At 45.4% G+C, this 70,124-nt stretch overlaps 6 protein-coding genes and 1 long non-coding RNA gene across 10 annotated transcripts; 5 read left to right on the forward strand and 2 right to left on the reverse strand.

Moving 5' to 3' along the window:
• Positions 1-18,869: 18,869 nt before the first annotated feature.
• Positions 18,870-19,665, forward strand: LOC139834228 (uncharacterized). The gene is made up of 4 exons (XR_011749807.1): positions 18,870-18,981; positions 19,079-19,148; positions 19,265-19,372; positions 19,490-19,665. It is a non-coding gene; the product is annotated as an uncharacterized lncRNA (long non-coding RNA).
• An 831-nt stretch (positions 19,666-20,496) lies between these two features.
• Positions 20,497-22,212, forward strand: LOC127317887 (anthocyanidin 3-O-glucosyltransferase). The gene is made up of 2 exons (XM_051348488.2): positions 20,497-21,059; positions 21,233-22,212. Exons 1-2 carry the CDS (start codon positions 20,567-20,569, stop codon positions 22,114-22,116), a joined length of 1,377 nt encoding a protein of 458 aa, XP_051204448.1. The 5' UTR covers positions 20,497-20,566; the 3' UTR covers positions 22,117-22,212.
• A 3,509-nt stretch (positions 22,213-25,721) lies between these two features.
• Positions 25,722-28,058, forward strand: LOC127317885 (cytochrome P450 89A2). Its single transcript, XM_051348487.2, has 2 exons — positions 25,722-27,278; positions 27,500-28,058. Exons 1-2 carry the CDS (start codon positions 26,226-26,228, stop codon positions 27,911-27,913), a joined length of 1,467 nt encoding a protein of 488 aa, XP_051204447.1. The 5' UTR covers positions 25,722-26,225; the 3' UTR covers positions 27,914-28,058.
• A 6,501-nt stretch (positions 28,059-34,559) lies between these two features.
• On the forward strand, positions 34,560-35,813 carry LOC127317883 (tuliposide A-converting enzyme 1, chloroplastic-like). The gene has a single exon (XM_051348485.2). The coding sequence runs from the start codon at positions 34,627-34,629 to the stop codon at positions 35,572-35,574; it is 948 nt and encodes a 315-aa protein (XP_051204445.1). The 5' UTR covers positions 34,560-34,626; the 3' UTR covers positions 35,575-35,813.
• Positions 35,814-37,148: 1,335 nt separating this feature from the next.
• Positions 37,149-39,056, reverse strand: LOC127317884 (large ribosomal subunit protein eL33w). Its single transcript, XM_051348486.2, has 4 exons — positions 38,900-39,056; positions 38,572-38,800; positions 38,429-38,471; positions 37,149-37,347 (listed from the first exon to the last, which is right to left on the reverse strand). Exons 1-3 carry the CDS (start codon positions 38,965-38,967, stop codon positions 38,430-38,432), a joined length of 339 nt encoding a protein of 112 aa, XP_051204446.1. The 5' UTR covers positions 38,968-39,056; the 3' UTR covers positions 37,149-37,347; position 38,429.
• Positions 39,057-39,246: 190 nt separating this feature from the next.
• LOC127317881 (uncharacterized) lies at positions 39,247-46,416 on the forward strand. Of its 4 annotated transcripts, XR_007861507.2 has the most exons (10): positions 39,247-39,444; positions 40,154-41,463; positions 41,560-41,920; positions 42,361-42,445; positions 42,989-43,045; positions 43,705-43,764; positions 43,854-44,072; positions 44,176-45,276; positions 45,622-45,933; positions 46,061-46,416. XR_007861507.2 is itself a non-coding variant. In XM_051348483.2 (9 exons), the coding sequence occupies exons 2-9, from the start codon at positions 40,257-40,259 to the stop codon at positions 45,758-45,760; spliced, it is 3,105 nt and encodes a 1,034-aa protein (XP_051204443.1). In that variant the 5' UTR covers positions 39,247-39,444; positions 40,154-40,256; the 3' UTR covers positions 45,761-46,416. The 4 variants fall into 4 exon arrangements, 3 of the variants coding, with proteins under 3 accessions (XP_051204443.1, XP_051204442.1, XP_051204441.1); XM_051348483.2 differs by having other exon boundaries at positions 45,746-46,416; XM_051348482.2 differs by having other exon boundaries at positions 40,208-41,463; positions 45,622-46,416.
• An 84-nt stretch (positions 46,417-46,500) lies between these two features.
• LOC127317882 (uncharacterized) lies at positions 46,501-47,814 on the reverse strand. The gene is made up of 2 exons (XM_051348484.2): positions 46,985-47,814; positions 46,501-46,863 (listed from the first exon to the last, which is right to left on the reverse strand). The coding sequence occupies exons 1-2, from the start codon at positions 47,709-47,711 to the stop codon at positions 46,628-46,630; spliced, it is 963 nt and encodes a 320-aa protein (XP_051204444.1). The 5' UTR covers positions 47,712-47,814; the 3' UTR covers positions 46,501-46,627.
• Positions 47,815-70,124: the final 22,310 nt, after the last annotated feature.

The raw sequence follows: 70,124 nt of genomic DNA on the forward strand, positions 1-70,124 counted from the left end.
CGTAAATTACGCTCACTCGAGTGTCATTCACAGCCACCTTCTGCGATTCGGTTTCATGCCCAGTTACTATTGTTGGACCAAGCACGGAGAAAGAGGGGTTATGATGGAAGACAATGAAGAAGAGGAAGAGGATGATGACGGTTATCCCAATTTCCCTGAATACGATGATACTGGAGAAGGCAATGAAGACAATGAAGTAGAAGATCAAGAGGCACCAGTGACATAGGCATCCCAAATGGGCCTGCCGAAGATGGTACCCGGGGTTTACTGGAAGCCCAATACCCGAAGAATAAGAAGATTCGGGAGCCCAAGATTTACTAAGGAAAGATAGAGTTGTAATAGGAAGTGTTGTTTGTGATCTGGCGGGATGAGTTAGAAACCGTCCCGGACTATGTAAACTTGTATAGCACGGATCCCTCGGCTCCACCTCATATATAAGGGGGAGTCGAGGGACAAAGAATCAATCGAATCATTGTCTGCAAACCCTAGTTTTCATAGTCGTCGAGTACTTTTCGGCTGAAACCTTCGAGATCTACTTGCCCTCTACTTCTAACTAAACCCTAGCCTACAATCCATAGGCATTGACAAGTCAATACCTTGTCAATTGGCGCCGTCTGTGGGGATTAGAGGCGTAAGGAGCTGATCTCGATGGCACGCTCAAGATCTTCGACATCGTCAACCGCAAGCAACACAATGGATCGAGGTAAACAGATCGCTACTGGTCTTGTCGATTTTGTTCCTCACCCACCCTCCCGTTTGGATGCATATGCGTATCTGGCGGAGCCCATGGAGATGACGTTCGGAAGGTTCCACTTTCGCGTCGAGAAGGAAGGATCGTATCGTGTCGAGATTCCGATTTCGTCGGAATCATCATGGTCGATTCCGATTTTTCAAGCTATACATCGTCAAACGAATCAGAGAAGAAGAAACCTCGGCGACACGCTACGTCGACATCGAGCAAGAGAGAAACTCGCCAAGATCTTCAACGACATGTCGTTTGAGTCATCTGTGATTCATATATAAGCGATGGTTCAAGCAATGTCGACGCTACGACTTCATCGACAAATCTTTGACAAGGGCAAGGTCTTCATCAATCTCAACGACGATGTCACCAAACCCAACATAGATCCGAGTACAAAGTATCATCGATTTACGCCATTGAAGATCAAGAAGAGACATCCGAGGCTTTCGACAGCTTGGGAAATCCATACGTCGATCCCTCCAATCTGCGACAAGGCTTGGGCAACAAATACGTCGGGCCGAGCCGCGAGATAGAGTTCAACTTTCACAAGCAGCGTGGGACAGAGCTGCGAGAGCTATGAACGGCACAGAACCAATGGCTACCACAGCCACACCGGAAGAATTGCAAGCATATCAATATAGGCTCGCACGAGCTGCCAGGGAATTGGAAAAACAGACAATTGAGTTGAACAGAGAAAGGAGGCAGCTTACGCATCCAATGGAGAGAAGGGCAGATCTAAGTCGACAATCTAGAACTACGGGTGATAGCCATCGGGAGGCGCGGAACGAGCAAGGTCAAGACGCAACACATACCCGAAGCGGAAAGAGAGCACTTGGTTCAAAACCTCGACATGTCCTTTATGTCGATAGATACAAGAGGAAACATCATCCCTAAGACACCGGAGGCCGGGTATATGGCGACACATGCTTTTATCCTTGCATCTAAACCACCTCCGGTGACCCAAGGGAAACACTGTACAATATGGCGGTAGCAGGAGTTGGAGCTATGGGGACAGCGTTTATATCAACGCCTCCCGAAGGAGTGGCAAGGCAAAATAGTCCGCGACCCCAGCAGAAGAACGGGCAAAGACTCGAAGGGCCAAGTGGAGCAAGAGACACAAAGAAGACAAGCAAGAGTCGACGAGAGCGCGGCAGCGTAAGGGATCATCGGCAATCCCCGAACTTAACGACGAAGATATGTGCGGCTTACCATGCTTCACGAGGAGAGTCCGAAAAACGCGAGTCCCCTCGATTCAAGTTACCCGATAATTTCAAGAAATTCGACGGCCTTCAAGATCCAGAGGATTGGCTAGTCGACTATCCGGAGACGGTGAAGCCGACAGGAGGAACTAGGGCAACAGCCATGCAAAGCATCCAGGTGCACCCGAGTGGTGCCGCACGATCATGGATAAAGAAACTCGCTCCAGGATCCATCGACACTGGGAAAGTTTCGAGGACGTGTTCGTCAAGAACTTCAGATCCACGTGCAAAAAACCCGCATCGTTAGAGGAGTTGAGAGCGTGTCGACAAAAGCCGATGAGCCAATGATAAAGTACATCCAGATGTGGAATATCATCAAAAACTCTGAAGAAAACATATCTTACGAGAGAGCAATAGATGAGTTCTTCGCAGGAGTCAGGCGAGGAGAATTTTTCGAGGATTTGGGAAGGAACAATCCAAGGACAGTATCCGCGTTAATGGAGATAGCAAATAAATGGGCAGATGGAGAAGACGCTGTCCACAACAAACGACACTGTGTCGCGAGAGGAGGACCGTGGTCGAAACTATCAACCGAGGCGAAGATTTCCTCGGACGTACTCGTAACTACGACGCCCAGGGACAAATTTCGGCAGGTTTTCGGACAAATACAGGAGGCAACGAGATGATTACCGAGAAGCGGTGAACAGCGAGGTGATAATAGGGATGATTCACGCAACAGTGCAAAATAGTGGGCCGAGGTTTCCAAGACCTTTCGTGTCCCAGGAAATGCTTTGAACGGACCGTGCCGGATGCACTTCTTCCTCGACAAAGAACGGAAAAGACGGTCAGGGCACTGCAGAAGACCGTCGAAATTTTCGTGCAATGTTCGAATACGCGAGAAAATGCTCACGCTCGAGCAGCACAGAGAAACCCTCGGGAGCCTAGGAGCGAGGTTCATCTCCGCCACCTCCCGCGATTACAGAGGACAATCGACACCAGCTAAGAATAGCGGCAGCACTGCACCACCACCCTATGTTGATCCTAATTCCAACGGAGCAGTTGTTGATGATTCGAAGGGAAGGCCGTCCAATAGAGCTCAAAAAGTAATCTCACGACAGGTGTTTATGGCGAGAAAATGCCTCCACCAACGATTGAGTACCTTAATTGGTCGGGACAAGATATCGGCTTCACAATAGCAGATCATCCGCACAAGTTCCTCGACCAGGCGGGGCCAAGACTTATTCTCGCGCGATTATCGCAGGATTTGATGTCTCTCGAGTGTTCATAGACGGCGGCAAGCAGCTTGAACCTCATGTATGCAGATACATTGAGGAAGATGAACATATCCTTAGCAAACTTGAAACCAATGCACACAAGGTTCCACGGCATTACACCAGAGAAACCAAGTTATCCATTGGGAAAAATCAATCTCGATGTTCAATTTGGGACCCGAGAAAATTATAGAATCGAGAAGCTCGAATTTGAAGTCGTGGATTTTCCATCACAATACCACGCTTCTGTTGGGACGACCAGCATATGCTAGATTTATGGCGTACCACACTATACATACCGTTGTGGAGGTTGCCGGACCAAGAGGACCAATCACGGTCAAGGGAAGCTTTGCCTTAGCCGATAAGTGCGACAAGGATTTTCACGGGTTGGCGTAAACTTTCGGGATGCAAGCCGAGTACTTGGCGTCAAAAAGCATGACTGATTACGACGATGCGCCAGATTTGGAAGGCCAAATAAAGAATCAACTTTCAACACAGAGAAAAATTCTAAGGAGGTGCAGATTCACCCGACAGATCCAAAAAAGACGACATCTATCGCAAACGATATGGATATCGCATAGGAAAGCGCGCTCGTCAAGTTCCTCCGTGAGAACGGAAAATCTTTGCATGGTGTCCAACTGACATGCCAGGAGTACCCAGGGAACGTGCCGAGCACCACCTAAATTTGGATCCAACAAATAAAACCAATCGTACAACCTTTGCGGCGTTTTTCGGAACCAAACCGCAAAGCCATGCTTTCGAAATAAATCGACTCGAAGAAGCTGGTTTTATCAGAGAAATATCTACGAAGCCACATGGGTAGCTAACCCGTGATGGTGCCGAAGAAAAACACGACAGTCCTTCGCATGTGCGTCGACTTTACGTGTCTCAATAAACATTGTCCTAAGGATCACTTTCCTCCCAAGGATCGATCAAATTATCGACTCCACGGCAGGTTGCGAACGTCTTTCCTTCTTGGATGCATACTCTGGTTATAACCAGATCAGATTAAAAGAAGATGATGAAGCCAAGACAGCGTTTATTACACCTTACGGCGTGTTTTGCTACAAAACAATGCCCTTTGGTCTAAAAAATGCGGGAGCAACATATCAGAGGATGATGCAGAAGTGTTTAGCAACACAGATCGGGAAAACCGTGCAAGTATACATCGATGATGTCGTCATAACATCAAAAAAGGGGACAACATTGATCGAGGATCTCAAAGAAACTTTTGACAACCTCGACAAATTCTCGCCTCAAATCGAACCCGACGAAGTGTTCTTTTGGCGTCCACAGGAGAACTTCGGGGTTTCTAGTTTCGGCAAGAGGGATTGAAGCAAATCCCGACAAAATACAAGCCATAGTAACAATGAGAAAGCCAACAAAGTTGAAAGAAATACAAAGACTAATCGGGCGAGTCGCAGCTTTGAGCAGGTTCGTCGCCGTGTTAGGAGAAAAAGCGTTACCATTTTATGCGCCGATAAAACAAGGAGATAAATTCCAAAGTGGAACGAAGAGGCCGACAGAGCTTTCGAGGATCTGAAGCGAAAAATCTCGACACCACCAATCCCGGTGGCTCCAAAGGAAAAGGAACCTCTCCTCGTATATTGCAGCCACGCCCCAAGTGGTTAGCACAAGATTAGTTGTCGAAAGAGAGGAAGAAGGGAAAATCCATGGAGTACAAGCGCGGTATACTTCGTGAGCGAAGTCTTGTCACCTTCAAAACAAAGGTACCCTCAGCACCAAAAGCTAGCATATGGAGTGTTCACGACAAAGACGAAAATTGCGCCACTATTTTTCGGCACACCCGATCATAGTGGTCAATGAAGCTCCCTTGTCAAATATACCGAATAACCCGAAGCTACGGGTCGTGTCTCCCTTTGGGGAATAGAACTTTCCCCTCGGGACATCACGTATGAAAAAGAAAAGCAATAAAGTCGCAAATACCGCGGACTTCATCGCAGAATGGATGGAGTTGCAAAATACAGACCACCAGATTTATCGAGAACTTGGACCATGAACTTTGATGGGTCCAAGAGACTAGAAGGAGTCGCAGAGTAGTACTCATATCACCTGAAGGCGACAAATTGAAGTACATCCTCCGGATGACGTTCCTTAACGCATCTAACAATGAAGCGAGAATATGAGGCTCTCATACACGGGATGAAGATGGCGAAAGATCATGAGCAACTCGATTAAAAATCTTTGGCGACTCACGGTTGGTGGCTCAAAGTTATGAACCAATGTGATGCAATCAATGATAGCATGATGGCATACAAGGAGGTGTACAACGAGCTTGAAAAGTTATTCGATGGATGCGAAGTAAATCATATTAGCAAAGTTGAGCAACGACGAAGCCGACGTTCTTGCAAACATCGGGTCACGGTGCCTTCCAATCCCGCCAGTGTGTATTCGGGAAGAGATAACAGAGAGATCCACTAAGCCAACAAAGTCAAAAAAGAAGGAGAAGAAACCCTGGGGCTGCCAAGGAAAAGCAAGAGGACGAAGAAGAGGATCGGGACTTGGTCATGGTGATACGAATACCGTGGATGCAGCCGTACATATCATACATCATGAGGAAAGAAATACCCGATGATCCGGTTGAAGCAAGGCGAGTAATTCGACGCTCCAAAGCTTTTACGGTGGTCAAGGGAGAATTGTATAAGCGAAGTATTTCAGTGCGTTTTGCAAAGGTGCGTTACACCCGAAGAAGGAAGAATAATCCCGAAGGATGTACACGAAGGAATATGTGGCCACCACGCAAGTAGTCGAGCTATCGCAGCCAAGGTTTTTCGGGCAGGATTCTCATCGGTTGACAAGAATCGAGGACGCCAAGGACATAGTAAGAACTTGCGACGCATGTCAAAGGTTCGCCGCAAAACCTCACTCTCCAAAGAGCAGAGTTAGCACCAATACCATTGTCTTGGCCCTTTGCTCAATGGGGACTTGATATGGTGGGTAAGTTACACAAATCCTGGCCAGGAGGAAAGGAGTACATGCTAGTAGCTGTCGATAAATTTACAAAGTGGATAGAAGCGAAGCCGATAAATTCACCGAGATGGAGCATCCGCAGAAAATTCGTAAAAGGCCTCGTCTTCAGATTTGGAGTGCCCCACAAGATCGTCACGGACAACGGCGGCAACTTCACATCCCATGAATTCAAAGATTATTGCGAAGAGGTGGGTATTAAGCTGAACTTTGCGTCGGTTGCACATCCTCAAACCAATGGGCAAGTCGAGAAAGCCAATGGCATCATCTCGCAATGGTATCAAGAAGCGCTTATTAGGACCACTGGAAAAAGCTCGACATACATGGCCGAAGAACTACCAAGCGTGTTGTGGAGCATCCGAACAACACCAAACACAAAGCAACGCAGAAACTCCGTTTTTCCTGGTTCATGGAGCAAGCGGTACTACCAATCGAGATAGAGCACAACTCTCCACGTGTCGCTGAATATGATGAAGAAACGTCGAGAAGAGTGCTAGAAGACGACGCCGACGCACTTGATGAAGCTCGAGATGAAGTATTATCTCGGGTAACCAAATATCAACAGGATTTGAAGAATTACCACGATCGACGTTTGCGGCCAAGATCTTTTCGGTGGGAGACCTAGTTCTTCGGCTCACGCAAAAAAGTCATGAAAAATTCGAGTCACCATGGCTTGGCCCTTACATTGTCACGGAAGTAATTGGAGGAGGAGCATACGAATAAAGGACAAGAAGACAGGGGTGGAGGAGCCAAACCCCTGGAACGTGGCGCAACTTAGGCGTTTTTACGCCTAGAGTCAAAATATAGTCTTTGTAAAGCTTCAATGTACTGAAACGCCCGCGAGTTTTCAGACGCACTCTTTTCCTTTTTCGGGGCACCGAGTGGGGCCGGAGAAGGTTTTTAATGAGGCGGGCTCGCGGTGCTGCAATATAATAAAGATAGTGACAATATAACTTTTCTTCTTTATCGACATGACCAAAGTCTTCGCTCCGACGAATTTCAATATAGTTCATCAACAAAAGGAAAAACTTGCCTTGGTATTCAAATACCTCGTGAGTCAACAAAAATACAAAATAGTACTCAATAAAAAGCTTGGGGGCTCATATTCGCCTTAAATATATAAATGCCTTGGTTCAAAACCTCGCAAGTATACAAATATAGTAAAGAGTCACCGAAACACTCGGGGGCTAAACAAACAGAGAAATATAATGATTGCTTTACAATATAGTCGTGGATTACAAAGAAAAAATATCTACAAGAAGAAACTAACTAGTCTTGATTCAATATGTCATCAAGAGTAACCCCTGTTTTCCTCGGGAGCAGCACCAAGAAAATCGGCATAATGGCCATCGGCAAAAAGTCGGCATCCATCCGAAGTAGGTCCTCAATCATTTCTTCGGCTATAGGCGTAACCTTCGTGTTAATCCCGTCAACACCAACTCTCCGACGTTTTACTTTTTGGTGAACCTTCTCGACAACCCGGGTAAGGTCAAGCTTCGAGTGGCGATTTGGAGCATGATAAGAGCAAATGGCGCCGCCTACTAGTTGAGCTTTGACAAAATCATGGATACTGCGAGCATCCTTGAACCTTTCCATCAATTCGGGAAGAGTTTTTGGTTGGACGTTCCGAGGAAACATGGAGTTGTAAACCATGGACAAGTTCTTGGTACAGAAGTCGAGGAAATCAATAGTTTGAGAGGCGCGATCTTGAAATCGACAATTTGGCGGGTCCTTTCCGGGGTAGCCCAAAACAAAGAACCATGGTCCAAGGAGAGATTAACAAGGAGGGTTGTCCTAGCATTCACCCTCTCTTCCTCGGCGGCCGACATCGGTAAAGGCACCTATCAAAACAAAAAAAAAACGGAAACCTTCAAAGAAACAATAGTATGCGAGATAAAGGATATCAGCGAGATGAAACAGCATACCCGACATATCCGCATCAAGCTTCATTCATTAATTCGAGCATGAAATTTTCTCGAATAGTCGCCTTTTCAGCCTCGGAAGCAGCAATTTCCTTAGCAGCTACAGCCTCGCGAGCTTGTTGAAGAGCAATTTTTTCGGCTTCGGATGACTTACGAGATTGCTCCATCATCACAAGTGTTTGCTTCTTCGCATACGAAGTTGTTGCCGAAGTTCATCCAGTTCTTGCGACAAGGTATCGTCGACAGGAGCGGTATCACCAAAAGCTTTCCTCGCGCGGGAAGAAGAAGGCGAAACATTGGAAGGAGCGAGAAGATGGAGTATAGTTATCAAATATCAACCGAAAAATAAACAAGACAACATCAAATAACAAGCAAAGATAGAAGTCTTCATTAATCTCTTGGAATAATTACAAGGGCATTACAGGTGGAGTTAAGAAAGTACGTGTCGCCAAATGACTACTTTGGCGACGAGTAAGCAAAAGAAACAGAAAGAAAAACAGAGGCATGCAACTAGACCTCCGGCCTCGAGGAGCTAGGAGTTGAAGTCGGCTTGATCCCAGGATACGCCAAGATCTTCTTCGTGTTGGGCTTGGCCGCCTTGATCGGCGACCTCCATCTTGATCGCTCTATCCGACCGGTGTCGCCAACCTTCATCCAATCAAGCGTACGTTGGCTGTCGGCAACCAGGGCAACATGATACTCTCGACGCAACCTTCATATTCTCCCGACGCATCTTCAATCCCAGGTCTTCCGAAGCATTAAACATCTTGGCGAGGTTAAGGAAAGTTGCGGGTTCTTCTTTCTTCGGGAAGAAATAAGGGAACAACGCCGACAATCCCGCATTAGCATTTGCCACGCCTTCACGAATTTCGCGCCCGTGAAACTCCGGAAGAGAAAGTGCGTCAAGGAGAGGATCGTTGACGAGATTATCCGAGATCAAAATCCTGGTTTGTTTGGGCTGCCACACGAGACAAGACATCGGTCAACAACCAAGAAACAGGAAGTGCGGTAAAATAAAAGGGATTGATAATATTACTCGAGTACGTCGACTTTGCGACTTCAAACGCTTGAGGATTCCTTCGTCACGAAGCTTGTGCAGCTTTGTGCTCATCCAAGGCAGTGTCGCATCCTCAAGTTTCTTCTGCGGTTCCTCGACACCGGCGGCTTTCGCCTTAGCTTCATCGGCTTCGACCTTGGCTTTGCTAGCGGCGAGTTCGGCTTTCTTGCGAGCCGCCTCACTTTGCTCAAGTTTTTGAGCCGGTGCGTCGGCGCGTTCGTTAGCCTCGCAAGTTTCTCTGTCGAGATATGGAAAAAGAGAGAAGAAAGATCAAAAAATCGCGGCAAGTAACGGAGTGACAAATTAAGGAAAAACGACAAGTATGAAAGTCGTTACCTTCGGCTCTATTAGCATATTCACGGTACCCAATAAATTGGGAACCGATGCGGAGAAGATCCTTGATCATAGGCTGTTCAACGTGAACACGGTAAGAGAAACATCGGCATAAAAAAAAAAAAAAAAAAAAAAAAAAAAAAAAAAAAGATGTGAAGAAACAAAATAAAGAAAATATAGATGTCGACAAACTTACATCATCTAGGAGCGGGGGCGACGAACCGCCCAAGCGAGGGCGGGATCAACAATCTTTTCAACCCGTGCCCTTTTTGGTGAAGGGGCACGGGGGCTCGAAGGAGTAGATGTATCAACATTTTGTTGAGGAGGCGACGATTCCTCCCCTTCAATCGGTTTTTCCGAAATAACTAAAGTATGTGACGTGCTCGTTCGAGCAGCCACATCTAAAGTTGGTGTTTCTTCATCATCACCGTGACAAAATAGCGGCAGCATAAAAGCAAGGCAAGATAAAATTCTTCAAATAAAAAAGGAAAAGAGCAAGGAACCTACGAGCTGATGATACTCTCGATGTATGGATCATAAGCTGCTTTTCGAGGTGCAGAGCAGTTTCTTCGGGTTTCGAGGTCCGGAATCTTCGGCATTGCTCCTTTTCCTTTTGCTCTTCGGAGAAACAGCAGGAGGAGGAGATTGCGCTGATGTTGTATCTTCGTGAGGCAGCATCCTTCTCGGTAGATCCCGCAGATTTTCGAGAATCATGCGGGTTCATTCACAAAAGGGGGTCTCTGGTTGACATCATCGACAACGGCTCTTTCTTCGACCTCTCCATCCTCGGGAAGAGGAGGAAGGGAAGCCATAGTAGGATGATTCTACAAGGAAATAGTGACAAAAGAGAATAAGTGAGATACCACCGCAATAAGATACGAGGAACGATTCGTAACAAGATAGAACTTCGAGAAGAGAAAATACCTCGGGAAGAGGATTGGAAGCCTTGTATGGTTCCACTCGACGGGAGGAGGGAATAGGATCCTTCTTGCCTAATCGAGAAATTCTTCGAACCAATTTTTCCAAGTCCTTTACGAGAAAGATCACCGGAGATTACATTGGCGTCATTTTCACCGAATACGTCCAAAGGGGATTTTTGCGAGCACGAAGAGGCTGCACTCTAATCCTAAGGAAGTAGGCGGTAATTTGAACACCAGATAGCTCTTTGCCTCGAGTGTTTTGAAGATGACGGATACGAGCCATGAGCGCCTCTGTCGCCTTTTTCTCTTCTTCAGAAGCTTCGGCATCCCAGGAACGGCGACGCTGAATCCTGGTACTTCCGTCAAAAGGAACTATGTTGTGCTCCACAGAATTGGCGCTTTCTTCGTGGATGTAGAGCCACTTTTTGCGCCATCCTTGGACAGAATCAGGAAACTTGACGTCGAAATAATCGACATCAGTCCGAACACGAGATAACAACGCCACCTATGTTATAAGTGACGTTGTGGGAGCCATTACGGCGGAGGCAGAAAATGCGCTTCCACGAGCCCAATTGGGAGGGATTCCGACGAAGCATTCGCAAAGTGTGATAAAAATAGAAATGTGAAGGATGGAATTGGGAGTCAATTGGTGCAGTTGAATCCCATAAACGAAAAGAAGGCCGCGGAGGAAATCATGGATTGGGGTTGAAAGGCCGCGGATCAGGTGATCAACAAAACTAACCCGATACTCCATTGGAGGCTTGGGGTAGCTTTCTTCGCTAGGAAAGCGGATGGCGTCCTCCTTCGTCATGAGGCCGAGCCTCTTCAGCGTGTTGATGTCTTGATTGGAGATTTTGGATCTCTCCCACTCAAGATCCTCGGCGGCCATCTTGGATTCCGGCGTCTTTGTGGCGAGTCGGACGCGTGCGCGGTGGCATCAACGGTAGTGGGCGAGCAATGTATGTGCGAACGGAAGATTGGAGAGAGTTGGGCGCGGGGAAGTTTTGCGAAGAGGAAGGTGTAAGCGGCGCAAGCAAGGGGATGAACGGAGGTTGAAGAAGGGTTTATATAAGAATCGGGTGAAGCAGTGTGCCGTTGGATGAAGAAATCGTGTGGTGAGAATGGATCTTCTAGACACAAGGGCAAAACAGTATTTTTATTAAGATAGGCGTTACCGTACGTGCGCCAGGAAAAGCGGAGGACGTGTGTCCCCCACTTGCACGACGTGTCAACATGGTCGAAGCAATGGACCCACAGGGCAGAGAACTCACGACTATTCGAGAAGGATGAAGTAAATTTGATTAAGGGAAGTATGTCGACAAGAAAAATAAAAGAAAAGTGACGACGTAAAGAATTATTCAATACTTCGGGAGCCTTTGATCAAATACAAGTTTTTGCCCAAATGCTCGGGGCTACTTCAGAAAAAGTAAATTTTCGAGTATGACAAATATAGAAATTATGGGAGCCTACAACCAAGCACAAGTCCTTGGCTGTAGCCTCGGGGCTACTCCCATCGGAGCGCACTGTTCGCGCACCCGAGAGATAAAAAAAGAGAGAAGAAGAAAGAGATCATATTGGGAAGTAATGAAAATATAGCGACAAGGTGGACTAAAATGTTGAGCCTACAACCAAGCACAAGTTCTTGGTTGTAGCCTCGGGGGCTACTCCCATCGGGAATGCTGTTCGCGTGCCCGATGAAATTAACAAAAATAGAAAAACAAGAGAGTATATTTCGAGTTATAATTAACTCTACATATACTCCCATCGGGAGAACAATATAAGTCATATATGACTCGATAAAATGTGCCATTCCAACAGTAGGAAAAGCACTCGACAATATATTCTCGTAACGCCGAAGTTGCGATCAATTTACGAATGCCGCAAAATTTGCGAAGGTAAGACCCCAGATCCGTTCTGGCCGGGCGTGGCATCGCCAAAGATCGCGTCGCTACTTTTATCCGTATCAACAGATACGAAGAAAAATCCCTAACGGACGCGTTAGGTACCCGATAAATTTGACTGGGACTCGACAGAATGGTAAGACCTTAAGCGGCACTCGTCGACGTTTACACCGGTATCCCGAGATCATGTCCGGGGACGTGATTTTGAAGTAGGTTTTTGCGGATTGCCACTAGAGCGGTTAACTAGTACACGATCCGTCGGATGAACTAGCCCCAATTACCGGTATCCTGTACAATATAGAATTTTATGTGAAGAAATATAAAAGGTTAAAGCTTTCGAGTAAAAATAAACAATGGAGATTTTCCCTGACTCTACGATTCAAGCAAAATCTCGGGGGCTACTGACATAGGCATCCCAAATGGGCCTGCCGAAGATGGTACCCGGGGTTCTTGGAAGCCCAATACCCGAAGAATAAGAAGATTCGGGAGCCCAAGATTTACTAAGGAAAGATAGAGTTGTAATAGGAAGTGTTGTTTGTGATCTGGCGGGATGAGTTAGAAACCGTCCCGGACTATGTAAACTTGTATAGCACGGATCCCTCGGCTCCACCTCATATATAAGGGGGAGTCGAGGGACAAAGAATCAATCGAATCATTGTCTGCAAACCCTAGTTTTCATAGTCGTCGAGTACTTTTCGGCTGAAACCTTCGAGATCTACTTGCCCTCTACTTCTAACTAAACCCTAGCCTACAATCCATAGGCATTGACAAGTCAATACCTTGTCAACCAGATGAGCCTGCTGATGATGATCTTGGTCGGGCCATTGCTGATGCAAGGAGAGAATGTGAAACTGAAAAGGAAAGGTTGGTCTTCGACAAGATGATAGAAGATCACAACAAATTGTTATACCCAACTTGCGAAGATGGCCATAAAAAGCTAGGCAAAGACAATCGGAATTGTTGCAATGGAAGGCAGAGAACGGTGTCACTGACTCAGGATTTGGAAAGTTGCTGACAATAATTAAGAGGAAGCTTCCAAGGGGTAACGAATTGCCCGCCAGTACGTACGAAGCGAAGAAGATTGTCTGCCCTCTAGGATTAGATGTGCAAAAGATATATGCATGCATCAATGACTGCATCCTCTACCGCGGTGAGTACGAGAATTTGGATGCATGTCCGGTGTGCACTGCATTGCGGTATAAGATCAGACGAGATGACCCTGGTGATGTTGAGGGCGAGCGCCCCAGGAAGAGGGTTCCTGCCAAGGTTATGTGGTATGCTCCTATAATACCACGACTGAAACGCTTGTTCAGAAATAAAGAGCACGCTAGGTTGTTGCGATGGCACAAAGAAGACCGTAAGAAAGACGTGATGTTGAGGCACCCTGCTGATGGATCCCAATGGAGAAAAATCGATAGAGAGTTCCCAAACTTTGCACAGGATGCAAGGAACTTAAGGTTTGGTCTAAGTACAGATGGCATGAATCCTTTTGGAGAGCAGAGTTGCAGCCATAGCACCTGGTCTGTGACTCTTTGTATATATAACCTTCCTCCTTGGTTGTGCATGAAGCGGAAGTTCATTATGATGCCAGTGCTCATACAAGGCCCGAAGCAACCCGGGAACGACATTGATGTGTACCTGAAGCCATTAGTCGAAGAACTTCTACAGCTATGGTCAGGAGGTGTACGTGTGTGGGACGAGCACAAGCAGGAGGAATTTGACCTAAGAGCGCTGCTTTTCGTAACCATCAATGACTGGCCTGCTCTTGGTAACATTTCAGGACAGTCAAACAAGGGATACAATGCATGCACACACTGTTTACATGAGCTCGAAGGTGATTATTTGGAAAAATGTAAGAAGTTCGTGTACCAGGGGCATCGTCGATTTCTTAGGACTACCCATCCCGTAAGAAAGAAAGGCAAGCATTACAACGGTGAGGCTGATCACCGGAGGAAGCCTCCCCATCGTGATGGTGTTGATATATTTGGTATGGTCAAGGATCTAGATGTAATATTTGGAAAGGGTCCTGGCGGACGGTCTGTTCCGAATGACGCTGTCGGACACGCGCCCATGTGGAAGAAGAAATCTATATTTTGGGATCTACCCTATTGGGAAGTCTTAGAGGTCCGCTCTTCAATCGATGTGATGCACGTGACGAAGAATCTTTGCGTGAACCTGCTATGCTTTCTGGGCGTGTACGGGAAGACAAAAGATACACCAGAAGCACAGGAGGACCAGCAACGTAGGAAAGACCCAAAAAAACTGCATGAGAGAGTTAAAGGACGTCATTACTCCAGCTACGCTCTTACAAAAGCAGAGAAGGAAATATTTTTTGAATGTCTGAGAAGTATCAAGGTCCCGTCTGGCTTCTCCTCCAATATAAAGGGAATAATAAATATGGAGAAGAAAACATTCCGTAACCCGAAGTCTCATGACTCGTCACGTGATAATGACACGGTTTCTTCCGATTGCATTGAGGGGCTTCTACCGGAAAATGTTCGACTACCCATTGTGAAGCTATGTGCATTCCTCAATGCAATTTCTCGAAGGTAATCAATCCGAGAAATTCTACCGAGGTTGCAGAATGATGTGGTCCAATGTCTTGTTAGTTTTGAGCTGGTGTTCCCACCATCCTTCTTCAATATTATGACACATCTCCTCGTTCACCTGGTCGATGAGATTTCCATTCTCGGTCCTGTGTTTCTACACAATATGTTCCCCTTCGAGAGGTTCATGGGAGTCTTAAAGAAATATGTTCATAACCGTGCTAGGCCAGAAGGAAGCATCTCCAAGGGCTATGGAACAGAGGAGGTCATTGAATTCTGTGTTGACTTTATTCCTGACCTTAAGTCGATTGGTGTTCCTGAATCGCGGCATGAAGGGAGACTAAGTGGAAAAGGCACGCTAGGAAGGAAATCAATGATATGTAGGGACGAGATTTCTTTGACTCAAGCACACTACACAGTTCTACAAAGTTCCACCTTGGTGGCTCCGTATATCGGTGACCACAAGAACTTTCTACGCTCCCACAACCCGGGGAAGTCGAACGATTGGATTAGACATGAACACATGTCGACTTTCGGAGGTTGGTTGCAAAAACATCTCATGAATAACAAAGATATTGAAGATCAGTTTGTACTTTGGTCAGGACACCATCTTCGATCGTAGTGACTTTCCAAGGTTACGAGATAAATGGGAATACATTTTACACGATCGCCCAAGATAAAAAGAGCACCAATCAAAACAGTGGTGTCCGATTTGATGCAATAATGAATGAAGGCCCAAATGACACATATTATGGTTACATAGAGGATATATGGGAACTTGACTATGGACCTTCTTTTAAGGTCCCTTTGTTTAGGTGCAAATGGGTCAACAAAACAGGAGGCGGGGTTCAGGTAGACAAGTTGTATGGAATGACAACAGTGGATCTCAACAATCTTGGGTATAGAGACGAACCATTCGTCCTAGCCAAGGATGTGGCCCAGGTTTTCTATGTGAAGGATATGTCTACCAAACCAAGAAAAAGGAAACATAAGGAAACAAATACATCAAACGATGAGCCAAAGCGCCACATAGTTCTTTACGGAAAAAGAAACATTGTGGGAGTGGAGGACAAGACAGACATGTCGAAGATTATAATAAGTTTGATGAAATTCCACCCTTCAGAGTGAACATTGATCCAAGCATCAAGTTAAATGATGAAGATGCTCCATGGTTACGGCCGAAGAAGATTAAATGATGAAGATATTAAAAGTGGCAATCAAATTCCCATTTATTTTTGTGTAATCATTTAACTGTATGTAAGATATTAAAAGTGAAGATGCGCCACGGAGATTGCCCAACACTGTTAGAGGAGATGTAGTCGTTCGGGGGCTTGCAGAAAAAATTCAAGGCGCGATTTACGAAGATGCCGTAGGGCGTGTGCACCAACGACATCTTCGAGAAAGCGCCACGGAGATTTCCCAACCCTTTCCCCAACAACGTTAGAGGAGATGTAGTCGTTCGGGGGCTTGCAGGAAAAAATTCCAAGGCGCGGTTTACGAAGATGCCGTAGGGCGTGTGCACCAACGACATCTTCGAGAAACCGCGCCACGGAGATTTCCCAACCCTTTCCCCAACACTGTTAGAGGAGATGTAGTCGTTCGGGGGCTTGCGGAAAAAATTCGAGGAGCAGCTTAGAAGATGCCGTAGGGCGTGTGCACCAACGACATCTTCGAGAAGCTGCGCCACGAGATTTCCCAACCCTTCTCTTCATCCATGGGAATGAAACTCTGGTTGGCTTGTTGATCTGCTTGGCAAGGTGTATCGATGCTCCTTTTATAGGCACGACATCTCTTCTACTTTGTCTTGTTCCTTCGACAGGCGTCGTGCGCTACATGCTTTATCTCATCGAGCGGTGCGTCCACCCATGCGTTCTTATCCTGCCGACATCTTTAGTCCCGGTTGTACCCACCAGCCGGGACTAAAGGTTACCCACACGTTCTTATCCCACCGACGCTTTGTTAGATGACTAAAAAATGATCTTTAGTCCCGGTTGTACCCACCAGCCGGGACTAAAGGTTACCGTCCTTATCCCACCGACAGTTTTGTTAGATGACAAAAAAAAAGATCTTTAGTCCCGGTTGTACCCACCAGCCGGGACTAAAGGTTACCGTCCTTATCCCACCGACAGTTTTGTTAGATGACAAAAAAAAAGATCTTTAGTCCCGGTTGTACCCACCAGCCGGGACTAAAGGTTACCGTCCTTATCCCACCGACAGTTTTGTTAGATGACCAAAAAAAATGATCTTTAGTCCCGGTTGTACTCACCAGCCGGGACTAATGTTTTCGGCGCCACTGCGTTCCCGCCTATTTTTCTTCCCGCGCTTTCCACTGCTTCCCGCCTCCGTCCTCCCGCCATTTTTTCACTATATATATGTAGGCTTGGCCTCCATTTACATATCACATCTAGACTCATATATATCTGCAAACCTCAAGAACTCTGTCCCATGGCTTCCATCGTATCTCTAACCCTCCGGGAGGCGGAGGCGCTTTGCGCGTCGAACTACCCCTGCCCGCCGGGCTACCGCGTCCCGACCGGCTGGTTGCTGAGCGTTGGAGGCGTACCAGTCCCTCCTGTCCCTCTAGGTGTGGCGCGCGAGATGGCCATCACGAACCACTACTACTTCGAGCTCACGCCAGAGCAGCGGAGGAATCCCCAGTGGCATCCCGACTACAGCCCGACTTGGGAAAGCTTCTTCATCAATCGGCGTGAGAGGGCGCTTGCGAGGCACGAGAAGGGCGGCCCGCCTCCTTCGAACTTCAACGAGGCCGGCCGTCGGCTGTGGTGGCGCGGCCGGACTCTCCAGGGCGTCATGGCCTACCGTGGCCCCCGCCTGCGCTACCCTCAGTCCCAGCCCAGTCTCCTCCGCGTGATGATTCTCCTATACGCGATGATGATTCCCATGTGCATGAGCAGTCTCCTCCGCGTGAGAATACTCCGCCGCCTCCTCCTCCTCGTCGTCAGGAGACTCCGCCGCCTCCACCTAAGCAAAAGAGGAAGCTAACCGCGGCACCTTCTACAGCTCCGAAGAGATCATCAACTCCGATGAGGGCACAAACTCCAGAGTTGTTACCACATGAGCAGACTGAAGAGCAAAAGGCGTTTCTTGCGCCGAAGAAGATGTTCATTCCACCGCATACAGTGAAGCACTTTGCCGAGACGAGAATGAAGAGACCTGAGCTGAGAGCTGATTATGACCGCTCTCTTGGACAGTCCTCTAGAGCGAGCAAAGAAGCGAAAAAAGTCGCCCAACTTGGACAGCAGGACAAACAGTCCATACCCCACTTCGTCGTGCAGTCCTATGATGATCCAGAGACGGCATCGATGATCGAACGGGAGGCTAGAGCTTAGGGAGCATCAGTTGAGTACGAAGATTACTATCCAACGGCTGAAGTCGTAAACAAGTATAGATACGGACATGATCTCGTCAAACCTGGCGAGCTCGTGCGTCTAGGGACTCAGATGCGAAGGTTGCATGAATGGTACCTGAGAGCCTGTCGAAGAAGTGATCGCTACCTCACGGTGTATCTTAGAGATGAGCATTACTTCCGGGGACGGGAGGAGATAAACCTTGACTTCGAAGAACTGTTTCAGTTATTCAATCAAGACGCCCTCGACAAAGCCTTCATCAGTTGCTACTGCCTGTAAGTGATTTATTTATGTAATTAAGTCTGTAGCTCAGCGCTCATTCATTTGCACTAACAATTATCCTCACTATATTCTTTGTGTACGCTATACATTTAATTATGCAGAATGAAGAAGCTCGAATGCAAAAGAGGCAAGCTCCTACCGCTGGGGTTCATTGACCCAGACACAGTTCATGAAGTTACGGTTAAAGACTTCGCCAAGGACACAGAGGACAACATGGTAATGTTTTTAGTGAAGCAAGCAAACAAAGAGCCTACAACTTCAAGTGAGTGTTATATATAACATACATTATGCTTGTGCAGCTTCCACTTTATTCTCGTAATCATTGAGCTATGCTTGTGTAGATTCCACTTTATTCTCCTAATCATTGATCTTCACAAAGGAGTCGTAAATGTCATGGACTCGAAACGTAAAGAACATGCGGAATGGGCGGACATGGCTGCCATCCTCCAGAGGTAATTTCAATCAATTTCGTATTGGCATCTTCATCTGTTCTAATTTGACGATATCATCAACTAATCAATAACTCATTTACTCATTATTGCCGGGCAGGGCTTGGAAACGGTTCATCAATACTGTTCCGGGTAAATGGAAACCGGAGCTTACATTTCAAGATTACCCTGTAAGTAGTACTATATATATAGCTATGTTCGTGAAACTCTATATATGATATTTACTTTCAATACGATGCTTGATTGAAACTCTATATTAGTTTGATCGAACTATTTTTTCGTAAAGTGTATGAGGCAGGAACCCGGGAATAACTTATGTGGATACTACGTCTGCACCTTCATTCGTGACATGGCCTGTCCCAAGGGTGGGGATGCCCGTATACACCATACTCGTGTACGATAACAAATTTTCACTTAATTAGTACCATCTATTGTATTGAGTTCTATTCATATATATATATATATATATATATATATATATATAATGATCTCATTTTTTAAATATATATAGATGATACGCCTGCGGGACACTCTCATAACGGAGGATCAAATACGAGCAATTCAAGAGGAAATCGCGGGATTCTTTCTTACCGAGGTCATTACCCCAGGTGGAGAGCACTATCGGCAGATCGTGACGGCGGAGGATATTCGTCGAGGAGATGTTGTATTGTAAATATGCATGCATTACCGTGTACTGTTGAAGATGTAGTGTACTGTTGACGATGTCTATATATATTCATTACGATTTTTTGTGGTTTCTTGAATGATATATATGCATTGCTGAAACTCGCCGCGCGTTAAGAAACGCCTCGTTTCTGTCACGCAAAGAAACGCACTGTTGTACTAAACTCGCTGGCGGAAGAATAGGAATTCTGCACGCGGCGAGAAACCTAGGCCCGGTTCGTACCACGAACCGGGACCAAAGGCCTTCCACCGCGAGCTCCCTGGCCGCACCACGTGTCAAGGCCTTTAGGCCCGGTTAAACTTTGAACCGGGACTAAAGGGTACCCCCTTTAGTCCCGCCTAATTGGTCCCGGTTTGGGAACCGGGACTGAAGGCCCAAATAGACCGGGCCTATTGCCCCTTTTTCTACTAGTGTACACTCAGTCTGTGTAGAAATCTCATGCGTGTTTTCCGTGGTGCAATCAAACGATTCTTGCAACTAATTTCTACGTCCGGTAGAATTCCATGTGCCATCATGTGCATACTGTTCTTGTGCGTTTTTCCTATTCATATGCTTTCAGATCATTTGATTCATTGAAACATGGCATGGAGCTTTTTCTTGTATTGTGATATGGACGGACTACCCACGGTGGGTGCACGGAAGACAGAGCAGACCATAGCGTCCAGTCACCGTCCAACAACTAAGGCCGAAGTGTCCTCCCTGTGCCGCACGCGACGTGGCCACGTGGGGCATTCGCTAGCCATCCATCGCAACGAACCGCGCGCGCGGGCGCTCCACCTCAACGTCCAGGTTGCTACCCGCCAGCCATCTACCACGCGCGCCATAAAAACCCCATCGCCACACGACAAGACACGACGCGACACCACAGACGCAAAACCCATCCACCAAAACAGAGCACCGACGATGACGCCGCCGCCGCCGCACGTCGCCGTGGTGGCCTTCCCCTTCAGCTCCCACGCCGCCGTCATGCTCTCCTTCGCGCGCGCCCTCGCCGCCGCCGCGCCGGACGGGACGGCCCTCTCCTTCCTCACCACCGCCGACTCCGTCGCGCTGCTCCGGAAAGCCGGCGCGCTCCCGGGAAACCTGCGCTTCGTGGAGGTCGCGGACGGGCTACCGCCCTCTTCAGGGGAGGCGCCAATGCTGCCCCCGCCGCGCCGGATGGAGCTCTTCATGGCGGCGGCCGAGACCGGCGGGATCAGGGACGGGCTCGAGGCGGCGCAAGCCTCCGCGGGCGGCGCCAGGGTGACCTGCGTCGTCGGGGACGCGTTCGTGTGGATGGCAGCCGAGGCGGCCACCGCCGCCGGCGCGCCGTGGGTGCCCGTCTGGACCGCCGCGTCCTGCGCCCTCCTCGCGCACCTCCGCACCGACGCGCTCCGCCAGGACCTCGGCGATCAGGGTACGTGCGTGCATGCTGCTCTGCTATTCCGTTGGGATCGTTACTCTTATCCGTACAGTTATCTGTTCGTTAGAGATTGCGTTCAACTGTCCGTCAACTACCCCTCCTAAATCTGCAAGGAGTTGTTACGTTTTGAATTGTAAATTAATCTGCATAACCAACCTGCCATGCAGCCGCGAGCAGAGCCGACGAGCCGCTCACCGCGCACGCCGGCCTCGGCGGCTACCGCGTCCGGGACCTCCCCGACGGCGTCGTCACCGGCGACTTCAACTACGTCATCAGCCTCCTCCTGCACCGCATGGCGCAGCGCGTCCCCAAGCACGCCACCGCCGTCGCGCTCAACACCTTCCCGGGCCTCGACCCGCCGGACCTCGCCGCGGCCCTCGCCGCCGAGCTCCCCAACTGCCTCCCCATGGGCCCCTACCACCTCCTCCCCGCCGCCGAGTCGACCGCCACCGACGAAACACCGTCCGACCCGCACGGCTGCCTCGCCTGGCTCGACCGCCACCCGGCGCGGTCCGTCGCGTACGTCAGCTTCGGCACGGTCGCCTCGCCGCGGCCGGACGAGCTGCGGGAGCTCGCGGCGGGGCTGGAGGCGAGCGGCGCGCCGTTCCTGTGGTCGCTGCGGGAGGAGTCGTGGCCGCTGCTCCCGGCGGGGTTCCTGGACCGCGCGGCGGGGCTGGTGGTGCCGTGGGCGCCGCAGGTCGGGGTGCTGCGGCACGCGTCGGTCGGCGCCTTCGTCACGCACGCCGGCTGGGCGTCCGTGCTGGAGGGCGTGTCCAGCGGCGTGCCCATGGCGTGCCGCCCCTTCTTCGGCGACCAGACCATGAACGCGCGCTCCGTGGCCAGCGTCTGGGGCTTCGGCACGGCGTTTGACGGCCCGATGACGCGCGGCGGCGTGGCGAACGCCGTGTCGACGCTGCTCCGTGGGGAGGAAGGGGAGAGGATGAGGGCCAAGGCGCAGGAGCTGCAGGCCATGGTGGGCGAGGCGTTCCAGCCCGACGGCGGCTGCAGGAAGAACTTCGATCAGTTTGTCAAGATAGTCTGTAGCGTGTGATCTCTTATACTAGCACAAAATAGGCTTTTCTATGGATCATATGAGTTGGGTCGTTTTGATTTCTTACAAGTTTTATGAATGTTCCTTGTTGGCTTATGATTTTGGGTGTGGCTATTTTTTAGTCGAACTAACTTCGTTCTCAGTTACATGATGTCATTAAATTTCAGTTATAACTCATGTTACAACTTATAACTAGAACGAATTAAGTTGGAAATCAAATGGTGTAAAACTTTGTCAGCTAGCTGAGAACACGGCGAAGACGACTGGGGAGCAGCCGGCTTGGGCCATGGCCGGCCGCCTTGGGCCCGGCTGGAACCGTCTCTTGGCTGGCTTCGGCATCGACTCTCCGACTTTGAGTGGGGCTATTGCTTAGTCGACTGAGAACTAACTTCATTATCGGTCAGATGATGTCATCAAATTTCAGTTGCAACTCATGACTAGAACGAATCACGCTGCAAATCAAATGGTTTAAAACTTAACTGAGCACGAAGTTAGTTGTCAGCTAGCTGAGAACACTATCAAATCCCTATGTTTTTTGTCAGGGGATGACCCCGAGTATGTCAGAGGACTGGGAACAGCTGGCTCAGGGCCGGCTGGCCCACGGTGAAGCCGGCTAAGGAGCAGCCGACTTGGACCATGGCCGTCCGCCTTGGGGCCGGCTGGAACCGCGTCTTGACCGGCTTGGCCATGGTCTGGGCCGACTTTGGGTGGGGATATTTCTTAGTCGACTGAGAACTAACTTCGTTATTAGTCAAATGATGTTATCAAATTTCAGTTGCAACTTATGACTAGAACGAATCACGCTGCAAATCAAATGGTGTAGAACTTAATTGAGCACGAAGTTAGTTGTTCAGCTAGCTGAGAACACTATCAAATCCCTATGTTTTTTGTCAGGGGATGACCCCGAGTATGTCAGAGGACTGGGAACAGCTGGCTCAGGGCCGGCTGGCCCAAGGTGAAGCCGACTGACGATCAACCGGCTTGGGCCATGGCCGGCTGCCTTGGGCCCTGCTGGAACCACGTCTTGACCGGCTTGGCCATGGTCTGGGACGGCTTCGGCATTGACTCTCCAGCTTCGGGTGGGGCTATTTCTTAGTCGACTGAGAACTAACTTCGTTGTGAGTCAGATGATGTTATCAAATTTCAGTTGCAACTCATGACTAGAACGAATCACGCTACAAATCAAGTGGTGCAAAACTTAAATGAGCACGGAGTTGCTCTAGCAAATCCCTATGATTTTAGTCTAACTAGTATGTTAGGCGTGACCACTAGCATAATTGGCCGCGCCTCAGGCCATCATATATAGTATCTGACATATGATGGTAAGGTAAAGACCGCATTAAAGAAGATGCAAAACAATTTTCAACCTTTCAAACACATTTTTGAAACACGTTTAGGATATCAGTAAGGGCGTGATTGGTATGCTACATCCCTTTTTGGGTTCCCGGAGACCAGGTGTTGGGGGCTTGATCAGATGAAACGGGCCAAAAATCTTGTTCTCCACTTCATTTGTCAGCCATGGTCACACCACTCCATGCATTTTGGCTCTGTTGATTGATGGCATGCAAGAATGTAGAAAAGAACTCGTCTTCAAAGAGCTCTGAGGTTAAGCGTGCTTGGCCCGGAGCGACTTGGGGATGGGTGACTGACTGGGAAGTTCTTTCCAGGCGCGCATAAGTGAGGACAAAGTGTGCAGAAAGAACTAGAGAGATTTTTTTTATTAAAAGCAAACCCAACCTTCTTCGTATTTCTTCTTTGTCAACCGTAGACACCATTTATGTTGATCCACATTGACTGAGCCCACTCGTTAATCTTATTCTTCCAAGCCTGGTCACCCTCTGCATCATCAGGAGTAACATCAACCTCGTATGGGACATAGTAATTCATACACCAACCTAAGATCTTGTTGTGAAGGATGCAACATGCAAGAACAAGTTTTACTTAAGTGGGAAAGTATGGAATGGCTTCTGGTCAAGGAAGTTGAACCTATTTTACAATGCACCAAAAGCCCTCTCGTTGGTAACCATGCGGCTAGAGTGTCTAAGATTGAATAACTCCTCTGCATTCTATGGTTTGTTCCTTGGAGAGAACTCGTTCAGATGATACCTGATTTTCCTGAAGGGTGGTAGGATTCCCGACCGACAATCATAACCTCCATCTCCAAGGTAGAACTTACCATCAGGGAGATCAATGCCATCACGTCTTCTTAGGATGTCTATTAGAGTACTTGCATCATGGGCTAATCCTCCCAACCAGCTAGCACAAAAGTGAACTTCAGATTGAAAACAGCAACAACAAGCATATTCTGGCTGGTGTAGTACTTTCTGCCTTTGTATGCTGCTGATTGGGAATTCAACACTCTAGTGGTCACATGAGTATCATCAATTTCTCCAATATAGTCATGCGATGATAAAAACAAAAAATCAAGCTTTTGTGCGCTGTGTTCTTCTCAAGTAGTGTGCATAGCAATATTATTTGTGCTCACCTTGAAGTATGGATACCATGTTCTGTTGTTCCGTATGTTGCTTGGCGTTTCACCAAAAGGTGGCTTGATCATCTCTTGCCTGAGCTCCCCAATTGCATAAAGGATATTGTTGAAATAGCGAGATATAGTCTGTATGGATCTCTTGAATGTGTTGTGCATAACTCTGAACCTCTGGTTATGGCCAACGACATGAAGAAACATATCAACTTGCTCTTCCACACAGGTGTGGATGCCCTGTAGCAAACCTCTCTCCATAAACCTCTTAACTAGTTCATAGAAGGGGGCACTTCTCATCCTCAGCATCTTAAGTTGGGCACCAGAGAAATTAGGGATGAAAATGGAGTGGAAACTTCTCGACTTATTTGTGGAAAAGAAAATATGGAAACATTTTTTTTGGCGGAAACGAAAATGGAAATGGAACAGTGTTTTTTGGAGGAAACAATTGTTTTTGTTTCGGACTCATGCAAAATTTTAATTTATGGTTGTTCTGCATGACCAATCTAGTAGGCAAATATGTGACCTAGTCAAACCAAGTACCTAAGCAATCCATCCCCTATTTCCATTACACCAACACCAAGCAATCCTGCTTGGGTGAGGGAACAAGTTTGTCGGTTTACTTGAGTTGCTAGTATTTTCCTGAATGATTCAAGGGGTCTTCTGGTTCTTTCCGTCTGTCTATGCATTATATTCGGTCCAGATTTGTTTTCTATAGTATTTTTTTTTTTCGTTTCAGCTTTCGCAACAGAAAATGTAAAAAAAAAATGACTCACCAACCAGTTTCGTCCATTTTTCTTCATTTTCATCTATAGGTGAAAGTGAAACTAAGTAGTAGTTAAAAATGGTGTTGCTAGTTCTTTGTCGACTCCATGAACGTTCTCGGTCGACTCCATAAACGTTAAATGTACAACATGATTCGTGTATCTTGTGAGTTGTAAATAAGTTGCGTATGAGTTATTACCGGTTACAAGTGAGTTACAACCGAAGAAAAGTAACCCTAACTGGTTGATTTGACACCTGATTTGTGTTAATAATTGAGAGTTGCGGGTGGATTGCAAATGGCCGATAAATAAGCTAATCCACCAGAAACTATTCGATCCCTAACAAAAAAGGCGCAAACCACCACCCAAATTCAAACCTATATCTTAGAGTTATGGGATATTTTACCAAACAAGACCGTGTTGTGGTCACCGCGACGCGGGAAGGTTTTCATACTAGCGTCTTGGTCTTGTGTTATTATATCCTTGCGTGACTGTACCTTTCACAACAATGCTCGTCCGTAAGGTGTCAACCTCTGCAAGCAAGTCGATGACTTGCTTTCGACTTGTCAACTCTTCATTTTTACAAATGAAGTACGTACGTAGTACAATCATTTGCTCCTTAATTTACAGAAACTTGATGAAGTATTTGCTTTTGCAGTGGGATAACCCTAACTTAAACAATGCCGGCCTACCCAAAACGTCTACGATTAAAGAATCATCTCTTGAAGCGATCGACCGATCCATAGGATAGCTACCTCAGTCCTCAGCCTATAAACACATGCATGAAGAAGTGAAAGTAGCAGCAACTCAGGTCAGGTCATCGATCAGCCATACAGGACTTCGTCCCCCTCCTCCTCTTGCTACCGATGACGCTCCTCCTGGTCGTGGGCCGCGGCCTGCTCCGGCGTGCGCCGCCGATCAAGGAAATGCTGGCCCGCCTCGCCGCCGTCAAGTGGGCTCTGGTGCGGGACTTCTCCACCGCGTTGCGGCAGGACGTCGTGATCACGGACCGTGCGACCGCGCACCGCCTTCTCGTCCGCGGCGGCGGCGGGGGCGCGTTCTGCAACCGCCCGCCGACGAGCGCGGCCAGCTCCGTCCTCTCGCGCCAACGCCACCACAACATTGGCTCGGCGCCCTACGGCCCGCTCTGGCGCGCCATCCGCCGCAACCTCGTCTCCGAGGTCTTCCACCCGTCGCGCCTCCGCCTCTACGCCCCCGCCCGCCGCCGCGCGCTCCGCGGTCTCCTCGCGGACCTCCGCGAGCAGTGCACCTCGTCTAACGTGGCCCTCGCGGCCGAGAGCATGCACGCTGCCTTGTTCGGCCTGAGCGCCGCCATGTGCTTCGGCGACGGCGTCGACGCGGGCCGCGTCCGCGACATGGCCGACGCCATGGAGGACCTCATCCGGTCCCTCGTCGGGCTCAGTGTCTTCGCCGCACTCCCGGCGTTGACCGAGTTGGTATACCGCAAAAAGTGGAACAAGCTGGTCGCGCTCAGGCGGCAGCAGGAGGAGCTGTACCTCCCGCTCATCAATGCCCGGCGCGGCCAGCACCACCGTCCGTCCGGCGAAGCCCCAACATATGTGGACACGCTCTTCGACCTCCTGGTCGTGGACGACAACTGCTCCGCATCCGGTGGGAATTCTCCCAAGCAAAGGCTGACAGACGGCGAGCTCGTGGGGCTCTGCTCCGAGTTTCTTGGCGCCGGCACGGAGCCCGCGATCGCGGCGATGCAGTGGGTCATGGCGAACTTGGTGAAGCATCCGGAGGTGCAGGAGGCCGTCCGGAGAGAGATCGACGCTGTCATCGGAGAGGACGCCGAGGAGGTCGGCGAGGAAGACCTTGGTAAGCTGGAGTACCTCAACGCTGTCCTCATGGAGGCGCTCCGTCTTCACCCCACCGTCCCCTCGTTGAGTAGGCAGGTGAGCAACTAACTGCTTTGCAATTCATAACCCAAAACTGAACTACACTAGTACTACGGTATAGTATGGATCAAAAATGTTACGGAGTATTTCACTCGGTCAATTATTCACAGCCGTCACATCATGATGTGATCATCTTCTTTGTATACTTACGAATCTTTCAGTATGATCGGGTGGTGATTAATCAAGCTCACGGGCTTAATTTTCTCTTCACTCGTAAGGTGATACCGGAGGACCACATCGTTCTGGACGGCCGGCGTGCTTCGGCCGGGACGACGGTGCAGTTCCCGCTGGAGCGTCTGGCGCGGGACAAGGCGGCGTGGGCCGACCCGGATGAGTTTCGGCCGGAGCGGTTCCTGGCCGGCGGCGAGGGCGAGGGCGTGAGCCTCGTGGCGGCTGCGGGAAGCGCCGGTGAGATCAAAATGATGCCGTTCGGCGCCGGCAGGAGGATGTGCCCGGGCATGGGCGTCGCGATGCTCCACCTCGGGTACTTCGTGGCGAACCTCGTGAGGGAGTTCGAGTGGACGGAGGCGGGAGGCGACATGGCCGTCGACCTCGAGCCACAGGTCAGGTTCTTGAACGTCATGAAGCAGCCGCTGCGTGCGCACCTCGCGATGCGGCGGAAGACTAGATAAAGTGGTAGAAATGTGGTCTCAGGAAGGACATGGATTCTCTGCTCGTAGGCTTACTCTTTATCCTCTGCTTGTAATTAATTAAGCTCATTCGAAAGCATGAGCAACAACGCATCTGTTGGAATAAAATTGAAGAGCATGTGGTGCATTGCTTTTGAAAAACATGGAGTCAAACCAATCTGCTTTCCAATTCATAATCCATGTCCATCAAACATGTTATTTAGGGTACTGTTATTTCACGCGGTAAATTAATAACAGCCGTCACATCACGATGTGATCATCTTCTTTTAGGCTGGTGCCAATGCACCACCCTACTCTCACCCGCCACGTCAGCTTTTTTCCTCACTCTCACCCCACTCTCACCCCACGGTGCCAGTGCACGGGGCTATAGTGCCAGCTCTTACTTCTCTCTCCTCCCTACCGCCTCCCTAACGCCCCCGCTAGCACCGCTATCGCCCCTCTCTCGCCTCGCTGTCGCCCCCAACGCGGGCGGTAGCCGGGCGGCAGCGGGCGGTACCGCCCGGCGCCAGCCCCAGCGCCCCGCGCTCGCGTCCCGCCCCACTCCCGCCCGCCTCTCGCCCGGCGGCGGGCATTACCGCCCCGCCTAACGCCTCCACTGGCACCAGCCTTATACCTACGAATCTTTCAGTAAGATCGGGTGGTGATCAATCAAGCTCTTAGCTCATGGACTTAATTTTCCATTCGGAAGCATGAGCAGCACCGACGCACCGCATCTGTCGGAATAAAATTGAAGAACAATGGCTTTAGATAGGATCTGGCTTTAGATAGGATCTATGAGATCGATTTTTTTTAATACAAGAAACATGTTCAAATATATTTTAAAAAAAGTGACAACACACATCTGTGTTATATATGCGACACCAAAAATTTGTTGCTTCAAATTCGACCTACATTTAGAGATCAAAAAAAGATAAGTTTGGGAGTGGACAGTGTGAAATGCTATTCACCCAAGGTTGACACTATTCACAACAGAATTTGTCTTTTTTGTTTCTCTAAATGTAGTTAAAGTTTTGAGCTAAATTTTTGTGGAATTGTAAATACAGACTGTAGGTATGTTGTAAACTTTTTTCAGATTTTTCGCATTTTATAAATATGATTTTTATGAGCTGATCCTACGATCTCACCTAATGAGCTGATCCTATATAAGTCTCCCCCAGAGCAATGTGGTGCCATTACTTTCGAAAAATATGGAATCAAACCAATCTGATTGGAGCGACAGCCTTTTTTCGGTAAGGGAAATATATTTATGTCCAATACATTCAGCCTGTTAACCAACGAGATGAACCAAGACGTTAAGAATGTACACATCAAAACAAGAAAAAAACAGAAAGAGAAAAAGTCCCAGCCACGATGATTATTGATTAATCACTCACATCAGCTGCTGCCCCTTGCCAACACCACCGCTGCAAGTCACCTGACACGCAAGTGTGAAGTCCAGAATTGGCAGGAACATAGCCATCTATGTACTCCTTCCGTCCCAAAATATAAGGCGGCTAAGGATTAGTTAAAAGTCAATGTTTTTAAACTTTGACCAAGTTTATACACAAAAATATAAATATTTACAATATTAAATCATTATCAATAGATTCACCCTAAAGTATATTTTCTTAATATGTCAATTTGATATTGTAGATGTAAATATTTTTTTCTAAATATTTGGTCAAAGTTTGTAAGATTTGACTTTTGACCAATCCTTAGACTTCTTACATTTTGGGACGGAGGGAGTACACCAGCACGCACAACATGGTTGCGCATTTGGGACCACTTATTTGAACGGCTAGGAGCTAGTCATATTTCAATTTGCACTTGTATAAGGAATAAATTTATTTTTTGATCATTTGTATTCAACGACAACAAAATTTAGTTATTCACTAAGATGTGTTCAAGTATACCCATAGCTCAGGGTGGGCATTCGGTTTTAACCGAAATTTCGGTTCGGGTTTTGCGGTTTTTGAATAAATTCGGTTTTCAAAAATGGTAACCGAAATTGGCATGAAAATTTAGGAAACCGAAGATTCAGTTAACCGACAAATTCGGTTCGGTTTTCGGTTAAAACCGAATGAACATACTCACTTGAACAAATAGTAGGCATCACCGAAGAAAGCAAATAGTGATTGACATATCAACACAAAAAGCATCAACTGCGCAAGAAATCGACAAATGAGCACCAATCGTGGAGGGATGCTATTTGGTAGGCTGCGGCACTCGTGGTACAGGTGCATTACTCGTGAGCGATTAATAGGGGTAGCTAAGACTTCGAGCGACGTGTTCTATTATGCAGGCTTCACGCTATATTCAGAAAAAGCTAGTACATCAAAGACCAAAGTCATACATTGAATGAACAATTTTAGGAACATCAAACGCAATTGGGCTTCTATGGAATGATCGGTTTATGCACAAATTGATGGTAGGTTACTCAATTCGGTCAATTTGGTCTTGTTCGGTTGGTGGGGCTAAAAACCGAATTCTACCAAATTTAATTCGGTTAGTATAAATAGAAACCGAAAAAATAGCGGTTAATGGAAAAAACCGAGATTTCGGTTAGTTCGGTTTCGGCTTCGGTTCGGTTTTCGGTTTCACGGTTTTTATGCCCACCCTGACCCATAGCAACACATGAATATCGTGATTGTTTACCATCAACTGCCAACTATTGCATTTTTATCAATTAGAGTTAAAAAAAGCTCCAAAAGCTATCTTATAAGTGGTCACTATCTCGATCAGTAGCACACGAGGGCGCCCTTGCTCGGACGCGAGGTGCGGGAGCGCTGGCGGGCAACACATTACGAATCGACACGTGGCAGCATCTCGTTGTGTGGCAAGGGACTGGATGTTAACATACAACCCGCTTATGTCCTTTCTCTTATTCTCTCCTCCAACTTACAATATCTGAATTCTTATAGTATCCATTTGACATCACCTTATTTACTGCACCTCTTTCCATTGGGACGCATGGGCGTGCATTTTGAAAAATAAGAACTATACACTGGAAAAGAAGGCAGTGCATCGGAAAAAAGGTACTACCTCGTAAAAAAGAGGCACCGGAAAAGATTTACAAAGGCACTGAATAGTGACAAATGACTCATCAACTACTCAGGCCATGTAGTAATAAACATTATGTGGGATTTCAAATTGTAATAGAATGCTCTGCTTTACATCAAAGCTTTCATTCATATAGCGTTCTATATATGAATTCTTATTTATAAGTCTTTCGCAAGAAAATCTTATTCTATAAGTATTACCTACTCCATTTCATCAGTCTCTTTTTAGAGAAAAGGGCTCCCCCGGTTTCATTGAAACCCAACCACATTGACATAGTTTTACAGCGCAAATGAGCCATATTTAAAGAATGTGGATTGGAAACTTCTAAAACAGAGAAAAAGAGTCTAACAACAACAAGAATATCCACAACAACTACCAAAACGATCATAATGGAACAACAAGAAACATGATCTAAAGAGATCCTAGGATCAAGAGCTTGTAAGCTCGTCCCATCATCTCCTTGTAGTCCGCAGGGTAAGGCGAATCTTCATCACTGTCAGGATTGAAATGAATCAGGTCCAAGCAATCTGTAATAGTCCCCCCCCTAGGTTGTTGAGCAGCGTGATATTTTTCGCCAGAAGGACCAATTGAGCATCTTTGGCGAGGACAGATCCAGATCTGTGGCCATCCTTCTCCAGACTTCCTGAACACCAAGCCAATGAGTTCCCTGAAAAGATCATTACGCAACTTCCAAATGGCCCATAGTCCAACACTACAGACTATACTAACAACATAATTTGTGTTATTACTAATATAATCCACCAGCGAGCTACTGACTCAAAGTTAAGCCCCACATCAACATGTAATAGATCAAAGATTATCGGCCAAACCAATTTGGTTGCAAAGCAATCAAAAAATAGATGGTGGACTGATTCTGACTCAGAGCAAAAGAGCCAAGATTTATCTTCAACATGTCTACGCTTAGCCAGATTGTCACAAGTCAGTAGCTTATTGTTAGCAATCAGACATATAGGAACACATGTATTCTAGGAGGGATATCCAACTTCGAGACAGCTGGAGTATGGACAAGCACAACTCCCATATTGTTAACTATAGCATAGAACGAGTTGACATTATATACTCCCGACGAATGGAACATCCATATTGGTTCATCATCATCAGACGATAAGTTAGCAGTACTCACTAACTCACAGAGATCAAGCCAACGATTAAAAAAGTTTAGGAGACACAATCCTCCTAAAAGTAACCTTCAAATCCACCCCATCCCAAAACTGAGCAACCATGTGATGTTTTTCATTAGCAATAATAAAAAATCCTAATATAAAATCGCAAGACTACAATTACCCAGCCACACGTCTTCCCAAAATTTATTTTATTAACATTTTCTAATCTCCATCTAAATCTCATCTTAACTGCATGAGAAGCCCTGATCCCTTTTCAGAAAGGTGAACAATATGCATGATTGAAGGAAAAGAGATAGGGGATAGATCATATTTAAAATCCACAATTTTCCTCCAGATTTTATTTGCATCCAGGTTATATCTTTTGACCCAAGAAGCCAAAAGACACAGGATAAAATCCCTGAGATTTTGCACACCCAGACTACCAAACTCCCGCTTAAGGCAAACCAGATCCCAATTGGCAAGGTGATATTTACGAGCATCAACATTGCCATTCCATAAGAAATAAGACATCTGTGAATTAATTAACCTAATGGCCCACATGGGAAACTTAAGCATTGACAACAGATATAAAGGAATGCTAGCTAGAGAGGCTTAAAGTAAAACTAGTCTACTTTTAATATTCGACAGCCTACCCCTCCAACCAACAATTCTTTTAATTAGCTTGCCAATGATAGGCTGCAAATCCTCCTTCCGTAGCTTTGAACAATGCATAGGAATCCCGAGATATTTAAAGGGAAACCCTGCAAGTTTGCAACAAAAGATTTGAGCGACCAATTTAGCATCTTCAGGTTCGACATTAATTTTCATAAGATCACTCTTATGATAATTAATTCGTATATATGTTCGAAGCAAGATAAAAATCACTTCAGAATTCTAGCAACAAAAACTTCATTATCAAGGAAGAGAATGGTATCATCAGCATACTGAAGGCTAATGACACCTCCAGGAACAACTTGAGGCAACGAACCTCGAATCAAACCATTAGCAGCAGCTTTGTATAACATTTAAAAAAACATCTGCTACCAAGTTGAAAAGGATGGGAGAGGCCAGATCTCCTTGTTTAAGTCCTTTACCAGATTTAAAATAAGAGTCATTCATGTCATTGATTCTTACGCAAGAAGAACCATTGATCAACAAACTCATGATGAGACCATGGATCTTAATCCCAAAACCTCTAGACTCAAGCATTTCCTCTAGAAAGGTCCAATCAACTCTATCGTAAGCCTTCTCATAATCTAATTTCAAAACCAAAGCACTTTCACCTCGTGAGTGTGCTGCATGAATCAATTCATGAGCTGCTACCGCACTCTCAAGAATGATGCGTCCTTTAATAGACACAGTTTGGTTATTACCAATAATTCTATCACCACTTGGAGAAATCCAATTGCTAATAGCTTTCGAAATGATTTTCAAACTGCAATCACCCAAACTAATAGGATGCATTTTTTTATATCCCGGGCATTAGGTTCTTTTGGAATAAAGGTAATAATAGAATAATTAAGCCTAGATACATTCAGAGTACCAGATTCAAAATCGCTGACCAGAGCCATCAAATCCTTTTTGATAAGATCCCGAAACCTTTGATAAAATAGGAAGGAAAGGCCATCTGGACCAGGGGCACCACTAGCATATGATTCAAACACAACAGACTTTATTTCCCCCCTCAGAAAAAGGTTTTTCCAGAGACATATTTTCCTTGAAAGTGAACAAGTCCTCATGATCCCAGAAATGGTCACCTGTGGAAATGTTAGGACGAACTTCCTTAGCAAACGGATTTTTACAAAAGTTAGTGGCAATTTTAATCATACCAGGGGTATCCTCAACAGGACCATCTGGACCATCAAGAATCGCAAGGTTGTTTTTCCTCCTCCTTTGATTAGCAATAGCATGGAAATAAGAAGTGTTACAATCCCCTTCCTTAATACACCTATCCCTAGAATGCTGCCAAGCTTTGGTTTCCTCATGTTTAAACACGGCATCGAGCTCTTCACTAAATTTTTTTTCATCCTAACTTTATCAGATAATTGATTGCTTTTAGAAAACACATCTAGGATATCAAATTCCAGAATTAAATCATTTTTACGTTTCTTCAAAGCAGCATCAACATTCAGACTCCAACCTTTAGCCTTTTTTCCTCAAGAGCCTAGTTTTAAATTGCCAAACATCAAGTGCAGAAGTTCAAGGACATTCGGTATTTCAAACTTTTGTCACCAAATTAATGAACTCCTGGTGGTCTAGCCACCATTTTTCTAATCTAAACAACTCGGGGGAGGAGTAAAATTAGAACGAGTGTCAAGAAGCAGAGGGGTGTGATCGCTAACTGGCCTAGAAAGCGCCCTAACACAGTAGTTAGAGAAAAAGGCTTGTCGCTACACCTGCTACACCTAGGGAGTATGCTGGAGTGATATTTATATGGCTAGTAGTGGAAGGAGGGAATCAATCCAGTGGTTAGTCTTCTGCTAGACAGCTAGAGTGCTGCCCTGCTCGGCTCAGGTTGCCTGCACACCAGCAATGGACCTAACAACCAAACTGAGTTTCGACTCGCGGCTCCTCCGCGTCTACGAAGACGGCCGAGTGGAGCGACTCTTTGGCACAGAAACCACCCTCCCGGGATTTGACGCCGCCACCGGGGTCAGCTCCAAGGATGTCGTCATCGACGGCACCACCGGCGTCTTCGTCCGTCTCTACATCCCCGACCTTCCCGGGTCCGATTCCCAGTGCAAGAATCTCCCGATCCTCGTTTACTTCCACGGCGGCGGCCTCGTCATCGAGTCAGCGTCCTCTCCGACGTACCACAGGTACCTCAACTCCCTCGTCTCCAAAGCCGGTGTCCTGGCCGTGTCGGTCAACTACCGCCTCGCTCCGGAGCACCCGCTTCCCGCAGCCTACGACGATTCCTGGACGGCGCTCAGCTGGGCCGCGTCTAGGGATGATCCGTGGCTGTCGGAGCACGGTGATGCTGGCAGAATGTTCCTGGCCGGCGACAGCGGGGGCGCGAACATCGTTCACAACATGGCAATCATGGCCGGCACCGGGGGCGTTCTGGCCTCAGGGGCACCGCTAGAGGGGGCGATCGTGCTTCACCCCATGTTTGGAGGGAAGAAGCCAATCGACGGCGAGGTCATGTACATGCGAGAGATTATGGCGAAGTTCTGGCCCCTAATATGTCCGGTAAGCGTAGAAGGGCTGGACGACCCGAAGTTGAACCCGATGGCTCGTGGAGCGCCGAGCCTGGAGAAGTTGGCATGCCGGAAGCTGCTTGTCTGCTCGGCCGAGCTAGACTACGCACGGCCAAGGGCAGCGGCTTACTACGAGGCCGTGAAGGCGAGCGGGTGGCGCGGCACGGTGGAGTGGCTGGAGTCCGTAGGAGAGGAGCATGTCTTCTTCATCAACAAGCCGGAGGGTGATGAGTCTATGAAGCTGATGGACCGGCTAGTCCACTTCCTCAACGGCAACTGATCCAGAGGAGATTCATGCGTGCAGTGTGTTTTTTTTTCCTTTGCAGATCATGTTTCCTTCGTGTTTACATGCGCGAAAAGGACTAGCATCAGAAACAGCCAGAGTATCGGAAATCCACGTTTGTTCTTGGTGCCACAGAATGAATATTTTAAATTTTCAAAAAATAAAACAACATTTTCACCGTACATGTCAATATTCTATGTGTACACGCAAGTTTTGCAGAAAACCGAACTTTTTTATGTCATGTGCACAAAAGATAAGAAAATATCTCCTGTAGAGCCTTTTTGGCACCAAACTGTGTCTATTTTACAGGCATCACAAAAATTATCGGTTTTTGGTGAAACGATTTTGTGAGCACATAGAACATGGAGATATATGGGTGACATTTTTTATCAGTTTTTTTTTTTAAATTCTACAATATTTTTCAAAATCATTTAAGAAAGAAGCATATGCTCGTGGGTGCAAAAGCGCTTCGTCCCCAGAGTATCAGTTTAGTCCTCCATTCTGCTTTAACTATGCAATGAAGTTGAGCAAATATTGATCCATTGGTTCTACAACCTTACAAGTGTAATCAGTAATTTTCTTACAAAATGAGGTAAAACTCCTTGCATGATATGATGCACCACAGAAATTCAGAATAAACAAAAGTACACTTCCTTTTGTTTGAACCTTTCAATGAGGTTGCCACTTCCTTTGCTACATAGTCACTCACCGGATGAAAGTACCTGACAGGCCGACAATGAATTCAGCAAACAACGCAAGGTCTTGGCCGTAATTGTCAGTTAGGCTGGAAATCAAAAAAGAAGGGAGTCGGGATTCCATTGGATGCAATGCATCTTTAAAGAAGATGCAGCACAGAGCAAACAAAGGCTAAACTAAGCGCTTTTATTTGAACAAAACGGATTCTTGTTTCACCAAGGAAAAGAGACAAGTTTTGGATAAATTGACAATGCTGAATCGAATTGACTAATTTAAGTTCCGCCTACTCCACAAATAGTGGTGCATCTCACCCTTGGTCTCGGAGAACTCAAGCTACACGCAGGCATAAGTAGGTGCATCTCACCGTTGGCCTCGTAGAATTCAAGCTCAACCACCCACGCGCACCCTTTACAATTTCCGCGAACAGATTTATGATCTCCTCAGGGCAGTTCTCAACGGATACAACATGTGGTAAACAATGGAGGAAGTGACAGGATCCATCAACAGGCGAAAGGTAGAGGCGCCCATTCTCAGACTATATGAAGGGTCAAGCAGAAAAAGGCAGCACAACGTGCATAACAAGTTCTGGAGCACGACAAGAGGAATGAGCACAGAAGTGGTTCAACTACTGATACCGACAGAATTATACCTCCAACAGCATAACAAGCAGGTGGTGAACAAAAGAAAAAGCATCTACTGAGATAATCCAATGTATGCGCAGCTGGATAGCATGAAGACTCCACGGAACATGCAACTCATCAAAATGACCAATTGCTCAGAGCAAGGAAAGCCGCAGGTACTAAACAACATCAAACCAGCTGGGTATCAACTAATGAAATAGAAGAAAGATACCACTGATTAAACAAGACAGCAAATAAAGCTATGAAACTGTGCTGATAGAGCAATACTAAATGGTCCACACATTCGACAACATGTCTAGCCAAAACTTCCACAGGTTCTCAGAATACATGAACAGTTTCAAGTTGCCAACATAAAATAGATTCACCATAAAAGACATTTTTAGCCCATGACAATAGCAACAAGTAAGCATTACTGGCCCTAGCTCAACAAAACCTGCAATCAAACAAATGAAGACAAAAGGCAGAATTAGTATAGCAAAACAAAATGATGTAAATAACAGATAGAAGAAATAACAGATTATGTTCACAAAATTTAAAAGAATCACAAGATGACATCTTATTTAGAATAATAAACAAGAAATGATATCGCACCATATATCAATGCAAACTGTCAGCTGACGAAAATAAATAGTACTCCTGAAAAATAGTGTCCAGACATGATAGTTTCAACTTATTATGAGTTAAGTGCGATGAAAGTATAGAACTGATCACTGGCCACTGGATAACCTTTCAAATGGTACGGTTTCTGCTAATTTGTTGATCAAATATGGTCACAGGTTTTCTTAAAACTACATGCCAAGGAAAAAATAAATGTTATTGCCTATAAAACCTGTAAGCTGTTGGAAATAGGGAATGATCCTCTAAGAGAATAGTGTGTCCCAGAAATGATGATGCCAAAGCACTCTAGAAGAGTGCAACACAGCAAATATTATATAAATATTTTATTGGTATTTCTATTGATTTTATGTGCAAGTTTTTGATAGTAATAATATTACAGAATTTGTAACCAATATGCAGTAAGAACTAAAAACATCTCAGTGTCATAAACCAGCAACATTAAATGTCACAAAACAAGGATAAATATTACTATTAAAAGTTCACAAAATGAATTGGTCGCTTAAAACGATGGCCAAAGACACAATAGGCTTGTGTATCCAATTATGGTCACAGATCAATTGGCCATTTAACAATAGAGTTACAGATCCTACTGTCAGTATTAACTAAGATGAGCCTTGGTGTGTAAGAATTATAAGCTCACATAGTAGGCATCTACTACAAGTTGGATAACAAGACAAAGATAAAACAGACTAGATGGTCATATCACGAACCATATATGCACACCACACCATGTTCTTATATGTAATATCCGAGTGTAGATATTCAGTTTTAAAAGGTTTATACAAACTGTGGGATAGGCTAGAAAGGATTTACAGTAATCATGTAATGGCACATCACAATGACCATAACTCCACATTGAACGAGGAAACAAAAGTCAAAATCGTGCTGATGCTAACCTTAGATACTGCTCGGGTACATGAACACCCTGACCTTGCGCCCCTGCACAGAAAGCAAAGCAACAACATCGTCAGCACAAAGCACATCGCCACAAGGTTGCATCAGCAGTAGGAGAATCGCTGGGCTAGTCAGGGTCACTGACCATGGACTCGGCGGGGAGGTTGGACTTGAACTGGGCGCGGACGACACCGGAGTTTCCGTGCGGGCGGATGACCTTTCCCCAGAGGCAGCGGTAGTGGGTGCCGTTGCTCTTGGTCTTGGCCTTGTAGACGTAGGCCAGGCGCTTCCCGGCGTACCACGCGACGTCCTCCTTGGTGTTGACCCCCTCGATCTGCACCAGCGAGGTGTTCTCGTACTGGTTCGACTTGGACCTGCAACACCGCCGCCGTTAGCGCGCCGCTCGATCGCTGTATCATCCGCGGTCATGAAATGGCCAGATCCGTGGGGGGAGAAGGGGCCGCTATGCTCACCTCTTGAACCCGAGGATGGTGCCCCGGACGTAGAGCCTGACGCGCTGGCCGGTGCGTCCCTTCACCATGGCTGCTTCTTCCTTCCTTGCGCCGCCGGAGACGAGAGCTCGGAGGTTTGGGGAGGCTTCGTGGGGATGACGATGCGACGGCGGCGGCAGCGGGGGCGGCTTATATGTAGGGAGCGGCTGGTTTCTGGACGGTCCGGATCGCCTCGGCGATCGAGATAGACGGCCGCGATTCGTCCTCGCGCGAGGTGGTTTGGAGAGAGCTAGGGTTTTGCGTCATGGGCCGTAGATGGGCTCAGTGGGCCCATTAGGCAGCTTAGCGGTTCATCGTCTCGTCGGGCCGTTTCGCCGACGAGGCCACGGAAACAGTGTTGTTCCCCGTCGACGTGGTCAGGCTGCTCCGCTTCCGCCGCCGAGCTGCCGAAGCCGCTCTTCCCCTAGAGCTCGCCGCCGGCGCCGAGCTCTCCTTCGAGCAGAGCTGCTGGAGCACCCAGTCCGGCGCTCTTCTCGCCCCTGGGTGGAGGTCAACTGGTCTACTTTGTAAGCCCTAATTTTACCTCCTCCCTCTGACTGTTTTTATCAATTTCTCCGCGATTTTCCAAGACGCGATCGGTTAGCCACGAATTTAGGGGGAAAAATCTCACCAGAAAACTTGCGAAATTCTCCCCCCCCCCCCCCCCCCCTCACAGGAAAGTGTGTGAATTGGTGTGTTATGCTGCTACTAGGGCTCGAATGTGCTCGGTAACTGGTCGATTTTGTTCCTAGTATACCGTTCTTACGATTCGATTGGGCTGCTTATAGATTATATCTGCTCTCCTAAGTATTACATTCTAGGAACGCATACCTGCATTTGTGCATTCTAGACACCTTCCTTGCTGGCTAGCTTCAAAGGCTTGGAACATGTGGCTTATTGTGGACAAAACTGGGTGAAATGAATGAACAAGTTTGCTTTCACCATCTTCTTTGATAATCTTATGATTGTAATCCCTCCGCTCCGATCCATAATAAGTGTCCTTTGGACTAAAACCACTTACACTTAATATGGATCAGGGGAAGTATTAGTTATTCTCTACTGTAAGGTGTAAGCAAGATGTAATCATCATATAGGAATTTACATTTGATAGCCAGTGTTTTAACTTAATACTCCCTCATATATTGGAAGACTGTCTTCCGTGTTAGTGAAGGCATCAGTTGTATGTATATTAGTCTGAATTTTCATTGATGTGTCTCCTGTCTTTATTTCTCGCAGGCACATTTTATGATTGTTTAATTCATTTCCTTGTCTTCACCTAATGAATGACAGAGTGTAGCAAATCCTACTGTTTGTCTAAGCTACCCTTGTTTCATATATAATGGAAGTCGATGATGATGTGGAGGACGATTTCGACCCTTTACTTCTGCTCAGAACACCATCTGAGACCTCGTCAAGCCTAACCTCAGACGAAGAATGCGAGAAAACTAGCTCTCAAAATCAACCAAGCACTCTCCGCGGTAGTCCTGGTAATAAAAACACAGGTGATTCAGCGCTTCCTCACAAAAGATTCCCTGCTAAAGGTGTGTGTGGAAAAAATGTTCCAGAGAGCCCTTCTACACAGCTGTGTCATGAGAATGGAGAAGTTCTTGTTAATGGATTGGGAAAGGAGTCCTTACAGACAGAAATGTCCCTCTCTCCATCAGTACCGAGTTCTCATCCTCTATTGGTTGAAGCTAGCGAGGAAGGTGCAATCTCCAGGTGGACACGGGCAGGACACTCTCTGGCAAACTACGCATTCGAGGAATTAGATACCTTTCTCCAGCAATCTGACGATGAGGGTAACCTGCAGAATATAGATGAGGAAGAGGAATATCGGAAGTTTCTTGCAGCTGTCTTATCTGGTGGAGGTGATGACACACAGGCCTGCCAGGGGAATGAAACCCAGGATGAAGATGTGAATGATGCAGACTTTGAGCTCAGAATTGAGGGGACCCTCGAAAGCAATGGTCATGGAAATGTTGAGAGCTATGAAAACATAAATGGTGGGAATGAAAAAGATGCCCATAGGCCTCGGACTAGGAAGAATAGACCCAAGTTGTCTAGGGCAACTAAATCTAATGTACGGCCGATTCTGCCAAATAGCTCATCTGCGCTCTTGGCTCCTCAAAATGATTCCCCCAACATCAATGCCCCTTCCTCATCGTCATCAGTAAATGGCGCTGCTGTAGTGGAGGGATTTACTGATGAGCAACTTGGCCATTTGCATATGATGATATATGAACATGTTCAGCTCATGATCCAAACCTTCTCTCTATCTGTTCTTGACCCATCTAAACAGCGTGTGGCTGTTGATATTAAAAAAATGATAGTTGAGTTGGTTGGCCACCGTGATCAAGCATTGGCTAGGACAAACACTATCCATCGACAATTCTGTTTCGAAAGGCAGCATCTCAAGTCAGCAATTGATGCTTCTTGTGAGAGCTCACAATGCCAATGGAATCCAGTAATTAGGAATCCCGTTATGTCCATCCTTGATGTCTCACCACTTCATTTGGCCCTCAGTTATTTAAGTGATGTTGCAGCCTGTAAGTCTGCAAAAATGGATGTGCTCAATTTTTAATTTACTTTTCTTCATTTTTTTTACAATCGCTTAAGCATCTTTCTTTTTGCTTAATTGACAGCTGTTGTGAAGCACAGAAAAAGCCTTGTGGATGGCACCGCAGACAAGACCCACTCTAGGAAAGAACCTCTTTTTGCTTCACCGGTACTTAGCACCGGCAAAGATGCTAACAATGTTTCTCAGGACAAATCAAATAATGTATCCACAGCATCACCAGCTTTACCTGGGCAGTTACATCCCAAGAAAACATTAGCTGCTACCCTTGTTGAGAGTAGTAAAAAGGAGACGATTGCTCTTGTTCCATTTGACATTGCAAGATTGGCACAGAGATTTTATCCGCTTTTCAATTTTTTCCTATTTCCTCGTAAGCCACCTCCTGCAGCTATGGTCCAGAGAGTGAACTTCACTGATGCAGAGGACGGGTATGATTTACATCTTTGCTGCCGTTTTAAATTCACGCATTAGAGTTTTCTTTCCTGTTAATTTGAATCTATCCCTGAATTTCAATCACAGTCCATTGCCATGCTATCGTAAAAATGTAAGATTCAACGGAAGCTGAGTGAAAAAGTTTTTGTTCGCAGTCTGCTGAAGTTATACTGTTCTCATTCCTGTGGTACTGGCATTGTTTATGCAGTTCGTGTCTGGCATTACTAAGCTGCCCATTCATCTTCATTTTTTTTTCTTAAGGTCTCCTTTTGGGTGGTTAATCATATTAAGTTTGCTATGCTTTTGTTCCACTTTCTTAACATGATGTCATATATATTGTTCCTTTTCAACTGCATGATTAAATAACATTTGAATACACATGTGCTATCATTTTTTTTCATGGTTATGGTAATCTTTGTCTCTGTTCTGCCTGCAGATTATTAGCTCTAGGGATTCTGGAACTTAATAGTGACTGGGATGCGATACAAAAGCGTTTTCTTCCTTGCAAATCAACGCGTCAGGTTATATGGTTATGTAGTTTATTTGTTGAAAACTTTACTTCAAGCCTATATTTTCTTTATGTTCTAAAAGTCCACACTTTTCTACGATTTTAGTAGATGTACCAACTTTGCGTTTTCTCATTTGTTTGGTACCCTCGGTGCTTGCATCTCCTTGCAACCGACTTCATCTGACTATGTGAAAATATGAAGAAAATGGAATTCACTTTAAGAATCTGTATTGCAAACAATTCATTGCATTGACATGCGAATTTTCACATTGCTGGCGCTACTGGTGGCCTATTGTGTTATCTACTCTCAAAAACTGATACACCAGATTACGAGCTCTTAGATCCTCAATTTCAACAAAATTTACTGCCTGCAATTTGTTCTGCTTTTGCTTTTGTCCTGACCTCTAATCTCAGCTTAAAAGTTACAACCATAACTAGAGGCCTTCTGAGCAAATTTCTATTTTGCCCAGTGCCACAGCCTAAGTTCAGTCTTTTGAGCAAGTTGTCTCTGTTGTATGTTTTATGCGCATTCAATAACATAACTTTTGTATTGTAGATATATGTGAGACAAAAGAACCGCACCGCAACCAATGCTCCTGATAATCCAGTTAAGGTAAGTGTAATCTTTCCGCTTACTGGTGTAAGCCTGTAAGAAAAAAATGCTGAAGGTCTTAACTGATTAGCATAGTAAGGTGTGTCAGTTGATGCCATAATCTTGTTCTGAAACTGATCTATGAATCCTCTGCAGAGATTTAGTTTTTCTATAATGATATTTTGAGCAGTGAAGTTCCTGCAGAAGTACAAGCACTATTTTGAATTGCCAATGTTTGAACCTTTTATTTATTTAAACTTCACACCTTTTAGTAAGTACAGGCAGAAGTACAAGCAGTATTTGTTTTGTATGCCAACAGTAAAGGAAGGCTAATAAAGTTTCCATGGGAAACTTTTAAAGCCTATTTCCATAATATGGACCATACCACATTTGATTGTTTTCATAATCAGAAACAAACTTGGGAAATGATTTCTTACCAGCTAAAAGGGCAGAGAATGATATCAAAATTTACAGTGCCTTTTATGACTGGAAGCTTGAAAGAGCACTCCTGCGTGTCGTAAAAGAGTAGGTCAGCATGCCTTGTACCAAAAACCAAATACTGCTTTGGTACTGCGATGCACAAATCTTCGTGTTGTACTGTCTGTGATGTTGATCTCCTTGACTATCATTTTTCCAAAAATCGACATACTACTGAGCATATTTTGTTTGAAACAATGCAGGAAGTGCGCCGAATGAAGAATTCTCCATTGAGTACTGAGGAAATACAGCGTGTCGAAGAGGTGTTCGTACTTGTATCTGCTGCCTATCTTTTGTTACCTCTTGGATTGCTATTTATTTACCTTTTCCCTCTTCTGTACGGCCTATGCAGGGGCTCAAGATATTCAAAAATGATTGGACATCTGTTTGGAAGTTTAATCTGCCATATAGAGATCCTGCACAGCTCCAACGTCAGTGGAGAGTTGCTACTGGAGTCCAGCGATCTTACAGTAAAAGTGACGCGTTAAAAGAAAAGAGGAGAGCATATGAAGCGAAGAGGAGAAAAAGAAAAGCTTCAATGCCTGATTCACGAGTAGATCGTGAGCAGGAGGTTAGTGTGTTTCTGAATTTGCAAGATACCCATAAGATATCTGAATGAATATGTCCATGTACAGTTGTGTAATTGGGCACACTCTACAATGTTTTTTTGACAGGCTGATAATGATGCTTCTGAGGGTGTTGAAAGTGATGACGATCTGTATGCAAATGAAGCACTTTTAGCAGACACAGAGAATAGGAGCGTCAACATGATGCAGACGGGCACACGCCCCGATGACGAATGTGGTGCAGCACATGGCTGCTTTGACCAGCATAGCAGAAATAGTTTGAGATGTGGTTTGAGTGCCTCATATATACCTTTTAGCTCTTGTGCTTCTGATGGCCCTTCAACTAAGAGGGTATTTGATGGCACTTTGGACGAACTCCAAGCTTCACAAATTGGTAAAGAGAAAGGTAGTCATGTGGTCAAGTTGGCCCCAGATTTGCCTGCGGTAAACCTTCCTCCTTCTGTCCGTATAATACCTCAGAAGGAATTTGATCAGAATGCAGCACACTTTAATGGCACCTCAGATAATGCAGAAAAGGATCTGTTTCCTGTGCCGCCTCCAACCTTTACAGAATGTGTTTATACACAGCTAAACCTTTTCCCCGATCATAGTACTAGTGATAGATTAGAACAACATGGGACTTTAAATGGAAGTGTGATAGAAGATGGTTATGAGCAAGATTTTCTGATGCATCCTTTGCTTTTTCAGTATCCTCTACAAGATTTTCTGATGCATCCTTTGAATGAAAATCTTAGTCATTCAAGAAACTATGACCTTTTCCCTTTTGAGAACGTTCCAGTTGAGAAAAGTAATAAGCAGAAAGCTCCTGCAAATGCTAATACTGTCGACTTCCATCCTCTACTGCAAAGAACAGAAGCTGAGATGCATGGGGAAGTACCAGAAGAGGTCTGCCATCAGTTTGCTAATCAATCTGACTGTCACGTGAAATCCATTAGTAAATTAAGCACTCCGCTAGACGGGTCTATCAAGGGAAGAGCTAGTATTTCAAATCTAGACCCTGGAAATGCTTGTTCTCATCGTGGCATTGAAGAGCCCAGTGAAGAAGCAATGCAAGGCGTTGTAATGGAACAAGAAGAATTAAGTGATTCCGAGGAAGATAGCCAGCATGTGGTTTTTGAATGTGAGAAAATTGATGATTCTGAAGAGGAGCAAGTTAAGGATGCAGAACCCTGTTTGACTGGAAATAAGGTAATGCTTGGTGTTTCATCTTGTAGCGTTAACATATATAACGTTCATGAATCTGTTGTAGCACTGTACTGTGATTTTTCACTCTTCTGGTATGCTATGATTAAATGTCAAATATGTTTATTGCACTGCGCTGCTTTTTCAGCATGGTTTGTCTTGTACGATTGGTATTGTATTTCTTGGAGTGATACTCACATGCTGTGCTAATAAAATGATCAATTGATCGCTGTTTCGTGATGAAAATTAAAGTATCTTTCCTGCATGATCTCAATGTGTTTGTACCTTCTCTGCATGCTGCTTTTACCTCTTCAAGTTCGCTGGGATACCTTTAGATATTTCATTGTGCAGGGAACTTCAGCATCAGTTGTTTCTTTGGACTTCCAAGAAAGTAATGATCAAGGGTTAGAACAGGTGGCTAAACAGGGTGCAAGTTTAACACAAAAATCACATGGGTCTTCTATTGCAAGGTCAGGCAGAGCAAAGTTGAAGCCGGAGAAGGCAATGCGCATGGGAACTAGAAGAAGCGAACGGTTAGCGTCGAACAAGCGAACCTAGCCAGGTCAAAACCACAAGAACTAGAGGGCAGCAGCAAGAGGCACGTGTTGAACTCAAGTCCAGTTATTCAACAATATCTAGAAAGACCCCTGCCCCGAGTTAAAGGTGTTTCCTTCCATTTCTTTGTAACCGGGTATCACCTTGATTCATGCGGCAGATGATAATGGCCGGATGGCTAACTGTAATTTGTAGTTACCTGCACTGCTGAGCTGATTGCTTCCAATTGATGCAGCGCGTGCTAGAGACAGACCACCTGTCAACCATACATCAGCACAAATCCCTCGTCAGATGATCGCTTGAACAGGGAAAGAAGAACCAGAGGCTAGACTCGTCAATGTCGAGCTGAGTAGAAAAACTGAAATGTTGAGGATGGACTACTGTATTTTGGGATGTGTCGCTAACAAGATCAACTAGCTGTCTGTGCATTCCTTTCCCTGTAGGAAAGACCTAAGCAGCCTGGTTTGGCATGCCTCAGGATGGTGAGAGGTCCGTTTTAGATTGAAATGTACACATGTAATTTGTAACATGAGCTAATGTTGGTGTATCATGGAAATCGATCAATGATGGCGGCTTTTCATCATATGTTTATTCTTCTAGCTGGCTTTTATCAAACGCTGCTTACGTGGAAGTTACTCAAATACCTCTTGGCAAGTGCAGAATTTTCCAGTGAATATTGCGGTGATTGAACTGTGTACAATGAAATTCATGTGAAACCACAAACAGGCTGCTGTTAGGACGGCAGTTTAAATTTACAACCCTGCAAATTTACAAGACTTTTCACATAAGAATAAGAATCTCCCTAAAAGGCTGTAGGTTCTTGAAGCTTGCTGGAGGGATCCAACTGGGTGGCGTTGAAGTGCTCCAATGTGTGTGCCCACCTGATGTCCTCCTTCAGCTGATGCACACCAATGGTGTCCTCCAAGAAATCCTTGGCCTGGGCACTCTTGTAGTCATACATCCTGGGGAAGATGTTCACCCTGTTCTTTGCCTTGTTGCCCATGTTTAGCCAGTTCCCCGTGGTCACATCTTCTACACCTGGTGGAAATACAGAACAAAAATAACCATTATTAATGACTTCAAAAGAAAAAAGAGAACCATTATTTTTGCTACGTTCCGAAGATCAGAAGCCGGAAAATTAGCGTGAAGCGCTGCGTACCTTTGGCCTCGCTTCTGACCATGTCGGAGGTGGCGATCCACTGCACGAGGTCCCAGGACAGAACGTAGCCCATGCCGAGCATGAACGGCGGCGACTTCCTGTTCATGAACGGCAGACCCACGCCGTAGTACATGTCCTCCCTCGGCGCCCGCCGCAGCGTCTCCACCAGCGCGTCCAGCCGCAGGTACGTGTCGTCGTCCACCTTCATCACGTAGTCGTACGGCCGGACTTCCACGTCCCCGTCTCCGCCGCCGCCGAGCATCATCCCCGGCAGGCCGGCGAAGTAGTCGTACGTCTTGCCCCCCTCCGCGCTCTCGGTGCAGTTGAACAGCAGCACGTCGCCGTAGGCCTGGCTCTCGAGCGCCACGAACGCGCGCTGCTCGGGCGTCATCGGCCGCGCGCAGAGCGCGAACCGGACGTCCACCCGCGCGGCGCCGCGGAGCGCCGGAGTCTGCTGCAGCGCGTACGCCATGCGGATGAGGTGCCGCCGGGAGTGCTTCTTGGCCATCGTGTGCACGCCGACGAGGATGCTGAGCTCCGGCGGGCGGCGAGCCTCCTCCTCGTCGGCGGCTGCTGGTGGTGGAACTGCACCGGTGAAGCAGCCGATGGCGTCCGCCGGGTTGCGCAGGTAGGCGGGGAAGGTGACGCAGAGGACGGTGAGGAGGAGGACGAGGGCCATGAGGAAATAGGTCGGCCGCCCGAGGTAGGACGAGGCCGACGACGACATGGCTGATGGCTCTTGTTGTTGTTGCCGATCGATCGACCTCCTGCGCTAGCTGTGCGCAATGGTGCAGCCCATATGTGCATATCTATACTGGTATGGTCGGGAGTTCAGGTGTGGAAGAAATGGAGGTGGTGGCTGTTCTATCATTTGACACTTCTGTCATTTGACACTAAAGGAATATAGATTTGATTTTTTGAAACTGCGTGCGGAGGTTCTCGGATACGCCCTACCGGTAAGTACACAGTGCTTCGGTGACTTTGCCAGCCTCCAAAGTTAGTGACTTAGAGTCACTTACAAGTAGGGTTGAGTGAGGCCCACATAATAAAGGGTTCATATGTGAATCACCAGGGACGGAGTCAGGAATACAAGACAAGGGGGGCTAAATGTACATCACATAAGTTGGAGGGGGCCCTATAGCTAAAATTTGCTAAATTTAGGGGCAAATTTACAAATTTTAAAGGTTTTTTTCAGGAAAAAAATAATCATAAGGGGGCCCATGGCCCCAGCCTGCCCCCCAGTGGCTCCGTCCCTGTGAATCACCCAAAGTCACGGCAAAGTCAGTCTGGTAAAGTCACCGAAGCTCAATCCGATATCATATGCCCGCGGTATTGATGAGTATATCTACTCCCTCTGTCCTAAAAAGATGTTTCAACTTTATGTAAATTTACATGTATACATCTTTTTTAAGATGGAGAGTAATATTTTTCGCACACTACAGAGCAAATGCACCAAGTACAATTCTGCCAATATTGCTCGACTCATGGACTGCATTTGCTACGGAAATTCTGCCAAATGCACCAAGTAGTTTTTCCTCCATTGCTAAGTGCGTGCACTCCACCCAAGGTTTTTTCCTCGTTCACATTGATGTTTCCGGTTACCGAAAATTTTGGTTATGCAGGTCAGAATATACCATTTAGGATGCTTCAAACGAATTAAAATTTTATCTAAATTTTATCAAATTTACCTAAATTTGAGAAAATCATAAACATACCGGTAAATACCGGCCGATATTTTCTTACGAGGGTTGGTACCGAAAATACCGGCCAAGTAATAAAACCCTAACCCCACATATAGCATAAAAATGACTGCTATCTTTCTATACCTACTAATAAAGGCAATAAGGTTTCTCCCCAATTTGTTGGTCCGTTTTGAATTTGCCCCTATGTTTGAATGAAAATTACGGGTACTACCACCGGTTAAGAGAAAACGTTTCGATCTGTTCCAATCGATCGATCGCTGGCGGAGGTCTCTAGCTAGCGTTATGCTCGTTCCGTATTACTGTGGGCGGGCTTCATTCCGTGCTAGGTTGGCCCGTGTATGGAAAGGCCCAATTTAGATGCAGCAGAAAATCCCACGCAGAAAATACTATTAGTCCCACCTCGCTGCCTTCTAGGAAGCTTTGCCAATTTATATACTTAAGTTTTCTGGTTATCTGCAAGCCTGCTAAGAAAACAGAAGCATCACAATTAACTCCCGGTGGCCATGACGAGCATGGGAGGAAAAAAATAAAAGTGAAATCTCACTTGGATATTTGGAAGGAAACAAGAAAGACCTGCACCCTGGGATTGAGGATGGTGCAATAAACTCCTTGCATGGGGGGTTCTCATAATGACTAAGGACTGGTATAAACGAGATTGTGGGCGTGTGTGATGCATGGTGCATGTATTATTTGAAAGCTGTAACTAAACGCGATGGATTAAACTGGACCAAACTAGGGAGCGTGGGATCAGTCTTACCAAAAAAATGCATATGAATAATTATTTATTAATTGTCGGCTCTCCTATGCCTGATGCACCACTTGAGTGTGGGCTATGTTTTAGAAATTTACATATGCGCATTTGTTTATTTTCAGTATGTCCACCTTAAATGAACCGTTTCTACGACATGGTCTATAATTTTTGCTCTCCGCCGCAACGCGTGGGCACTGTATTTTTTATTTCACTTTCCGCAGCAACGCGCGGGCATTGTCCTAGTCTCCTCTCATGTTCGGTCGCTGCTCACCGCTCAGCTCGGCGTTCGGAATCCGCTGTTGGGCACGCTCCGTTGTATTCCCCTGTTTCCCCACGTAATCTGTAAAACTCGTGCTCAGAAGAAGATATCGTGAACATGTGCGTACGTGCCAGGTTTTGGACCGAGTCGCGTTGACAATCGTTGGCGTCTGATTCTTCCATAATGACCTCCAGCTCAACCAAATCATTCAAGAACCCCAAACTGTTTCATGTCAAACGAGGCTCACGCGAACGTACTTAATTTTTTGTTTGAGAGTATTTTGGAGTTTGTTGACCTCGTGAGGATACTAAAAAACTCATGGAAACCACATGCAGCTGGAATTTTATATAGTAGTGAGGTGAGGATACTAGCTAAGAGTGAATGTTGACGCCGACACTCGCTAGTAAAGGCAACGATGCGCGTTATATGACAGTATATTTTGATGGATCTAGCATTAATAAATCTGTGTTCTGGATTTTTCTTGTTTAAATATTTATGATCAATTTTTTTCCAATGGAGATATTGTTGACAAAAAATAATAAATTATTTTTGAAAAAAAAGTTGAATCGTTTACCGCCGTATATATTTTTTTTTGACGTAAAATAATCTTCTTATTCATTCATAACCAAAGTTACATCTTTTACTAATAGAGGTACAATAAACTCAGGCGGCTCCGTATAATTTAAAACGACGTGAGATTATATTATCTGCATATTTCTGAAACATGGAAAAGGAGTTACCACACTCATTGATTAAGATGAAGAGAATTGTTGACTTATTAAAAATCAGATGATAACCGTTACCAAGGACATCAAACGACAAACACAGCTCGAAAGTCGAAACGAGCTACCTACAAATCCCATGACCACAAAACGTTCTGACGATAGCTCCCAACCACACTAGTTGTGCAAACTCCCAACAACTGGTCTCAGCATAACATTGTGTCACAATGAAAGAATGCCGCAACCAAGATGACAATCTGGAGAGGCTAAACACCGGTCATCAAGCCAAGCATTCCTTATGGCACTTGATTTTGCTCTTGTTTGACTTTATCTTAAAGTATATTTCGTATAAAGAGTGATTTAGGGAGCATATACACAGGAACGGAGCCGATGGGAACTCATCACCGGCCACAACCGAGCGTTGACCTGGATATCCATTCCTTGGTTTACTTGCACGAAATGTGTGTTGCTGTTGCTAATATGTTTTTGATTTTCTTTCTCTAGTAGTACTATATATTAATTCGTGTTACGGACATTGGATTCGTTTATAGGAGTACTCCAGATCAATATATAGTCGGATGGTTAGGAGGGCAGTGACACGTTCAAACCGCCATAGTTTAAATCGCAGGTTTAGGTTGATACTTTGGTGTCTTATAAAGTTGGAATATTTTTCAATGGAAGGCGATGTTCCTGTCGACAGCAGGCTCATGTGACGACTTAGTCAATCTCAAGTCCTACTAGATCAGTTTTTTTTTTTTTTTTGAAACGGGCAAAAAAGCTTTTGCCTTATATTAATATAGGAGAAGCAAACAAGGGGGTGGCCGAGGCCAAAAGAAAAGAGAACAAAACAGGGGGGAACACAAAACCCCCCCTAAGAAGGCCACATGAAAGATCAGCCTAAGAGAACTGCTAGGCCTTTTGCGCCGGCAAGGACCCAATCCTTGCCCTCCTCCCTTATTTTGTGCATGATCACCGAGGGTAAGGAGGATTTGTTGTTGAAAACTCGCTCATTCCGCTCCTTCCAAATCTCCCAGGAGATGAGCATGATAGCCGTCCTAAGACCCTTGGGAGAGGAGGTGGAGGTATTGGCCATAGCTTGCCAATACTCAAACACCTTCGGTCTCACAGTGTCGAGGCAAAGGGTAAGATCCGGACAAGTGAGCCACGACGCCGCTGCATTCCATATTCTTTTGGAGAAGCGACATTCAAAGAGGATATGACGAGCCGTTTCTGGGGAACATCTACACAGCTGGCAAGTAGGATGGTGTGGCCATCCCCTTTTGGCAAGGCGGTCGGCAGTCCAGAGGCGGTTTTGGACAGCAAGCCAGGCGAAGAAACGACACTTCGGAGGGGCCCAGGTCTTCCATACGATGTTGCCGAAGGGGCAAGGAAGGCCCGCCAAGAACTGGGCTTTGTATGCAGAACTGGCTGAGTAGCATCCATTGGGAGTTAGAGTCCAGGTTATGGCATCCTCGGCCTCGGGATTAAGATTGACGTTCGCGATAAGGTCCCAAAGGCGGATGTACTGTTCCATGTGCTCCACGGTAAAGGTCTCGACCGCAATGTCGGCCACCCAATTCTGTCCATCCAGGGCGTCGCGAACAGTCCTGTTCTTCCTTTTAGAAACCTTAAAGATCAGAGGGGCAACATCCTTAGGAGGGGCTTGATACGTCCAAAACGTATCTACTTTCCCGAACACTTTTGCTATTGTTTTGCCTCTAATTTGTGTATTTTGGATACAACTAACACGGACTAACGCTGTTTTCAGCAGAACTGTTCTGGTGTCTCGGTTTTGTGCAGAAATCCAACTTTCGGGAAAATCCTCGGAATTTATGCAGAAGGCCCTATTTTCCCAGAATACTGACGGAGCCAGAAGGACAAGTAAGGTGGAGGCCCGAGGGCCCCACACCATAAGGCGGCGCGGCCTAGGGGGGGGGCCGCGCGGCCCTATGGTGTGGCCCCCTCGGCCGGCCTCCGACGCCCTCCTTCAGACTATATAATGCCTTCGACCTAAAAACGCACGGGGAGAAGTCGAAGTCGCCAGAAAGCCTCCAGAACGCCGCCACATCGCGAAACTCCGTCGCGGGAGCCAGAAGTCTCCGTTCTGGCACTCCGCCGGGACGGGGAATTGGAGGAGATCATCGCCATCATCACCGCCAACGCCTCTCCATCAACCAGCCATGTTTCCCCCATCCATGTGTGAGTAATTCCCCCGCTGTAGGCCGAAGGGGATGGTAGGGATTGGATGAGATTGGTCATGTAATAGCATAAGATTGTTAGGGCATAGTGCCTAGTGTCCGTAATTGGTACTTTGATGATATTGTTGCAACTTGTTATGCTTAATGCTTGTCACTAGGGCCCGAGTGCCATGATCTCAGATCTGAACATGTTATTGTTTCATCATGATATTCATTGTTTATTGATCTTACCTGCAAGTTGTATACACATGTCGCTGTCCGGAACCGATGGCCCCGAAGTGACAGAAATCGGGACAACCGGAGGGAATGGTAGTGACGTGAGGATCACATGTGTTCACGGAGTGTTAATGCTTTGCTCCGGTACTCTATTAAAAGGAGTACCTTAATATCCAGTAGTTTCCCTTGAGGCCCGGCTGCCACCGGCTGGTAGGACAAAAGATGTTGTGCAAGTTTCTCATTGCGAGCACGTACGACTATAATTGGAACACATGCCTATTGATTGCTTTGTACTTGGACACCGTTTTATTATTATCTGCAAATGCCCTGCTATGATTGTTACAAGAGTTTCTCTCATCCATGCAACGCCCGTCATCTGTCCCCGTGCCTACAGTATTTTAATCCTGCTGTTTACTAAAATCACTATTGCTGTCTTTGTTACTCAATTTCTTGTTATTTCACTATCTTTGCTATAAAGCATTATGCGATAAACTCTTGCGAGCAAGTCTGTTTCCAGGTGCAGCTGAATTGACAACTCCGCTGTTAAGGCTTCCAAGTGTTCTTTGTCTCCCCTTGTGTCGAATCAATAAATTGGGTTATACTACCCTCGAAGACTGCTGCGATCCCCTATACTTGTGGGTTATCAAGACCGTTTTCTGGCGCCGTTGCCGGGGAGCATAGCTTTATTTGGAAGTTCACTTGGATTGATATTGTTCGCTGCAAATTCTCCATCATGGGTAAAGCTCACGATTCTAAAGTCGCCATATTACCATCCACTACAAGAAAAGGTACAACTCTGAGTACCTCTGCTACTCTTGATTCACCATCTGTGATAAGTCAACTTGTTTCACCGCCACAAGCTGGTACGTCTGCTGAATCTGAAAACTCTCATAATATTGATAATGTTTCTGCTGTGCTTGATGATAGTGGTTCGTTGGGATCCTTTCTAGATGCTACAATTGCTAGGTCTAGACAAATTGAAAATGCTGAAACTCCTAATGAAAATGCCACTACACCTGTTAGTTCACCTGAACTTGATTATTCTAGTGATGATCCTGATGAAGATTATGTGGAGCTTAATGATGATTTTATTGATAAATGCAATTCTATTACTGATGCAAGAAACATTAAAAAGTTTCTCGCACAATATACTGTTAAACATAAGCTATCTCCTGATCCTAAATTTGCCACATCTCCTATATGCATTAAGGATAAAGATTATGATTTTTCTCTTGATCTATCTCATATAGCTATTGTAGAGAAAGCACCCTTTTGTGGTACTGAAAAAGAAAGTGTTGTAGAACACATGAATGAACTTTCTTCTATGAGTAGCTTGTTTTCTGATGATATCAAGATGCGTACTTACTTCGTCATTAAAAATTTTCCTTTCTCATTAAAGGATGATGCTAAAACTTGGTATAATAATTTGCCTCCTGGTTCCATTAAAAGTCCAACTGATTTGCGTGATGTTTTCTTTCGAAAATACTTTCCTGCTAGTGCTCAACATGCTGCTTTACAGAGAATTTACAGATTTGATCAGGGAGATGAAGAGAAATTGCCTGCGGCATGGGCAAGATTTTGTTCTCTTATCAGAGCTAGACCTGGACATGATTTAGAAAAGAATGATCTACTTGATATATTTTATAGTGGACTAACCATTGAATCTAGAGCATATTTGGATAGTTGTGCTGGTTGTGTTTTCAGGAAAAGAACTCCAGACGAAGCTGAAGATTTATTGGCTAGAATAAGCCGGAATCATGATGATTGGGAAACACCTGAACCAACTCCAACGCCAATATTGAAGAAGAGGGGTTTAATTGAATTGAATGATGATGATATGCGGGAAGCTAAGAAGTCTCTCAAGGAGAAAGGTATTAAATCCGAAGATGTGAAGAATCTACCTCCCATAGAAGATATATGTGAGATAATTCCCCCTTCACCCATGATTGAGGTAAACTCCCTTCAACACTTTACTAGGGAAGATATTCCGTATTCAAAACCTCCTGCGCAATGCTTAGATGAGTTTGATAATTATATTGTTAAGCAAGAAAATTTTAATATGAGAGTAGAAAATCATCTAATGGAAAATTCTCAAGCTATTAGCAATTTGCATGATATTGTGGAGAGAACCTCCAATGATGTTAAGGTGCTTGTTAAACATTTTCAAATGATTCAAACTCAAATTGATCAACTCACTAAAGTGCAAAATGACTTGCTAAATAATAATTCTAAAGAGAAACATGCTTATGAAGTAACAACTAGAGGTGGTGTCTCTACCCAGGATCCTCTATATCCTGAAGGGCACCCCAAAAGAATTGAACAAGATTCTCAACGCATTGAACCTAGTGCTCCTTCTAAGAAGAAAAAGAAGAAAAAACATAAAAATGTTGTAGAATCCTCTGAACCTGTTAATGATCCTAATAGTATTTCTATTTCCGATGCTGAAACTGAAAGTGGAAATGAACATGATAATGATAATGATAATAATAAGAATGATGCTTCTGATAAAGAAGAGGTAGAAGATGAACCTGAAAAGCATGATAAAAATAAAAAGTATACTAAAGAAGATTTTATTGCTAAGAAACATGGTAATGAAAGAGAACCTTGGGTGCAAAAGCAAATGCCTTTTCCTGCTAAGAAATTGAAATCAAAGGAAGAAGAACACTATAATAAATTTTGCGATTGGATGAAACATTTATTCTTGCAAATCCCTTTGACTGATGCTATTAAATTGCCTCCTTATTCAAAGTATATGAAAGATATTGTTACTAACAAAAGGAAAATCCCCAATGAGGAAATTTCCACTATGCTTGCTAATTACTCTTTCAATGGCAAAGTGCCGAAGAAGTTGGGCGTCCCAGGTATACCTACTATTCCTTGTTCTATTAAGAATAATTATGTTAAAACTGCTCTATGTGACTTGGGAGCCGGTGTTAGTGTTATGCCTTTTTCTCTTTATAAGAGACTTTACTTAGATAAGTTGATACCTACTGATATATCTTTGCAAATGGCTGATAAATCTACTGCTATTCCTGTTGGTATATGTGAGGATGCTCCTGTTCAAGTTACTAATAACTGCTTGATATTAACTGATTTTGTTGTGTTGGAAATACCTGAAGATGATAATATGTCTATTATTCTTGGGAGACCTTTTCTTAACACCGCAGGGGCTGTTATTGATTGCAATAAAGGGAAGGTTACTTTCAATGTTGATGATAAGGAGCATACCGTCTATTTCCCCAAGAGGATTGATAAAGTATGTGGAGTCAATACTATTTCTAATGTGAGAACTATCAAAGTTGGAACTATCGATTGTCCTATATATGAACCTAAAGAAGGTTATCAAAATCTTATGATTGGATCCATATCAATACAATTCAAGGTAACATGATTGATTTGAGGTTTATTTCTTCTTATGTTATGTAAAAATTATTCGGTAGCAAGACTTGATCAACCTTGTTAACGAATACCTTTTATATGCATAGAGGAGGTAAACAACATCTCTTTCTTCCTCCACTTGTCTTATTTGCTGTAGCACTTTTGATTTGCAAAGTTCCTTAGTTAATTAGAGTTTTCAAAAAATTTCCTGGCCAGTAATAATAAACTTAATACCCAGAAATGTGCATTTTTCAAAGTTTTCAAAAATTCACAAAAATTATACCGTTGGTCCTATTTTTTGAAGAGGCACCTGGGAGCACCAGAGGATGACCTGTGGGGCACCCCAGGGTGCCACACCACCTGCTGGCGCGGCCAAGGAGGGGGGCGCGCCACCCTGTGGTGTGGGCCCCTCCTTGCCCCACTACTTCATCTCTTTCTCCCAGCATCTTCTCTCTCCCGAAAAAACCCGAACCAGCTTTTTCTCACTAGCGTTTTTGCTCAAGAGCTCAGGATTTTTCGATCTCTTTGCTCAGCCCAGATTTCTGTCTGAAATTTGGCACATTTGCTCTCCGGTATGTGACTCCTCCGATTATCCAAGTAGAATTTTGTTTGGTTGAGTATATCTTGAATATTTTGCTGCTGTAGGTAACATGTTTAGTGAGCTTGCATGCTTGTTCTAAGTTGTATAAACTAGTTTTGATGCATGATTAGTACTCTAGCAAGTTCCTATAGTAGTTCCCCTTGATTATATGTCACCAAATCAAAGTTTATATTGTTTGTTGAAAATTTCAGAAAATGGAGTGGAATAGATATCAACTTAACCAACAAGAATTGGAGGTCCAACAAGTCATGAGAGTGAACCGTGAAGAGGGAGTATACCCCTCTTACTACCCGTGCGCGGAGTTCATGAGAAGCGCAGGAATATTGGAAGATGTTCGGAGTCTAATTTCTCGTGCAGGGCTGAGTGATTTTGTTGAAGGAGAACCAAGCCAATATGCAAAATTAACTATGTCTGTTGTGCAGGACTTTAAGTTCAATTGGTCGCGATCTAACCCCACGGTTCGGTATAAAATTTATAATAAAGTTGTCAACTTGCCATTCAGTGATTTTTGTGCAGCAATTAGAGTACCGCAATGGGGATCATGCGAGAAGATAAGGGGATCGCCGCAAGAACTTTTAAGCCTCTTCAAGATGATTTGCTATGGAAGGAGTTTCTCAGAGGATAGTGGTAAAATCACTAGCATTCAGCTCCCGGCTATCCGCTACTTTGCCTATTTCATTACTAAATGCGTTCTTGCTAGAAAGATTGGCGGTAAACTATCTATCCCGGATTTAGCTTTTCTAGCTGCGGCACTGCAAGGTAGTAGGACTTATAATTTGGGGGCATTGATAGCTTATAGACTTGCTACTAACCGTGAGAAAGGTGGAATTTGTGGAGGTCTCATCGCCTCTCATTTACTAGCTTTGCATAATGTAGAACCTCATCATCTTGACATTCCACTTTCCATAGAAAAACTTGACATAGTCTCTATGATTAGACATGAATTTGTTTCTGACTCCTCCAACTTGGGTAACCTGTTTTACAAGATGACATTTTATAAGAAAGTCTGGAGAATAACTAAGAAAACTGAGAAACTAGTAAGATTGCCTGCGCCTGTTCTATTTAAACTTGATTCCAGGGAGGATTGGTCGGTCACGGAAGGTGCACTGAATGCACACATAGAGGGAGGAGGCCATCATGCAAGAAACGACACGGAGGAGGTCGAGGAACACCTCGACTCATCATCCGATGCAGCAAGTTCCTCGCATCAACATGTTGGACAGGTGGAGCCTCCACGCTTTTCTTCTGCACAGGAACTTTACTATGACTACGCCATGAATTATCCACCGGCGAGGAACAGCGACCCTCGTTGGGGTTGAACTCCACTTAGGCCAAAAGCCTAAGCTTGGGGGGAGGTATACCGGCATCACTCATTCTTTGCATATTATGATTGCTGGATACTTGTATATACTTGTTTTGTTTGTTTGAGTGGTTTTCTAATGAGAGGGAGATAATATTTGGGGAAGTGCTGCCTGAAAACAGATTCTGGACTGTTACCGTAAAAATTCTCAAAAATAGCCAGAACAGTATTTTGCGAAGCCAATTTGTGTGCATGTTCCTCAGGTTGTTATCTAACTTTCATTAGTTGAACACTTTTCGATTTAAGCAGTGGAAGAATTTATTAAAAATCGAGTACTGTACTGCTGTCAAGTTTGACGAATTTCTGCTGCTTTGTGTTTATGTGAGTTTTCTAGTTTGCCATTTCTTGTTTTTGCTTTGTTTCCTTCCCAAAACACAAAAAGACCAAAAATATTTCTGTTGTTTCTCTTCACCATTTGTTTGCTTTGGTTTCTTGCATTTGTTTCGCTTTATTTGCTATTGCTAGTTTGCTATAAGAAAATCCAAAAAGATTTTGCTTTGTTTGCTTGTTTCCTTTTGTTCTTGTTTCTAATTCGAAAACACCAAAAATATTTGCTGTTTTTCTTTGGTTTGTAAAGTTCATTATGAGTTCAATGGTCTTCGGTGGTTGGAGCGTGATTTTTATTTCATATTATCCAAGCTACACAAGTGAAAGGCAATAATGACGATCTACGACAATTGGATTGTGGTGAGAGGCTGGTATGAACTCTATTTGTTTTCATTTTTGTACATATACTCATCCATGTGAGCATGCTTAGTTGGTTCATGTGAGGTATATGTTATTTGAGAAAGTCTAGTAGTTTATGATCTCTCATGTTTAGCTCCTATTTATTAATGTGAGTAGCATGTCATGGATGTTTGCTTGCATTGTTTTATTCATAAGTAAGTATGGCATTGTGGTATCCTCCTCTGAATAATTCATTTATATCGACTTGGCACATGCTCACGCATGCATATGACTGAACCAAAGTCAATTAAGCCTCGATGATTTATATTGCTTCAGAGTTCTTGTATCACTTTTATGCCTCCGTTAATTTATTTTGCCACAAGCATGATTATGACAGTTACTGCTCTCTTGATTTGTCGCTCCCTAGTTTTTTGCTAGCCTTCACTTGTACTGAGCGGGAACGCTGCTCGTGCTTCCAAACACCTGAAAACCAAGTTGTTCCAAAGTGTCCACTATAAATACCTATGCATGGCATTTCAAACCATTCCAACTAAATTCTCATGCGCTACCTTTAAAACCTTCAAAATGCTTCTCAATTTGTGTTTATGTTTCATAGCTCATGAGGAAGTATGTGGTGTTTAGCTTTCAACCTTGTCATTTACTTTTGACGGACTCTCATATGGACTAGTGGCACATCCGCTTATCCAATAATTTTGCAAAAAGAGCTGGCAACGGGATTCCCAGTCCCAAATTAATTAACCTAAATAGACACTCCTCCATGGTTTGTGATTGTTGGACGGCACCCGAATGATTCGGTTAGCCATGGCTTGTGTAAGCAAAGGTTGGGGGGAGTGTCATCATCATAATAAAACTAAAATAAAAAGGCACTCCTTCATGGTATGAGATTGTTGGCAGGCACCCGAGGATTCGGTTAGCCATGGTTTGTGCAAGAAAAGTTGGAAGGAGTGCCACATAAATATGCAAATAATTCATGGGAGCCGCTCTTGGGAGTCCAGTTGGCAAGGTAGTCAGTGTACCCATTACCATTCGTTGACAACAACAAACACCTCTCAAAATAATTTTACTCCTGATTTCAAAAATGAAAAGCTCTAGCGCATGTTAATCCCTGCTTCCCTCTGCGAAGGGTCAATCTTTTACTTTTGTGTTGTGTCTCCATTATTTCTTTGAGCACTATCTTGAGAGCACAACTGTCATTCTTAGTATAATATGCTTGTCTCAAAATATGATTGATTGTGGTATAACTTTGATGCTTTTATCTTTGACAATCACTACTTCTAGTCTTTCTATGAACTCCAGAGGTGCCTGGGCATTTATGTTTTGCCGATCAAATACGGGCAAGCGAGATACCACTTTATCATACTCTCTTATGAACATTGCAATCCTGTTTATATACATGATTCATGATGCTTATTATTAATTGTTGGTACCTCTTCATGATTGACATAGCTATTAGATGATCTTGTTTGCATGTATCTTATTATGAACTGCTTAAGTATTAGCCATATCATGAGAATATATACATCATATGAGCAAATGTGTTCGTGAAAGTTCTTTTATCGCTCAGTTGTTAACTGAATTGCTTGAGGACAAGCAATAAGCTAAGCTTGGGGGGAGTTGATACGTCCAAAACGTATCTACTTTCCCAAACACTTTTGCTATTGTTTTGCCTCTAATTTGTGTATTTTGGATACAACTAACACGGACTAACGCATTTGTTTTCAGCGAAGCTGATACAGTGTCTCGTTTTTGTGCGAGAAATCCAACTTTCGGGAAAATCCTCGGAATTTATGCGAAGGCCCTATTTTCCCAGAATACTGACGGAGCCAGAAGGACAAGTAAGGTGGAGGCCCGAGGGCCCCACACCATAAGGCGGCGCGGCCTAGGGGGGGGCCCGCGCGGCCCTATGGTGTGGCCCCCTCGGCCGGCCTCCGACGCCCTCCTTCGGACTATATAATGCCTTCGACCTAAAAACGCACGGGGAGAAGTTGAAGTCGCCAGAAAGCCTCCAGAACGCCGCCACATCGCGAAACTCCGTCGCGGGAGCCAGAAGTCTCCGTTCTGGCACTCCGCCGGGACGGGGAATTGGAGGAGCTCAGCGCTATCATCACCGCCACCGCCTCTCCATCAACCAGCGATGTTTCCCCCATCCATGTGTGAGTAATTCCCCGCTGTAGGCGAAGGGGATGGTAGGGATTGGATGAGATTGGTCATGTAATAGCATAAGATTGTTAGGGCATAGTGCCTAGTGTCCGTAATTGGTACTTTGATGATATTGTTGCAACTTGTTATGCTTAATGCTTGTCACTAGGGCCCGAGTGCCATGATCTCAGATCTGAACATGTTATTGTTTCATCATGATATTCATTGTTTATTGATCTTACCTGCAAGTTGTATACACATGTCGCTGTCCGGAACCGATGGCCCCGAAGTGACAGAAATCGGGACAACCGGAGGGAATGGTAGTGACGTGAGGATCACATGTGTTCACGGAGTGTTAATGCTTTGCTCCGGTACTCTATTAAAAGGAGTACCTTAATATCCAGTAGTTTCCCTTGAGGCCCGGCTGCCACCGGCTGGTAGGACAAAAGATGTTGTGCAAGTTTCTCATTGCGAGCACGTACGACTATAATTGGAACACATGCCTATTGATTGCTTTGTACTTGGACACCGTTTTATTATTATCTGCAAATGCCCTGCTATGATTGTTACATGAGTTTCTCTCATCCATGCAACGCCCGTCATCCGTCCCCGTGCCTACAGTATTTTAATCCTGCTGTTTACTAAAATCACTACTGCTGTCTTTGTTACTCAGCTGCTGTTATTTCACTACTGCTATCGCTTATAAAGCTGTTACCTCTTGATAAACTCTTGCGAGCAAGTCTGTTTCCAGGTGCAGCTGAATTGACAACTCCGCTGTTAAGGCTTCCAAGTGTTCTTTGTCTCCCCTTGTGTCGAATCAATAAATTGGGTTATACTACCCTCGAAGACTGCTGCGATCCCCTATACTTGTGGGTTATCAGGGCTCCATTGAGCTAGGAAGAGGACCAAAAGGAAGCTTTAGCACCGTTACCAATGGTAACCCGGGTTGCGGCGTTGAAAAGATCTAGGTCGGAGGCGTCATTTGGCGTTTCCGAACCCACCCACGGTTTTTCCGGTGCTATCCATTCATACCAAAGCCATCGAAGCCTTAAGGCACGAGAGAATTTCTCCAGGTCCAGGATCCCGAGACCTCCAAGCTCCTTGGGACGGCAGATTTTCTGCCAGTTGACCTTGCATTTACCCCCACTTACCGCCTCCTTGCATGCCCACAGCATGCCGCGGCTGATTTTCGCAAAATCCTTCAAGATGCCTTTGTCTGCTTTTAGGGCTGTTAGCAGAAATATAGGCATAGAGGAAAGCACCGATTTGACAAGGGCGGTGCAGCCGGCGCGGTTGAGAAACCTTCCCTTCCATGGGTTTAAGCGCGCCACCGCTTTATCAATGTAAGGTTGAAGATCCGCCCGTTAAGCCGCCCAAGAGAGAGAGGCAATCCCAGATATTTTATGGGGAAAGATGCAATTGCAGCTGGGAAGTGGATCAAGATTTCCGCTAGATTTATGTCAGCGCATTGGATGGGGGCGATGGAGCTTTTTGCGACATTAGTCACCAGCCCCGTAACCTCTCCAAACTGCTGCAGAATATTGGCGAGACCCGAAAGATCATGAATTGTAGGGGTTATGAAGATGGCAGCATCATCCGCGTAGAGAGAAACCCTAGGGCCCTCCAAGCCGCCCGGCATAGCGTGCAGAAACCCAGAGTTGGTAGCCTCCTCCAGGATCTTTTGAAGCGGATCAATGGCGATGTCAAACAGAAGCAGCGAGAGAGGGTCGCCTTGCCGAAGACCGCGACCATGAGGGATGTTCTTTCCGGGGAAACCGTTAAGAAGAACCCGAGAGGAGGCCGTGGAGAAAAGAGTCGTCAAGAGAGCACGCCATCTCTGGGGAAAGCCAAGGCGCTGTAAAAGATCCAGCATGTAATCCCATCGAACGGAGTCAAAAGCCTTGGCTATGTCCAACTTGATGAGGAGGGATGGTATTTTGCTGCGGTGGAGTTTGCGAGCCGTGTTTCGGACATACATGAAATTGTCATGTATAGTTCTGGTCTTGATGAAGGCACTTTGGCTTCGGGATACAATCTCGTTCATCTTGGGGCTGAGACGACGAGCCATAGCTTTCGCAATTATCTTCGAGATCCCGTGGATCAGGCTTATAGGCCGAAAATCGGAGATAGAATCAGCACCATCCTTCTTTGGCAACAACACCACGTTTGCGGTGTTAATGATATGGAAATTTTGCGTCGAAAGCTCAGAAAAGGCATTGATGACCCCCATAAGATCATCCTTAATGATATCCCAGCATGAGCGGAAAAAGGTCATAGAGAACCCATCCGGTCCCGGAGCCTTATCCAACGGCATGTCCTCAATAGCTTCTTTGATCTCCGACTCCGAGAAAGGAAGATCCAAGTCCTCTAAGGAGTGAGCCGTGGGGTTTAAAATCCCCCAGTTAAAATCCAGCTGGCGAGTAGGGGGGCGACCAAGGGCGCTAGAGAAATGCTCAAAGATGAGCCTGTCTTTTTCGTCATGGGTAGAAGCCCATCCATCATTGTGCCTCAGTCTAATGATGTGATTCTTGCGCTTCCTAGCATTGACCCGAAGATGGAAGAACTTGGTGTTTGCGTCGCCTTCGCGAAGGTATCTGATTCTGGACGCTTGTCGTTTACGAGACCGTTCCAAGGATGCAAGACCTTTAACCCGTCTCTTGAGGTCGGCGCGAAGACCTCTCTCTTCAGGGGAGAGGGTTCGGGATTCCTGGGCAACGTCGAGTTGCAGGATGACATCCAAGGCCATGAGTAGTTGAAGCTTGCAATCGGAGAAGAGGCTTTTACTCCAGGATTTCAGCCCAAGCGCCGTTGTTTTCAGCTTGTGGTTGATGATGTGAACCGGTTGTGAGTGAGACGAAGGCGCAGACCAAGCAAGTTGGACAGTCTCCTTGAAGCCCGGCATTTTGGTCCAGAAGGACTCGAAGCGAAAGATAGGAGGTTTCCGTGGTCCGCTTTGGTTGGAGAGGAGGAGTGGGCAGTGGTCCGAGAGAGAAGATGACAAGGCGTGGAGAACGTGATTCTCGAACTCTAAGTCCCAACTAGCATTGCAAAAAGCCCGATCTAGACGCACCAGAGTTGGAGTCTCTCTTTCATTGCTCCAATTGAACTTCCTATTCTGAAGCTTCAGCTCCTTTAGTTGACATGTAAGAAGATGACAAGATCAGTTTCTTGGATTCGGTCTCTCGAATGCAGGGACGGAGCTGCTTCATTTGGACACCAATGATTTTTGCAAATCTCTCACTAAATCTACATTAATTACTACTCCCTCTGTTCCTAAATTTAATAGTTTTTGGCATGGAAATTAAAGAATGCATATTGAGAGCAAATTTCACCAGGTTTGGGTGAGATTACCCCTATACATTTTTGACATGAGAAAATATAGAACTTTACATAAGATAAGAAAATATAATCAAATCCCTAACAAAGTTTTCCATACAAGTGGTGTGTCACACTAAAGCCTATATTCTGAAAATTTTCTCGAAAAAACTATATGGCTTATATTTAGAAATGGGGGGAGTATTTATTTGTGAAGCTGACACCATTGAACATAGAGCTGACACCAGCAGATCAAATTTCTAGCTTCGTCCCTGCTCGAATGTGTTTATTGGGTAGGATGCACATACGCATGTTTGTATAAATAAGTGTATGTACGTACGTGTGAGCGTCTAGCTTTGTGTTTGGGAAAAAAGTACTCCAAATTAATTTGCACAAACGCAGTTGGCTCGAAATTCCATTCGTCCGTTTACTAGCTCGATTGGAAGGACATGTCGCTGCTGTTTGCCAGTGCCCAGTGGCTTTCCTTTGATTTGATTCCTCTTTTTTTTTCTTTTTCTTTTTTTGCTGGCGTGCGGCACACATGTTGGCTTGTTAATTAGAAGTCGTCTTATGGATCTCCACGTACTTCATAAGACTAGGCTACCAGCGTGTGGAACAATGACGACTCGATCGGCTGATAAAATTGGTAATTAACATGAAGACAGCAGGCACGCCGTCGCTGTTCCTTGGTCTCTTGGCACTTCTTCTAGTCTGCTGAATCATCCGAATTTGTTTTTCCAAGAAGCCGTACATGGACGCTGACACAGCTTAATTAGCTGCTTCTCTTTTTTAGGGCTCAACGGCTCAACTCGTGTTCTGATTAATCTCTGGTTCAACTCAAGCGACGGAGATCGAGGCCAACGGATCCCGCGACGCACCATTTGCATTTGTTGTCCAGCAGCTCGTGTGCTCCACTGCTCTGATACCGGCTCTGGTCCCTCCCTTGCGGCCATGGGCATGTACTGATATTTGCAATGGGTAACCTAAAGTAAAAAAAAAAAATCAATAGAACACGACAGTTCTGATGTCGAGGTGGAACCGTCTTCTTTGTATTTGAATCTCTCTACCATACGTACTGTTTTTGAATCTCCACTGTTCTTCATCTCTGTTTTAGTGTGTTCTCACCTCAAATTCAGTGCAACCTGCTCCCTCCATCGTGTTTAGTCGATTTCGGACATGCATACATGCTCCACTAGCTCACCTCGACTCAGCGTCGATTAAACAAGAACGGAGGTAGTACATCATTATCTGATCAATTTGAGTCATCAATCAATCAATAATCTAACTGGTAGAGCAATTGCCGACTTGCTTGTTCTGAAATTGGAAAAAAAATTGCCTGGCTTGGTAACTGAAACAATCACTGGCCGCCTTGTGTACTTGTGTGTCGCTGTTGAGCCACCCAGCAAGCCTGGACTGAAGCTCACGGGACTAGTACTGGAGCCAAGCTACTGTTGTTGGCTAAAAAGTTCAGTGAAGATGCTATAGGCCAAGGAGGCAGCTATATTTTTGGGCTGAATTCTTTTTGCCAAAAATAATGAGTTTTCAGCTGAATAGTCATGAAACATGTGTGCCCGCCAGTGCCTGCGGCCATACAAGCAGAGGAGGAGATCGACTCACTGGCGCGGCTCCGGACGTTCCAGGAGGTGTTGAGATATCCTACTTCACTAGGTTGAGAGAACAATGTCTAGCCTTCCATCTATCATTCACATGAACAAATGACTAAAAATTCTAATTTAGTCTCCATATGAGAATATAAGGAGTGGAAAAGAGAGGCATGGAGACGAACATAGAAGCAACAAGAAGCTTCCTGTCAAACAAGCAAGCATTCTCTGAATACCGTGAAGTTCAGATCTACCACCTTGTCTCACTCGAGCTATGGTTATGTCATCTTTAGTAAGATTGTTTCAATCTACAGCTGATAAAAAACAAATATTATTGTTTTTGTTCAAGATAATGAAATCTTGATGCATGACTCTCTAGTTCTACCTAGAGAAGAACATAATGTATTCCGCATCTGATAATAATACGCACAATACTGGATGGCTTTGACTTGCAATTTTATCCTCATTTGAGGGCGGAGGGTCCAAGATAAGACATGATGTCTTCGTGTCGATGTTGCTACTGCAGTTTAAATTGTTTCTCAAGACATATGACATTGTCCAAGGTAATACGTAAGAACATGCTATGGAGGCATATATTTCCTTTTATGATGAGCAACAATCTTTAAGTTAGTTCTCAAATGATGTTAAGATCATCTCTTATTCATCTGTGGGACATGTACACGCACTAAGCAACAAGAGAACACAAAACAAACAATTTAGACTTGTATGTTTGAAAAATGCAACAATTTGTGGCACATTCCACATTCAAACTAAATTAGGCTCGGAATAGTCATGAATGCAACGCACGGCAAGAGTCGAATGTTGTCATCCTCATGTCCAAGACTCCAAGAGGTCGATCCAGCTTGAACTTCGGACGAAATCGTCGTGAGCTCTGGGGTTCGTGAACGCGGCACACACCCACAAAGTTGCTAGAGGTCGACTCGTTTGGTAGTGGGCCTGACAACATTATCATGTGCAGATGTTTTCTTTTAAAAGAAAATTGTCATCACCGTGCAGTGTAACGGCTCACGATGTATATGCTTCGGGAGACTGAAATTCTCACAGTCGCTCGATATCAAATTCGTAAACTTGTTAATTGGTGCCCCACCTCCAAGTGTTGTGGTGGTATGCATGCACTCGAACGTACAAAAAAATTGGAAACTCATCGCCCATATCCAACTTGTGGATTCACTAATTTCGTTTACTGGAAGTCGCTATTGCTAAATAAGCTATAACATTTGGTTTTGGTTTTGGTTTTGGCCTACGTACGTGCGTGTCACAAATTGGATTTTTGTGTGCGTCACGCAACAGCTATTTGGCCACACCGTCGCTATATTGCCTTTTGGACGTTGCTAGAATTTCTTCTCGTGTCTTATCATCGATTTTTTTCTCAAGCTACGGACGTTAACGGGTCGTCGTTCAAGGGGCTAAGCCTAATTAGTTTTCAAATGGAAAATTGACTTCTAAAGTGGTAACAGTGAGGGCTGCTCCGGTGCTCCCCCCAAAGTGAAGCTGAGGGGTCATATTGAGTTTTTTTTTTAAGCGTTGGGCTAGCCCGAACCCATATCCAGCCCGTGTATACCCATATGGATACGGTATATGTACGTCACGTTTTTTTTTAAAAAAAGGTGATCACGTGAGCAGTTAATTAAGATCTAATCCGCTTAAAACTCGCCGATCGTCGTGCATGTTTCTTCTGTTGCCGCGATCATCGTGAGAAGAAGTTGTACTCCTCCGTCGTCGGAAACCCTAGCGCGAGCACGAGCGGGTGGGGGTAGGGTTGATCTTCCTCTCGGGAGGGATCTCGATCTGCCGCCGGCGCGCCAGCCGTCTCCACCGTCGTGCACGTCCCCTTCTGTTGCCGCGATCGCCGTGAGCATTTTACTCGTTGGAACCCTAGCGCGAGCCCGACGCATCAACCGAGCTGGTGGGGGTAGGGTTCCTCTTCCTCCCGGGTGGGATCTGCCGCTGGCGCGCGCGCCGGCCGTCTCCGCCGTCGCCGTTGATCGCTCCAACCAGATAAGTGTTGGCGAGCGCGGCTAGGGTTAGGGCCGGCTCCTCTTGCCCTTGAGCGTGGCCTAGCGGCTTCTTCCTCCTCGGACGCATCGATCGACCCCTGTGGTGGGTGTAGGTTTACTCCGGCCGGCGCATCGATCGATTGGTAGGTACGTACATGATAACTCACCTCTTGTTGGGTCATTTTAACTTGTGAAAGAATTTGATGCGGATGTACTGAATTTGTGATTTTTGTTGTAGCTAGGAAATGGATGAGACGATGTCTGTTGTTTGTGAGGTAGAGAAGGTTCCTGGAATTGGAGTTCATGGAGATGAGTCAGATAATTCTAGAACGGGGCTTGGTAATGAATCTTTGTCAGGGAGGGAGAATATTTTCGTTGGTTCAAGGTCAGATAATTCCATGAGCTCAGAGCATGGGATGGAAGCAATTATTAATGTAAGTGTATTCGATATATTCAATTTTTTTCATGGAAAGCAAATGCAGATGGATAAATGTTTTAACATTGTCATGTTATCATTGAATATGTAGATGGACGACATTGAAAATGATTATGATAGAGATATTAGTGATGATGTTGCGTTGGAGGAAAACAGCGATGAGGTACATGGAGTGTAATTGTTATTTGATATGCAATGAAATGAGATTACCATTAAAAAGTGGGAAACAGTAATGAGGTACATTTACTTGTTGTCTTTAATTTTTGCAGGAAATATTTGGACTTGAAAATGTGTATGACTATTATGGTGAATCTGACGTGGAGAATTGTTTCTATGATGAGTCAGTAGTTGGCAAACATTATGTGGAGGCAAAGCCGTCGAAGAGCAAGGAGGTACGTATTGGTTAATTATTTGTGGAAACCAATTTTTTTAATAGCCACATAAAAAAATTAGAGTTTGATTGCTATGTTTTTATGTGACAGTCCCATGTTGATGATGGTGATGATGCGAACCTCAATCAAGCTTGTCAGGCAGAGGATACGATAGAGTTGTACATGATGATAAAAGAGATGACTTTTCCTAGTGAAGAAGCTGCATTCGAATTCTAAAACAGCTATGCCAACGATAATGGATTCAGCATCAGATTGGATAAGGTCAGATATAGCAAAAAAATTACGAAACATAGGCGTTACAGGCGTTTTTTGTGTTCAAGGGAAGGTGAGCGTGATCCAAAGTTGATGACCGAAGCGGGACATAGCCGGAGGCTCAGACCACTGTCTCGATGCAACTGTGAGGCGCATATGACTGTGAAGCAGAATGAAAAACTTGGTGTACGGTATGTTGATAGTTTTGATGACAAGCACAGTCATACGTTAGCAAGAGCGGATGAAACACCTTTTCTTTGGTCGCATAGAAAAATCAGAGATCATCAGAAGGCTGAGATCTTAGCTATGGGAGCTGCAGGTATTAGGAAGCACACCATAATGGATTCCATGATTAGCAGAAGTGGATGGTATGGCGGCGTTGGGTACGTACGACGGGATCTGTACAACCTTTGCGGCAAGGAAAAGAGGAAACTACTTACGAACGGTGATGCTGCCACGACAATAGGCATTATGCTCAGCAGAAAGGAGAAGGACCCAAGTTTTTATTTCGACTATGACTTAGATGAAGAAGGACGGCTGAAGAGAATGTTCTGGTGTGACTCGCAGTCTGTACAGGACTATGAGGACTATGGAGATGTGCTTGTGTTTGACAGCACGTACAAGATGAATCGCTATCGTATGCCATTCATACCTTTTGTTGGTCTGAACAATCACCGTAGGACTACGGTTTTTGGTTGTGCCATAGTTTCAGATGAGAAAGAAGAAACTTATGTGTGGTTGCTGCAAACATTTCTGAAGGCAATGTGTCAGAAGAAGCCTTTGAGTGTAATTACGGACGCCGACTCAGCGATGATTAGGGCAATCCGCACTGTATTTCCCGATGTCTGGCACCGCATATGTTCTTGGCATGTTGAAAAAAAATATGAAGATCCATCTCAGTCACAAGTCGTTGGGCGAGTTCCGGTCTATGTTGTACTATAGCACGTCCATAGCCGAATTTGAGCAGAGATGGCAGGCTTTTTTAAAAAGATGGAAGACGGAGAACACGGAAATTTGGTTGAGGAGGATGTACAGGAAGAGGCACCTGTGGGCTGCAGCTTTTCTGACAGAGGGTTTTTGACTTGGTATGAAGAGCAACCAGCGGAGTGAAA

The sequence above is a fragment of the Lolium perenne genome, chromosome 7, assembly GCF_019359855.2.
Source record: "Lolium perenne isolate Kyuss_39 chromosome 7, Kyuss_2.0, whole genome shotgun sequence".
Classification (NCBI taxonomy): Eukaryota; Viridiplantae; Streptophyta; class Magnoliopsida; order Poales; family Poaceae; genus Lolium; species Lolium perenne.

What these genes read in the sequence shown, in the direction of transcription:
- LOC127317887 (XM_051348488.2), top strand. Translation starts at nt 20,567, where the DNA reads ATGACGCCGCCGCCGCCGCACGTCGCCGTGGTGGCCTTCCCCTTCAGC. An exon ending in CCAGGACCTCGGCGATCAGG is followed by an intron (nt 21,060 to 21,232) that starts GTACGTGCGTGC and finishes CCTGCCATGCAG; the next exon opens with CCGCGAGCAGAGCCGACGAG.
- LOC127317885 (XM_051348487.2), top strand. Translation starts at nt 26,226, where the DNA reads ATGACGCTCCTCCTGGTCGTGGGCCGCGGCCTGCTCCGGCGTGCGCCG. An exon ending in TCCCCTCGTTGAGTAGGCAG is followed by an intron (nt 27,279 to 27,499) that starts GTGAGCAACTAA and finishes TTCACTCGTAAG; the next exon opens with GTGATACCGGAGGACCACAT.
- LOC127317883 (XM_051348485.2), top strand. Translation starts at nt 34,627, where the DNA reads ATGGACCTAACAACCAAACTGAGTTTCGACTCGCGGCTCCTCCGCGTC.
- LOC127317884 (XM_051348486.2), bottom strand. Translation starts at nt 38,967, where the DNA reads ATGGTGAAGGGACGCACCGGCCAGCGCGTCAGGCTCTACGTCCGGGGC. An exon ending in ACCATCCTCGGGTTCAAGAG is followed by an intron (nt 38,801 to 38,899) that starts GTGAGCATAGCG and finishes GCGGTGTTGCAG; the next exon opens with GTCCAAGTCGAACCAGTACG. An exon ending in ACCTCCCCGCCGAGTCCATG is followed by an intron (nt 38,472 to 38,571) that starts GTCAGTGACCCT and finishes CTTTCTGTGCAG; the next exon opens with GGGCGCAAGGTCAGGGTGTT.
- LOC127317881 (XM_051348482.2), top strand. Translation starts at nt 40,257, where the DNA reads ATGGAAGTCGATGATGATGTGGAGGACGATTTCGACCCTTTACTTCTG. An exon ending in CTCCTGATAATCCAGTTAAG is followed by an intron (nt 43,046 to 43,704) that starts GTAAGTGTAATC and finishes GAAACAATGCAG; the next exon opens with GAAGTGCGCCGAATGAAGAA. An exon ending in GAGTAGATCGTGAGCAGGAG is followed by an intron (nt 44,073 to 44,175) that starts GTTAGTGTGTTT and finishes TTTTTTTGACAG; the next exon opens with GCTGATAATGATGCTTCTGA.
- LOC127317882 (XM_051348484.2), bottom strand. Translation starts at nt 47,711, where the DNA reads ATGTCGTCGTCGGCCTCGTCCTACCTCGGGCGGCCGACCTATTTCCTC. An exon ending in GGTCAGAAGCGAGGCCAAAG is followed by an intron (nt 46,864 to 46,984) that starts GTACGCAGCGCT and finishes TATTTCCACCAG; the next exon opens with GTGTAGAAGATGTGACCACG.